Genomic DNA, 72,089 nt, shown 5'->3' on the forward strand with positions numbered 1-72,089 from the left:
CAACCAGCACACGGGCTGGTTGCTGTCTGCAAACAGCAGAAAATTAAGGGGGGGTCCTGTGCCTCCCTGGAAGCAACAAAGGTCTCATGGACTGGCTGCACAGGGCACCCTTTTATAGGGGCCTATGGCAGGGCCAGTCGGCCCAACCAGGACCACCGATCAGGGCCACCCTAGTCGGATTTCCAGAACATTCTGGTCGGCCACCAGTTAGGGGACCGACCGTGCTGGTCGGCCCCAGTCCAGAAGGCCTGGGTAGTGCCTATAAAAGGCCCACACTTGCCTCCAATCCATCATCCAGTGTAGGACAGAAAGCCTCAGTCATAGGCTGTGCTGTGCACTCAGAGCTGGTTTCTTCTGACAGAGAGAGTTCCTTCAGTTCTCCTCAGCACTTGGCTAAGTTTTGTATTGCTCCCCTGGAGCTAGTTTTCTGCCCACCATCTGGTGGATGAATATATTCTCTCTCTCTCTGTCTAAGTTATCTCTGAGTGAGTGTTTATTGCATCTGTGATCAGTTATCTGAGTTGAGTGTCAAGAAGAGTGGGAGAGATCTTGACTGGAGGTTTGAGTGATTCATTCCCTTGTATTTTTCAACACACTGGTCCAGCTTGGGTGAGTGTCGAGTGGGGGTATGAAATATATATATATGCACACACACTTATATATACAAGTTGCATAACTCGTCTACGATGGGTTAGAGACCCGCTCCTGTGTACATGTGGTTGTGTGTGTACATGTGTTTGTGTCATGTGTGCATGAGTTGACCATGCTTGTGGAACTTGCACCCAATGGTCGAGGGTGAAAGAATATATATATAATATTATACATACATTTATACATATCCACACTCTAGGACTATTAGGGGGAGATTAGGGGATGCATTTTAAATCAGAGTTCCGTGACAAAGCAAAAAACTTTATACTCCTCCATCTCGTGGAACAACTATAAGGACAAATCAAAATAATATGGATAGTGAGAAGACCATTTATTCCAAAACCGAATTACATGAAAGCCCATGGGGCCGTTTTACAGTGTCTGAATCCACCATTAGATGTGTTTGTTTTGTATCTTTGTTTACATTAATTTGTTGTGCTTGATGTAAATTATTCTAATGATATGTTGAATAATGTTTAGCCCTTGAAGTGAGCTCAAGGGGTTCACCATGAGAGAGACCTCTCTCATGGTGAACCCCTTGAGCTCTCTCGTAGAATTTTGCCACATTCTAGGGCTACAAATGATTGAGCTGGTGATGGATGGATTGGAATTCAGGGATTGGCAAACGACCTTTTATGATTTTTGAAAGACGGGGGCTGATGCATTCAGGCACAGGAGGGCCTCCCATAGGGGGGCAAAGGAGGCCTTTGCAAACCATGTAGAGCCTCTCTTCATCTTCTTCCTCTACTCCTCCTGGAGCCCCACTATCCAATAGCACGTATTTGCTTAGATCCTTGCCGAACCCACCTATGGTGCACTCTTCTGTGACCGTGCCCCCAAAAATGGTGTTACTTTGGTTACTTGGGACAGCTATAATTCCTATCTTGTGGAGCTCCTCCTTGTCCTCCAAGCACACCATTATTAGGACTGTTCCATCATCTTCGACGCACCCCAGCCGCACCATACAAACATCCAAACATGCTAAAGCTCTAGTCGCTTGCTTATTTGCATCCCTAGGAAGCTTCTTAGTAGCCACTGTCATGCTGAATCGTGAATGGTTGTCACTTGTGCTTACTAGATAGATGATCTGAAACTTGCCATCTACTGTCCTGCACTTTACGTGATCAATCTCACCTTTTTCGGTGGGCACCGAGTCAGGCATCCAAGTGCTGGCCTCCAGTGACATGATCCGTTCGCCATTGCTACAAAAGAGGTCATGGGTGGCTGCGCTACTCCCAGCTGCATCAGTTGCCTCCTCTTTGCAGATTGCTCTCACGTAACCGTTCACCTTCTTGCACGCTAGCTTAATCCCAGCTGCGCTTACCCCTTGTACCTCCACCTTTCTTCGAAAGCATTGTATCCCGCCAATCCATGGCTTTTTGGTATCACGATCAACATGACAATGTGAGTTGTCATTCCACCCACAAATTAGTGACTCCCAACTGTCCCGAAAATTGGGAGCCCAAGACATTCCGATTGTGGGGTAGCCCACCCCATCTGCGGCAAAGAGCAAAACTAGTGTGTCAGGATGACACTTCTGGGCTGCTTCAATGATCTGTTCATCCAAGGTCTTATTTGTTCTCAACTGCTCATTGCTTTCCACGTTCACACCTAGAAGCCCTAATATTGACAAGACTCTATCCTCCGGGTGGGAACAAAACCGCTCGCCAATCTTTAGGATAGTCAACCGTGGATCGCCCTTACCAGCTTCCTGCAACAGCCCAAATAGACCGCACAACATTTCCTCGTGCTTCTTGTTTGTTGATCCTTGTCCTATAATGATACCGGCTCGCACTATGAAAAGGTAGGCTTCCCTGTCGACGTAGTGAATCTGCTTTCCATTGACATAACTTGGCCCCCTCACCAGCATACCCGTCTTACACTTTGGGCAAACACCATCTACAGAATCGACAACATCTTTAGGAGCACGGTACATAGCATTATTTTCTCGGTGCGAAAATTCACGAATGGAAGGAGGATCAAACTCCAGCAAGTCTGAAGGAACGCAGCATTTACAGAAGCCCAAAGTGGAGTCCCATGATGTACAGCTTAATCCTTCCACCATTTGCACCAGTCTTGCATCCAAGTCTTCCACAAGGAAGGTCAATTTCTTAGGGAGGATAAATTCCTGCAGCGTCCACACCCTTTGAAACCACCTCGGCATCACTTCCTCAATGTCACTCCAAAGCCTATAACCTCGGCCAACACCAAAAGTCAGAACGTAACAACCTTGACTGCGGCTGTAGTAATCTGCCATGCGAGGGATCTCCCGACTTTTCTCGTCCTTACTTGTTTGATCAATACACAGGGCATCAAACCATAGCCTTTTCACTCCATCCTTCATGATCACAATTAGAAGCTCTCTCAGATGGTCGTAAGCTTCACTGCACTCAGGATCGTATTTGAAATTAGCATTTTCAAAAGCACGGTTGTAAGCCGGAGCACTCTCGATAGTATCTAAATCCATTCGCTTCGTCAGCATCTTACCGACTTTCTCTGACAACGCGCGAATATCTGCGCTCCATGTATGAGACAGTACATGGAAATCCCATTCCATTGGTTTTTCAAGGCGGATTCCTCCCGTGGTAGCGAGCGTGGCAGGGATATCGATTACTCGAATTGGCAGCACAGCCATTGTTCTCACCATTTTGTCAAAAACCGGGAGGTGTGGGGAGAGACAACGACAACTTTAGATATTCGAGCTGCGCATTCACAAGGACGACATGATCAGCATTTGTGAGATATTTACAATATCTCCACCACCCACAAGCCTACACTTGCATGATCTGAACCATATGTAAACCAGGCTTACACGCGCAACATCTGGGCTGATTAAAACATCGACAGGAATCTACTATCGTGTACAGATCACGAATCACCAGGAATCAATCCACAGTCCATATATCGATTTGAACGAGTATCAGCAAGATTGAATTTGAACGTATAGTATATTGGAAAAGATATAAGAGGAATGCAATCTAGGCAAGTGCGGAAAACTTGAGTACCTGGGGTGAGCTTGCAAGAAAGAAAGGATGTTGAAACACGAATCGCTACGTGATGAACACTAGCAGATGAATGACTTTCAGAACTGGACTCTGTTACTTCGTCAAGCGTTCTTAATTTATAGACGGTCTAGTCACATTCCTCGAAATTGCCTGCAATCTTCTTGGAACGGTGACTTTTTCTCGAGACGCGTCTAGAAACTTTCTTTTACGTGAGGACCTCATACACTAGTAGGAGGGGGCCTTCTTCCAAATTTTGGACATTTTCTACGTCAAGGTCCCACGGCGGTTGATCTCAACCGTTCGATTAGCAGCTCTTCATTTAAGGAAGACGAGATGATATGTAGCTTCGCACGTCGCCACGTCTGTCAACAATATCCAACGCAGAAGATGGTTTCTTGGTCGTTGTCAAAGGTGAAAGAAGGACGGAATGCAAACTTGGAGCCAAACGATTGGTCCCAACCAGAATCCTAACAATACATGACCACAGCCTACGAGAGAAAGAGGAGAGACAGAGAGAGACGAGACCGAGGAGCATCAGACAGAGGCCCATGTCTTGTAGTGGACAATGGATGGAGGGAGATTAATCAAGAAGTCGCAAGAGCTATTAGAAGGCATGAATCTTCTTATGACCAAATTTCCATGCATCATTATGCAGTCAGCAACCACTTAAGTCCATCAATCATACTAGAGAGGCCAAAGTTAATATTTGCAGTAATATGTGAGAAAATACATGCATGAGCATTAGTAATCCATCATAATTTCTTTTTGTGACATTTATAGCTACACATAAGATAAGGTAAAGTCAAAACATATGTTTCACCTAACTCAAATAAGCTTAGTCTTTTTTTAATACATGTCGTAATGCTATCCTCATTCTAATAAGTAGCCTAAAATTCTTTCCCAGATATCCTACCAATAGCTAGTAGTTGGTATACACTTTTGTAGATGAAAGGAGACGTTTGTGGTGATTTATCCAATCCTACTACAAACAAATGTGTGTTGAGATATGGACTTCATCCATTATGCATTTATCTCTATACCATGGTTGGGAAGCATTCTAGTTCGGACACCAATTATCAATAATCTTAAGACAGCATCCTAATCTTGTCTTTATGATGGGTGCTAGGCATGATATTCAAAACCTTACATACCTCACACCACACCTTAAATAATTATTCAATTGCTATGAATGGGTTAGGTAGAAGTGGGGGAATATGATTAAGACCTTTAGAAAGAAATTCTTTTATCTTGGGGTGATGACATATAGATATGTCTGTAGTAAGCATATGTGACTCATTAGGAATCCATCATTCAAAAAGGGAGCAAAGCATTTGATTTGTCGACATATGGATGAAGTGTTTTGAGAAGTGCTAAATGTGTCCATAAGATGATAAAACCATTTTGAGATATTTGGACCATGCAAAGCCAATATTTTCAAATATATATATCTTAGACAGATCAAAACTCTTAACTTCCAAAAGACCCATCTTGGTGTAATAAACTCAAAAAAATTTGAGGAAAAACAAACATGGATAAACCTTTTGGAGATCTTCCTTTCCATAAAAAGGGTCCTCGTACCATTGACCTGGGTAACCAATGATCGTTAAGGCCCATTACTCAAAGGTGATTTTTTTGGCAATGTCTAAATCATCATTGTATCTCGTGGCTCCACACATGGGGCGCTTGGAGGAGTGGGATGATGAGGATCCATGTGGAGTGGAGAACCTTGATTTCTTGAATGATCCTTGGAGGACTCAATGGCGAGGTTAGGTTTTAGGATTTGTTTAATAATGAAATCAAGAGGAGTATGGTTGATTTTTGGAAGGAGAGGGAAACTAGGAGCAAAACAACTTAAATTACGAGCACCTTCAAGTAGTTGTTCTTGGAAAAGGTAGCAGGCAATCAGACTCGTCCTAGCTTCGAGGGGGAGAGAAGTAACCCAAGCAATAAAAGCATAAAATTGACCTTTAGGGGACTCAACTTTAAAGAGGTTTTCAAGGTTGTGGATCATGTACCAGAGGACTTGGTCCAACCACATAATAGAGGAAGTACAACCAGATCGACCATCCCGAGTAGAAGAGTGACACTCGCATATAGGGCCTATGTATGTTCCAAAGGGTCTTGAGGTACTTCTTACCTGAATTCTCAGTAGGGACAGCTTTTGTACGGAAATATACACCATGGCTTGAACATTTGGATTGGTCAAAGGTTTGGAGGGAAAACAAAGGGAGGGTAAAATTGAGGTTAGCTGAGAGGAAATGCTTGCCTTGCCAAACATATACCCTGCATTGGTCAACCACATCAGAAGAGAAACTACATAAGGTTATGAGAGACTCAAGAGTGAAGGGGGCATAGTGGTTAATGGTCTCAAAAGCCCAAAGTTTGTGAACAAGGCCAATGGAATCCAACTCAAGTTGTCTAGGGGGAAGAAGAGGGATGAAGGAGGCAAACTCCGCAAGAAGGTTGTCAGAAGAATTCTCAAAGGAGGCAAAGTCTTGGGTTAGGCTTGCTAAGGCTTCTTTCTCGGCTGGATCAAGAACACCAACGTCCACCACAGGGTTAAGGGGAATGCAGGCAATGGAATCAAGGGTAAGTTGTTTTACACCAGTAGGAGTTTGTTCACAATGGCTAGGAGAGCCTTGTGGTAAAACTCTAAATCTTGCTCATCAAAAGCGTTGACGTCAATGAGACACCGAAGAAAAGAATCAAAGGCCGCATTGGTGGTGTGGGGTTACTTTTGGAGGATCAAGAGTAACTGCAATCAATCATTGATAGAAGCAATGCCAATAGCTAAGGGTGTGTCTTTTCCTTTTTCCTCTTCCTCTAACTTGATCAGTGTCTATGAACTCCATTGTTTGGAAAACATGCAAGTACAGTTTGGATGCCTTGGGCCAGAGGGGAACAAGTGTCATCCTTGAAACCAAGATGCCATAGGAAATCATTCCAGGATTCCTGTACACATCTTAGAAAAGTGAGAGAACATCCATAAACCTGTAAAGTTTAATCCATTCTGAGTTATGCAAAAACTAGCATTCTTACCTAACCTGATAAGTGTTTAACGAGCAACGTGGCACATGGCATGTGACATGTGGTAGCCCCACCAAGGGTTACCAACATGAACCATGGTTAACTTGGCCAAAGGTTAACAAGGTTTGGGTGTGTGTGTGTGTTTAAAAGATAGAAACCTATTAACAACACGGCACACGATGCTCAGATAAATGTGGATAAAAAGATTTTTACTATATGGATGCTCAAAATGTATGAGTACAATCAGTACAAAAAAGTGTCGAATCCATCTAGTAGCCTAGGCTTCGAGGTCGGGGTCCACTTACTTGCCACCATCAAAATGAACTAGGTGTTTGAACATCATAGTTATGTTTGGGTAGTCTGGTAATGCTTGTTTTCCCCGGCTTGTTATCGCTTTACCTAGGAATATAGAATCCTTAGATAATTTTATTTATATTTAAAAAAAATTGCCACAAGTGAAGTTTAAGTCACAAGTGGAGTAAGGAGAAAATTAGTGCATGGGTTGAGAAGGGATTAGAGGAGGTATTAGTGGGCTTGGTATGTGGTGTGGTTAAAAAGAAAGTGTAAAGGGAAGATTTCATGGGGGTACATAAAAGAATAATTTGTAGTTGGGGAAGTATTCATGTGTGTGTGCACACATGTGTAAATAATTCAGTATCCCATCATATAAATTAACCATATATTTATTTCCAAGTAATATTACCAATAATTGAAATAAGACTTTAAACAAATACATATACTTCAAACATTAAAAGAAAATTTATTGAATTTTGATAAAATCCAAAGGAGATAACAATGTATCTTCAAGGGGTAGCCAAGGTAGTCATGTATTTGATAACAATTATTCGAGGAAGGAAGAACTATACCTACCAACCAACCAGACAATAACAAAAGTAGAACTTTACTGGTTATTGAATGGGTGCCAAGTATCCAAGCATTCTTCCCTCGCTTGTCATTTCTTTCACGAATAATATAAATCAAATATACAAGAACCAAGGCTAGTAAATGTTGTAGACCATGAGCTAAAAATATAGAGGAAAGGGTAAGAACATATTAGGTACAAGAAAAAACAAAGTTGACTTATATGGAAAAAACATTTCCTAGCCTTCCATAAAGGTGGCATGATACAAGATAGAGGAAAGAAGCCTACCATGTAGGAGGCACAATATATTAGAGGTTAGTGAAATAACTTCCTAGCCTACCATAAAGGAGGCATTACCGATCATGTAATTATTAAGTCTTCCATAGAGGAGCCACAATAACTGTTAAATAAAAAAAAATCCTTAATCGATCCTTACTGAATTTCCTAGCCTTCCATAGAGGAGGCATGATACAAGATAAAGGAAAAAAGCCTACCATGTAGGAGGCACAATAAATTAGAGTTAAGTGAAATAATTTTCTAGCCTACCATAAAGGAGGCATTACAGATAATGTAATGCTAAGCCTTCCATAGAGGAGTGTAGGAGGCACAATAAATTAGAGTTAAGTGAAATAATTTTCTAGCCTACCATAAAGGAGGCATTACAAATAATGTAATTGCTAAGACTTCCATAGAGGAGGCACAATAAATGTTGGAAACAAATTAAAGAAATAGATCAAAGCTAGAATTTCATTACATGGGTGTCCATTGCATGAGCTCTGCCATATTGCTTGTCATTTATGGAGAGCGAGACTATTAGGAAAATAGACAAGAAGAAAGAAATATACTCAAGGAAAATTTTCAATAAACAAGTATTCTAACAAAGGTGCTTCCCAATCAGAGTTCATCAACATGTTTCTTGGCTTTTCTTGCCAAATATGGGTGAAGCCTATATTTAGCTTCTTCTTCACAGGCTTTCTGCATTTTATGATTGACAAAAGCTATATAACTAAGCTTTTGATTAGCATTAATTCTAGCAGTTTCTTTGTCCATAAGGGTTTTCATGCCCAATTCTTCCTGTAAGACAAGAAATAATTTAGTGAAAAGAAAAAAAATCTTATAAGAGTGTTAGTTAGAAAGTTAGCAAATAATTAGAGATTAATTATATAATAAGTGGTGGGAAGTGTATAGAGATGCAAGACTGACAAGGAATTAATTATTGACAAAATACACAAGGATACAACTATTAGGAATTTATCACCTAGAATCAATTATGTCCATGAAATAAGAAAGAGGGAGACAATCATAAAATGAAATGGCCATGTAATAAGCAAGACATGGACAATTATCCAAGGAAGGTAATAGTATAATGATCAATAACTATGAAACAATAAAATAAGCTCATCTATGTGTAACTATAGAGAAGCCTACGTAATGGAGGAAGCATAGAAGAGCAATGTATTCACAATGAATGGCATCCTCCTATCCCTATAAATGGTTCACAGCTGTTTCAAGAATGGTTCACAGTTGGTAGAATATAAAAGCAACATAGCTACTGGAAAAGAGACAACCTAAAAGATTTCCCTATGAAAACTTATGTGGTTAGAAGAAGGAGAGCTCACGGGAGAGCGGGCAAGGAGAGTAAGCACTAGCATAAGAGCTTTGCATAGCAAGAGGGTTTAGTTTATGTAGCATGACTCTCATGTAAGTATGGGATTATATAGAACCACAGGGACGTATCACCCTACGCCAAGGTAAGGCCGCAAGCAACAATTGACAACAAAGCAGCATCATTGAATCAACCACTAAGACAACGACACTATAGCTACGAGCTCTATACCTTCGAAGAGACCAAGCTGAGAGCTAGTAAGTAGTAATACTCTAAGCTAAGGGTACGGGTTGACTATGTGCATAGAGCTAAAGGGAGGAGCGTAGACAACATCGAAGCAAATCACCATGCAACAAACTGCCACTTATTGCCAAATACTAGTCTAAAAGAATACGGGATAAGCACCAAAGGCTATCACATGGAAATAAGAAAGAGCAACCAATAAGTCAGCCGAGGTAAGACAATTGAGACCCTTATTACTCAAATTCCAAAGCAAAGTGGTAGCGTGGGAACCAGCAAGTTCAAGCGAAGCAGCCACGTACCTGGGAAGACACCATCACGTAAAGGTAAGCTAGGCTTTGGTTATGCATAGAAGAGGAACGAATGGAGGAAAGGTAAGGGATGGAGAAGAAGCTTTGGATGATAGGGGAATAGACTAGAGGCGATGCTTAGGAAGAAAGGTAGAGCATAGAGGTGGCTACATAAGTCGCAGCAGAGGTAGATATAGGCAATGTAGGTAGAGGAGGATTTAGTCAAAGTAGGGGTTTTTAGATAGTTAGCTACTGCACAAAGTAAAGGCACCGCCAGTAGGTCATCAACCTTATCACGTACTTAACTAGAGAAAGTAGAGCCAATTGAACTCCTATGGTCACATATTAGGAGTAAAGTGTAAAATAGGATATTTTTCGGTTGTAATGAAGAACCCCCTTATTCTTCGAAACTTTGCAAGATAGACGTATTATTACAGTAGGCAAAGGCATACCACATATTGACAATCATTGTGTGTTAGTGTAGAGTTCTTGGAATAATTATCATTATTAAAATTACATAATAGAGAAATTCTTGTAGTTCCAAGAATTTACAAGGTTCCAAATGTATAGAATTGGGGTTGATCAATTAAAGGTACATACAAAAAAAAGGGGGGGGGTTAATTGAAAGAAGCTGCTAGTTACATCGATGCTTGAATACCGTACCATCTTCCGTATGAAGAAATACTACCATCATATCCACTATGTAAGCTGCATCAAACTAACATAAAATGTTAATAGAATGTGTATTTAGAATTCATTATCCCCTCAATAATTGAACCATACAATCGATTCAGTCATAGATTGGCCTTAAACTAAACAATTAAAATTTAAAGATAATTCAAATATGGAGATTTAAACATTTAAAAGAAATGAGATATAATTTTATTTCAAAGGTATTACAGCCAAACAAGGTAGGTTTACAAAAGTGTAGAATCCATCCGGTAGTCCAGGCTCCGAGGTCAAGGTTCACTTACCTACCGCCATCCAAACAAACCATGTGTTAGAACAACATAGCTTGATAAGGGTAGACAGGTAATGCGTGTGCACCCTGGCTTGTTATTGCTTTACCTAGAGACTTAAGACAACCATCAAGATTCTAATGTTGAATTCAAAAGCAAATCATATCTAGTTATAAAATGATATAGAAAAGTTAGAAGACCATAAACCATTTAAAACAAATTCTTAGTGAAAAAAATGCTTGCCCAAGTATATGGTCAAAAACTTCTAAGAATTTTCAAAAGAAATGAATGACTAAAAATGAACTCCTATTCTAAGCTAGCAATGAGGGTTTAAACCATAACATAGGAGGCATAACTTATTTGCATAGTTAAATGTTAATATGAGTGTAAATAAATGAAAATATAAAAAGATTTCAATAAAAAGTTAAGGCTACATAAGAAATTTAAAAGGAATTTGTATGATAAATTGGTTAAGTTTTAAAGTCAACTAAATTTATCATTTAATAAGAGATTTATAAGGAATTCTTTAGGAAATTTTTCTTGCTTTAGAAGAAATATTTAGGCAAGAAAAAACATTTAATGAAAAGAAAAAAAGAGTAAGAAACCTGAAAACTTTAATAAATAAATAAACAAATTACACCTAAACACATAAATATAAATAGACTACAAAGACAAATATAATAGTACATAAAGTTTATATCTATATAAGGAACAATTTAAAAATTATTAATAGAATAATAGAAAATCTAGTGTGAGTATATCTATCTAAATATACAAAAAAATGGGGGGGGGGGGGGGGGAAATACAAATCAATACAAGGCATAAGGAGGAGTTAGAATAATGGGAAAGTAATTATAGGTGGAGTAATTACATACATAAAAAAGAGAGGTAATTTAGGAAAATAAAGGGAAATAAATTAGCATAAGTAATAAGTAAAAAGGGGGAAAAATCAACACTATAAAACAAGTATACATAATGAGAAGAAAACCCAAGACAGCGTGACCAAAGGCATGCCCAGACATAGCCAACCCAAGAGCAAGCCGGTGGGTAAGCAAATAGAGTTGGTCATCAAGCAAAGCGAAAGAGAGAAGAGAGCAGTCCAGTTGCAGAAGCCGAAGACAGTGAAAGTGCTATGCTCCACCAACGGCCTACGAGCAAAAGCAAGAAGCTGTCGTAGTGTCGACAAGCTAGGAAAGAAGAAGTTGCCAAGGCCACATGCAGAACAATCTCAAAGAAGGTAAATGTCAAATTCAAGCTCTAGAGAAGGAATGCATGGCATCAAGAGAGATATTTGTGTGCACCAAAGCAGAATTGGATGCTCAAGTTCAAGAGATACTCCAACTCCGCGTGCTTAATGATCAATTTCCAGGGCATACAAAAGTAGCTCAACAATTCAATAGTCTAAATCTTACATACACCTCCGCATTGGGTAAGTATAATGGCAAGTGCATGGAGTGGCAAAATCAAAAGGTAATAATTTCCAAGTTGGAAATTCAACTACTAGGTCAAGCCGATGACGATGCGGAGGGGTCAGCACAAGATCTTCTACTACAAGGCATCACTACATTATACCAAGAACTTGTTGCAATCCTCCAGCAAGAGGATCACCTTCAAGGAAGAATACGCATACTTTGGAAACAATTGCAAATCAAAATGTCACATGCAGTATCTGGTCGTGATTGGACCATGCCAGTAAACTCCAAGACTCACTGAGATCTATGCCATCATATGGATGAAAATGCCCATGCCCCCCCCCTTTGCGTGCATGTCGCATACCCCCTCCCCCCACCCCCCACCTGATGCCCACCCCCCCCCCAACCCACCATGCCCCCCCTCCCTTGCGCGACATCCCCCCCACCCCCGCACTCCATGCCCCCCCCTGCCGTGAGTGTTTAGGGGAATCTTTGACGAGTGGGGAGTTGCCACCCTGCTTAGTTGCCAGCAACTATATTATGGGGAGTGGTTCTCTTGCTTGTGGGCAAAGGCCGACCGTTGAATGAGGGTCATGGTGTGGTGAGGCGTCTGGTCCCCCACCCCTCTTGTGACTACCGACGAAGGCTCCAGGGGTGGATGAACCCTGCTCTCCGCCGAACGTTTTGGCCGTTTTTGTGTGTGCCCATCTTGCGAGATTGGGCACGGTTGGTGCGATCGGTGATCTAATCCAAGAATTTTACCTCTGACAATGAAATACGAATGCCCCCATTAATCATTACTCTGGTCCCGAAGACCAACACAATAGGACCAAAGTCCTATCATGTTATTCCATGCTAATGTATTCAGAGCATAGGCTTGCTTTGAGCACTCTAATTTTTTCAAAGTAAGATTGCCAAATCCACATCCCAGGCAACTAAGGCCAGGAGCATGTCCCCAACAGAAAGAATGGAGCGACCAGTGCACGCCAAAAGAGGCAGACCACTCGCCCCACCCCGAGGTCCAACTACGAGATTTATCCACTCTCTACTTGGAACTGCCTACTCTTTTAAGGCTATCCAAGGCAATGAAACTGCCATATCATTTGGCTACTCGTTGTGGAGAACTTTTGTCCACATCACCATGGCCTCCACATCTAGAGGCTTCTCATCTTATAAAATTAACTGTCTCACCAACACTAACTATCGTACATGGTCCATGCGTATGCAAATGTTGCTCATTCGAGAAGGTTTGTGGAAGTATGTAGATGGTACCACACCATCTCTGCGACCTATCTTTGTTGCCGGTGCAACACAAGGCTCAACTCCTACTAATCAAGCTAACATTACTACATGGAAAGACAATGATGCTAAAGCTCACGATCACCCTAAGCATTTCGTGGCAAAAAGAATGTGTCTCGGCAAGAAAGACCTTCTAGCACTAAACTATCAAGCCCATCCTCCTCATGAAGTCAATCACCAACTCCATGTTCTCGTGATATCACATGCACATATTGTTATAAAATTTCATGATTCAGCATGACAGTGGCTATTGAGAGGCTTCCTAAAGATGCAAACAAGCAAGCGGCTAGAGTTTTAGCATGTTTGGATGTTTGTATGGTGTGGCTGGGGTGCATCGAAGATGATAAAATGGTCCTAATAATGGTGTGCTTGGAGAACAAGGAGGAGCTCCATAAGATAGGAATTCTAATTGTCCCAAGTAACCAAAGTAACACCATTTTTGGGGGCACGGTCACAGAAGAGTGCACCATAGGTGGGTTTGGCATGGATCTAAGCAAATACTTGCTATTGGATAGTGGAGCTCCCAGAGGAGTAGAGGAAGAATTGCCAAGAGGAGTAGAAGATGAAGAGAGGCTCTACATGGTTTGCAAAGGCCTCCATTGCCTCCCAATGGGATGCCCTCTTGTGCCTCAACACATGAACCCCCACGTTTCCAAAATCATGAGTTGTTTGCCAATCCCTAGATTACAATCCACCCAACACCTACTCAATCTCAAACATTTGCAGCCCTAGAATGTGTGTTCTATGATAGGGGTCTTTCAAGCACCTTATGCACTTGGTATGGGGTATGTCTCCCCCTTGAGCTCAATTCAAGAGCTAAACATTGTTCAATATATTATTAGAATAGCTTACGTTAAGCACAACAAATTAATTTAAATAAAGATACAAAACACCATGTCTAATGGTGGATCGAGACACTGTGACAGCCCCATGGGCTTTCATGTAAGTTAGATTTTGGAATAATTGAAACTCGATTTTGCTTATGCACTCATGCATCTTTGTTTTGCTTCTCCTTGCTTGATCATATGTAATCTTTGGTGAGCAATCATCATGGCGTTAGAGTGCATCGAATGATCCTGGGAGAGATTTCAAAGAGCCTAGACAAATTAGTGGGATGAAGGTGTTTGACAAATAGTGGATGAAGGTGTTTGACAATGGTGGATGAAGAATGATTGTTTGATTTTTACTAAGGGTGATGTCACTTGATATTTTGTGGGAGTGGTGGAGTATTTTGCATGAATTGATAATGCCTCATATAGAATCAATGGAATTTCATCCTATTGACTGTTTCAATGGAGTGGGTTATCTGTTCCATGATATCAGCACTTAGCATTACAGTTTGGTGCCCATACGATTCAGGTAGATACAAACTTGATAAAGTGAATTGTAATTGAATCATTGTCTCCCTTCTTCATGTTGATTAGTTGCCTTTCTAAGTCCTTGACTTACACAACAAGACAAAGCAACTATAGACGCGCTTGATAGATGCGCAAAATAGCGGGCGCGTCTATAGGCATTGCTAGAATAGTAAAAATATGGGCGCGTCTAATAGCGCGTCTATTTGTGCATCTAATAGCGCATCTAATAGCACGTCTATTAGCGCGTCTACACTGTGAATTCGATGCGGATTTAGACGCCTTTATAGATGCAAAACAGAGAATACAAAAAGTGAGATTTTGGTACAGGCTGATAAATGTACATCAATGCTTTCCAAACATTTCCCATGATTACCAAAGCACATAATTTTAATAAAAATGTCAATGCTTTTTGGCAAACCCACATATACAAAATTAAGTGAGGTGAGGAGACAGCCCACTACTACTTGTGCTACTCATGTACTCATCGAAATTAGCATCACCAATGGTAGGCTCGTCCTCATGGGTAATGGCCTCAATATCTGTATCTCCTATCTCATGATCATCGTCCTCTCTCGTATCACGGTCATCATCACCTCCATGGCCATGATCATCCTCCATACGCTCCATATTAGTAAATGTACTATACATCACTTTGGAATGTGGTGTAATAGGTATGACATGCCACCACCTATTATTATCCACCATTGGTTGATAGACAACCTAATTCAAACACAAATACAATCATGTTATTTTCTTTGCATGAAAGATATCAAATATTTAAAAGTGAGTATTTTTATATGTTTGTACAATACCTGTTCACATTGTTGTGGTAGTTCTAGTGTGCCCTTCTTACTTTGCCAAAACTTTGTGGAGTCAATAGTTACAAAGCCACTTGCATGGTGTTTGATTGTTGCATTAGGGCCTCTTTCCACCATGTCCTTAAACCACTTTACATCCAAAACATACACAAAGAAGCATTGAAAGTCAATCTTAATAATATCCTGGATAATGCCACAATAATCATCCATGGCTCCATTGGCTCCCTCAAAGCTAGCAATGACGCCACAATCTTGTGTGTTTCAATCCGTTGTGTTTGACTATCAAGCAACTATGAGTTTCTACAACCTACTCGACTCCACCTATGCAACAACCGATGGGAGATAGAACCTACAGCTATAGGGACCTAGAAGCAAGTTGGCTACAAAGCATATCGGCCTCAAGTGCGTCCCAATGACATGCACACAACCTCCAACACTAGCTCAATGACTAGAGATCTCACGTAGATGTAAAGCCCAATGCTGCAATCACGATAGTCTTGCAGGCAAAGAGGTGTCTCCTTCTATACCCAACACTGAGCTAGTACATGGGCAACACCAGCTTCACATGACCAGCACCAAAGCTCCATATGCTGGCTCCCACAACTTGTAGCGCATCTCATCCAACATGGGCGACAAGCCACAAGCAATAGGAGCGACACTCAGCCATGGTGCTTCAATGCCCAAACAAATGAGCGAGACCTCAAAGACTCCTTAGATTGAGCACCTAGCAATGCCATAGATGCATTATCGACGCCATAAGCCATGCTTCCGTGAATGCCAACAACCAACCCTTCAACAACTCCAATGAAGACAAAGTAGAATCCACGGGCTGATTTAAATTGAGAGGTAGCACCATCTGATGACACCCAATGTTGTTTTATATTTTTTGCATGGGGATTTTCATTTTTCATCCATTCCTAATGCAGTAGAAAAGCATGCTGCACAAATAAGGTGTCATGTTCCCTATCATCTGAAATTTAGAAATGGCATGTGCATTGCATTGATTTGGACTCCTATGAGTCAGCAAGCAGATTGGCATCAGGCATGGAAGAATCAAGAAAATGAATGTATGTGATATGCACAAGAATTGTTATCTGCTTGTTGTATAAGTGAGCACTTTGTATCTCATCTTGTTCTTGAAATGAATGATTTTCAGCAAAATCTATGACAAAGACAATCGCATCATGGGAAAAACTCGCAAGGCATATCCTGAACCGCTTATCCTACTAGCTGGCCATGAAACTATGAAACTCATATTTTGAGATGGATTGAACCATGTGACCTATAAGCTCCGTTGGCGGAGTGCTCTTATATGACAGTAGCCATCTCTTTTTATCGGATCCTTATCTCCTCCATTTTAGAGCAACATGGTTGCCTTCCCTCATTTCGTTTGGACAGGCATTAAATGTCTTCTTCTTCAGCTTCAAACTGCAATGCTTGCATGTGCCAAGAATGCATTCAATGCGGTGCCACTCACGGTCTCCCTTTGGACAAACCACTGGCTCCCACAGAGACATTAGGCTACAAAACCTGCCCTCCCTGCAACACACGATGAGGATCCAGTTGGCCTACAGACTACGCATTCGTCAGGGAGGCATGGGCATCGATCCCCATGGAGAAATGCTCAAACACGACCATATCTCAAGTTAGTCATAGCTTGCTGGGCCAGGTCAAAGTCTATGTGTGTTTTACAACAAAAAACATTCTTGTCTTTGAGTTTCCTGACGTACTAGGGCTTACAATGCTCAAAGCTCCTCTGCCCAATTGAAATGTCTAGATTCTGATCCATAAACTTAAGATACAACTCCATCTCTACTGACCCAACATGCGAGAACAACAGAACATTAAGCCCCGTTTTTGCACTACTAAAATAACACAATACACAGTCTAATTAAAGTATATAATGAAGAAAAATGATTTTCAACCACTACGTTGGTTTAGGTTAATCACAATTTTAATCATCGGGCCCTCATCGGGCTGGTTTAGGACAGTCAACCATCGGGCTGGTTTAGGACTTGTTTAGGATAGTTGACCACTGGGCTGGTTTAGGACACGTTTAGGACAATCACAATTTCAACCATCGGGATGGTTAAGGACACAGTCACAATTTCAACTACTGGGCTAGTTTAGCATGACCGTCTCAACTTCACATATTAGAAAATAACAAGTATATTGCTTTTCGTTTCTGCATTTCATAATTAGAAAATGACAATATATTGCTTTTCATTTCTGAATTTCACAATTTATGTCAGTAACTACTTGTTGTTTGTTGTGAACTAGCACTGGGTTGGTTTCCAACAATCACATTATGTCCAAGCCATTTCGGTTTAGAAATCGTGGTATATGACCCGAATAGGAGGAAATTAAATTTAACGAATTTAAGTACTAAGAAACATAATAATTTCAAACATCGGGCTAGTCCATAACTAATGTCTGTTCAACCACGCTAGTTCAGGACAATCACATAACTGGTGATTGAGCTGAAGCAGCCATGGCTGGATGCTATTCCAACCACCGGGTTGGTTTAGTAAAATAACAATATATTACGAAATATATTGCTGTTAATTTTTTCTCAACCACGCCACTGGGCTGGACAACAACTAATGTCTGTTTAGCCATGCTAGTTCAGGACAATCAGATAACTGGCAATCAAGCTGAACCAGCCTACAGTTGCATGATGTTCCAACCATCGGGCTAGTATAGGACAATCACATTTAGTCCAAGCCGGGTTTAAGAAATAAAACAAGTAAACTATCCCAAAGACTAATCACAAACAACCACTCGGGCTAGTTTAGGCACCACTGACCCGCATTGTATCTAACATGTGTATAATGTGCTCCTCAAACTCCCCTTTCTATTTGGAGAAACTCTCGTATTTTTGTGCCAAAACTTTGTCACTATATCAATGACTTCCGCACTTAGGCTGTCTCTCCTTTTCTTGCATTCTAATGAAGCCCATAGACTTTTTGGATCACGATGATCGTGTATTGCTTCTGCTCTGTGTTCAACCAATGGAGCCATGTTGGTCCTTCTAATTGACAACATCCTTGACATTGTGCGCCCAAGCCATTTCTCCTTTGTTTCAGGGGACACCAACATAGCTAATGTCACCCTCTTTGCACCTAGTCGATCTAAGATGTGCACCCCTTTTATTTTTTTAGGCCATTTCTCAGGTTAGAGAGCATCGCCTCTTGGGCATGCATCTCTCGAGGTGTTGGTAGGGTTGTTACTCTATGACTTTAGGGTGTAGGATAAAGTTTGTGAATACTCAAGACTAGTAATCACTTGAGTGGCCTGACGTTGATGCCTCAAATGCTCCCACCATTCGTGACACCACAGCTCATGTTCTTCGCTCTGATGGAAATGATCGAATGCATGTATCGGATGCATATGAATGGTGTCAAAGTTGTAAAGTATGCCAAAAGTTTGGAATGTGACAATTGATTCCTAGGCCCTTAAAGTCTATTCCAGCATATCGACCATTTGAGAGGTGGGGGTTGGACTTTGTGGGACCACTCCCTTGCTCATCTCAGGGCAAGCATTATTTATTGGTGGCCACAGATTATGTGACTCGGTGGCCAGAGGCCAAGGCCACAGTCAATAGCAAGGCAAGCACAGTTGCAAAATTTCTCTTTGATCAAATTAGATGGATCTTCACTTCGGCTCCTTTGACTCAGCCCCGTTCCCCTTTCCTCCATAGCCTCATCTCGGTATGGAGGAAGCTGCGACACAGCCTTTCTCAGGCGAGCTGGTAGCAACAGTAGGTACGGCACGTGGGATCCATGCTCGACGAGTGGAGATTGATGCTGCCATCCCTGCATGTTGGAGGATTCCCGTAGGCACTGGACAGCTCTTCCCAGGAGATGAGAGGTGGCTAGGACAGTTCACTCCACGAGGCATTCCTTTGGTGGTGGCAGGCCTCTTCTTGGATTCTTCGGTACATTTCTTCTCCATCACTGATGACAGTCGCCTATAGAGCAGAGAGGCCGTGATCGACCCCCAGCTTCCCTGGCAGTGCCTTTGCATTGTAGGGCTGCAAGGGAAGACTTGGCATATAGGACCCCTGATTATGCAGGACCAGGATTGGAGACTCTGGATATGGGAGGGCCGTTCCTTGTCAGAGGTGGAGTGGGACCCAAGGGAGTGGCTTTGGCCACCGTCGGAGACCTCAGAGAACCCTACCCCCTTCTTTTCTTACAGTACATGCACGGGCCGGCGTGCTCTTGGGGCTCTCCAGTGTGGGCTACCCACACAGGCACATAGGTGGTATGCCCAGGGGATATCCTTGGTCTTTCTTTGCACCTTCTGGAAGACTCTTTGGGCCAGTTGGCATCCGAGGAAGATCTCCTACTTCCTTTGGATGGTGGCACACAAGGGGCTTCCAGTTGGTAGCTGGCTGAGAGAGATGGGGTAGGAGGGGCATTGTCAGATGTGTCTTCAGGAGGAGGAGTCCCTGAAGCATTGCCTTTGGAGCTGCTCGCACGCGCAGACAGTTTGGAAGGGAATCATGGGGATCTTAGCTAGGGCTACACCCGAGCTAGGACCGATCACTTGGGGAGCCGTTTGTTGGTGCAGCACTGAGCCGGGACATCACTTGGCCTATGAGTTCTCTAGACAGGATCCCATCTTTTTCATCACGCAGGTCACTTGGGCATACATGGACAGCTTCCCGTGGCATTTGACAGAGACAGATGTAGGAGCGACGCCTCGGCACCCAGTTTGGGAGATCATAGGGAGCATCACAGGCTGGCATATCTGGACTTCCAGATGCACGCAGATTGTAGGAGCTCAGACTTCTTCTACCACCCAGACCCTCGCAGATATCTGGAGCACGATCATTCACACGCTCAAGGGTCAGTGGGATCAGATTCAGGGAGAATCCCGGGCAGGGAAGGAAAAGAGATGACGTTTCCTTCACGACTGGGACCACCGGGAGTTATTCTTCTAGCACTCCACTCAGAGTCTTCAGTGGCATTACGCCCCTCCACCGTGGCTGTTTGTCCACTCTCCGATGATTATGCCCTAGGAGGCTTGTATTTAGCTTTTTGACTTCTCAGGCTGAATCCGTTTTTTGTGATTACAGCTCGTTGGCCTTCAGGCCTTCTTGTACTCTCGCTTTCAAGTAATATAACTAGCACTACTTTTTGCGCAAAAAAAAAAACCTAGGTGGCATACTAACTGAGCCACTAACTAGAGTACATAAAGATAGCTGTCATCTAGATGTTATCCATGGGCGGTGTACCGACCGCATCTGCAGCTAACAAGTTGGTGACATAAATGCACAACGGTCATCTTGGCATATCACTAGTGGAGCTCGATATCTCAACACTCCCCCTCGAACTCAATCCCAATTCCTGCACACCAAGTAGGTCTTTAGACTTGCGCAGCTTCTCTGCATCCAATGCCGTAGTGAATATGTCAGCTACCTGATCCTCTATGCTGACATAAACTAGATCAATAAACCCTTCTAGTACCTTCTCCTGCACATAGTGATAATGCACCTCAATGTGCTTTGTTCTAGCATGATAGACTGGGTTATTTGCCAATTGTATACTGCTCATGTTGTCACAATAAATGACAAGTGGCCCATCTATCGACTGATGCATATCATAAAGTAGCTTACGCAACCAAGCTACCTCACATGCAGCCATTGCTGCACCCATGTACTCAGCCTTTGTGCTTGACAAAGCAATTGTAGGCTGTTTCTTTCTACTCCAAGTGACTGCAACACTCCCAAAAGAGAACACATATCCACTGGTAGATCGTCTATCAGAAATACTACCAGCCCAATCAGCATCAGTGTATCCATGCAACTGTATCTGAACCCCAGTCTCATAAAATAGTCCATATTGCAATGTGGACTTCACATACCTCAGTATGCATCTAGCTGCATCCAAATGTGGTTTCCTTGGAGCCTACATAAAGTGACTTACCAACCCAACAGCATAGCTCAAATATGGCCTGGTAATAGTCATATAAATCAAACTTCCTACTATGCATCTGTACATAGTAGGGTCTTCCAGAAGCTCACCTGCATCTGAGCTCAGCTTCACATTCTGCTCCAAAGGAACTAAAATAGGCTTACAGCCTGTCATCCCATATTTGGACAACATGTCCAATCCATACTGCCTCTGCAAGAGCCATATCCCACTTGTGGATCTGATCACATCAATATGCCCAAGAAGTAATGCAGCTCTTCCAAATCCTTCATCTCAAATTTCTGCTTCAATAGCATTTTCACATGAAGGATATCTTCATCACTATCACCTGTGATGATCAAATCGTCAACATAAATGACAAGCAGCATAATGCCTTTCTCTGTTTTTCTCACAGAAAGTGAGAAATCTGCCTTGGAAATTTGAAAGCCAATAGTGACAAGATACTGCCCTATCTTGTTAGACCATGCTCTAGGTGCTTGCTTCAAGCCATACAAGGATTTCTTCAACCTGCAAACAAACTCAGGATGAACAACATGAACATAACCTGGTGGTTGCTCCATATAGACCTCTTCTTGCAAATCACCATGCAAGAAGGCATTCTTTACATCCATCTGATGTAAAGACCATCCCTTTGATGTAGCCATAGCAATGATTGCTCTTACAGTTGCCATCCTTGCAACCGGATTGAATGTTTCTTCATAATCAATGCCATATATCTGTGCATACCCCTTGACAACTAATCTTGCATGTATCTATTCACAGAACCATCTACATTGTGTTTCACCTTATAAACCCACTTGCAGCCAATTGCATTCTTGTCTTTAGGCAAAGGCACCAATTCCCATGTAGCATTTTCTTCCAAGGCATCCATTTCTTCATCCATGGCTTTCTCCCATTTTTCTTTTCCCATGGCTTGCTCAAAAGAAGTGGGTTCTGGTTCATGTATCACTTTGACCATATAGGCATAGTGAATGGCTGTAAATCCATCATATTTCAGCCTATCCATAGGATACTTAACTCTGGTAGACCTCTGCAAAATAGGCTCATTACCAGGTGCTCTCAAAACATCCCTTGTCTTCCTTACTCCAGGTGTGACCACAGAAGGAATACCCAACTCATCATCAAGGCTCTGTTCTGAGCCAGTGGATTTACCATCCACATAAGAGTGACCTACATTCACATCAACCATGGGCTGATCTACTTTCTCTTTTCCCTTTCTTGATACTTGCATACCACTATCTGCATTGCTTTGAGGAGATTCTCCTGACCTCAATCTGCCTGTCCATGGCAAAGTATGCGAACCACTGCTAGAGGACACTATAGGTCCACCAATATTTTGTGATTGCTGTTGTGGATTCTGTGTAGCATTGCCATTTTGTGCATCTACATCATCAATCACATTTACTGGTTTATATGGGCTGCTCATCTCATCAAAAACAACATCTCTAATCACTATAAACTTATGAGTAGAAGGGTTATAGCATCTATACCCTTTCTGCTACAGAGAATAACCAATAAAAATGCACTTCTCAGCTTTTGGATCCAACTTGGATATCAACTCATCTGGCACATTAACATAAGCAATGCAACCAAAAACTTTCAAATGAGAAATATCTGGTTTCCTACTAGTATACCTCTCCTTTGGCGTCATGCCATGTATTGTTGCAATGGGAGTCCTATTCATTATGTAGACTACTATAGCAACTGCTTTAGCCCGATAATAATCTGGCAGGTCTTTTTCATTGAGCATGGCACGAGATACCTCTCCAATATGCCTATTTTTCCTTTCTGTAAGTCCATTTTGCTGTGGGGTATGATTGCATGAATATTGCTGCTTTATGCCATGCTCCTATAGGAACCTTGCAAACTCATTTGAGAGGTACTCTCCCGCTCCATCTGACCTTAGGCATTTTATTTGCAGGCCTATTTCTTTTTCATCCATAGCTTTAAAAGCTTTGACATGCCAAAATACTTCACTTTTCTTTTTCATAAAATACACCCAAACTTTTCTGCTGTAATCATCAATAAAAGTGACAAAATAATGATAGCCTCCGATAGATGCAGCTTTAGTAGTCCACACATCAGAGTGGATTAATTCCAATGGCCTCTTACTCTCTTGAACATGTCTAGGAAATGGTTTCCTTGCCTGTTTTCCAAATTGACAAGCTTCACATACCTTATGCATTTTTGCAACCTTGAACTTAGGCAATCCTGCAATAATATTTTGGGCCTGCATTAATTTAAGTCGCTATACATTAACATGACCAATGCGTTTATGCCAGATATCAATATCTGCAACTACACCGGTCCCATGTGCAAACATTGCTACACTCAATTCAAGCATGTCTGCATCCAACATAAACATCCTACCCTTCTTCTTCCCTTTTGCTATCAAGCGACCTTTATTTTTCATATCCTCAACAAAGCATCCATGAGGATTAAATCTGACTTGCAAGCCCTGCTCAACCATTTGACCAACTGAAACTAGGTTCTTGGTGATATTTGGGACATGAAATACATCAGACAGGTATTTCTTTTTCCCATCCTACATAGACAAAGGAATTTTACCAATTTGCACAATAGGATGTGCAGTATCATCACCAGTTTCCACAAATCCTGGTCTTTCCATTTTCCTTGCATCCAACATCCATTTTGCATGACCTGTCACGTGGTTTGATGCACCTGAGTCAACATACCACACATCATTGCTTTCTTCTGCACTGGTCATGTGCTGCACCATAAACAAATGCTCATTTCTGTCATCACCCTATCTACTAGATGATGCATAATTGCCTTGCTGCAATTTTCCATTCATGATGTCATTCTGCTTTTTGTAACAGTCTTTAGCCATATGACCCATTTTACCACAGTAGTAGCATTCAACATTGCTATTTGCATTTTGGCCTCTCTGCCATCCACCACGACCTCTTTGGCTCCCCCTGCCCCTAAAGTTACCACATCCTCCTTCATAGGACTGTTTTTTTTGAATTTGCTGCATATTCTGATTTCTGCCACGGCCTCCAGATCGGCCTGCTCTACCTTTGCCTCTACCTCTTCTAGCATTTGAGTAGAAGACAGCTTCTTTTGAAGTTTCTCCTGAAGAAGATGCACCACCATTTCTCTGCTCTTCAGAAATTAGAAGAGCAATCAACTCCCAAAAATCAAGAAAATTCTCACGAATGGCAATGGATGTCCGAAACTGTGCATAATCCTTTCCTAGACCATTCAAGGTCACAGAAACTAAATCATCATCTTCCATTGGCGATCCAATAGAAGCAAGTGCATATGCAATCTTCTTCACCTTCATGTGGTAATCATTGATGCTTATATTTTCTCTCTACACATTATGCAACTCCTGCTTGAGCTGCATTTTCCTGGCTTGTGTGTTTGTGCTATACATTTTTGTCAAAGTATCCAATGCCTCCTTTGGCATGCTTGCATCCTGAATATGCACAATCATAGAATCTGAAATATTGATAGACAGCTAGTACATAACTTTTCTGGCTCTCTCATGCCATCCTTTAAATGCCTACAACTCGTGTTGATTGGGAACATTAGGAATAACTGGTTCTTGTTCAGCTCCAGTAATGAACTCCCAATAGCCTTTTCCCTTAACTTCCATGCTGGGAAGTTGTTCTTGTCAAGCTTTTCTATGACAATCTATGAAAGAGCATTAGACGCCATTATAGAACACTGCAAAATATTCTATCACTGCAAAAAACACAATTACCTCACAAGGGCAAATCTGCAAAACTGACGAAAGTGGTATTTGACCACACAGTCACTTCCTAGTGATGATTATGCATCAACAGGCAATAAGAATGATTCTATCACTCCCAATATCTCTATGCACAGGCATACAATTGCAATTTTTACGGCAACTTTTCACCGACCTACAAAATAGTGGTCGCACAGAAAAAATAAGGCGCTTTTATGAGTGCCTGTGAAAAACTTCCGCCATCAAAACGGGCCCCAAAATGGCCTCGAATCAAAAAAATAATGTCACCAAGGCTTCGACCTACTCGTAGCTTATACTACCCTCTTGCCACACCGCGAAGGGCGTCCCAATCTGAGACAGTGCACTCTTGCACTTTCTGGCTATGCTACCTGTAGAGATTTGCTCCCAAACTCGAAAAAGGAAAGCAACACTAATCCTCTTACCAAGACACCACGAACTTGTTTTGCTTTCTTGAGCTCCTTAGCACGAACCAAGCTCTAATACCATGTAAAGAGAGTGGGAGAGAAGTAAGGAGTCTCACTTGCAGCTTTCTCACATACACAATGGGGGAATACACACAAAGGTGGAGGCTGAAAACAGTTTTCCTCTTCTTAGTTGTGAAAGCCAAAAGAACTCTCTCTTAGTACAAAAGGAATAGATGAACCCTATATGTGGGTCTCAAACCAAACTCAACTAACCTAGGTGGCATACTAATTGAGCCACTAACTAGAGTACATAAAGATAGCTATCATCTAGTTGTTATTCATGGGCAGTGTACCAAACTTTTGCTCCCACTGCCCGCATGGTTACTATCCGGACAGTGATTGCTCTTGCTGCCCACTTCCAGTGGTCTATTTTTCAAATGGATGTGAAGTCCGCATTCCTTAATGGAACCCTGGAGGAGGAGGTATACGTGGAGCAGCCACCGAGCTTTCAAGATCTAGGGTCCCCATTAAAAGTCTGCAGTGAAGAAGGCATTATACGGGCTGAAACAGGCCCCCAGAGCTTGGTACCAAAGGATTGATATATTCTTTTAGAAGATAGGCCTCAGTCGGAGTCCTTCTGAGGCAAACCTTTACTTGTTCATTGAGAAGGGATTGCGATTGGTACTCATCCTCTATGTTGATGATCTTATCTTGATAGGTGATCATGTCAAGAAGATTTCACAGGTTAAGGAACTACTCATGTTTGAGTTTGAGATGACTGACCTTGGGTTATTACATTACTTCCTTGGGATTGAAGTAAAGCACGCCAAAGACAGGATCTTCATTTTACAGGATATATATTGCAGAGAAATTCTGAAGAGATTTCAGATGGAGGATTGTAGAATAGCATTAACTCCCATGGAGGTCGGGCTCAAGCTAAGTGTTCACGACACATCTCAGCCGGTTGATACTCCCTTGTATCAACGATTGGTAGGAAGTTTGCTTTACCTTACCAATACACGACCTGATATTTGTTATGCAATTGGGCTATTATGCCAGTTCTCTACTTCTCCCAGGAAGAGTCATTGGGATGCAGGTTTACGGGTGCTGAGGTATCTAAAGGGTACTTGCACCTATGGGATCACCTACACCAAAAGCATCGAACAAGGCGGGTTCTGTGACAGTGATTAGGCAGGTGATGCTGACACCAGAAGATCGATAACAAGATATTGTTTCTTACTTGCATCTGGTGCCATCTCTTGGCTAAGTAAGAAGCAACCCACAGTGGCCCTTTCATCTACAGAGGCAGAATACAGAGCTGCCTGTACAGCAGCTTGTGAGACACTGTGGTTGAGGTGGATTCTGGAGGACATGGACATGTGTCAGGAGGATGCGACAGTGCTGATGATGTGTGACAATCAGAGTTGCATAGCTATTAAGAATCTTGTGTACCATGCGCGGACCAAGCACATCGAAGTTCATTACCATTTTGTTCGAGAGCTCATCATCGACGACGTGATCGAGCTTATCTACTGCCCCACTGCCGACAACTTGTCCGACCTCTTCACAAAGGCACTCCCTCGAGAACAGATGGAGCACCTCATCAAACGCATGGGGATTGGCCCACAGTTGTGACATTGAGGGGGGGTGTTAGAGACTCACTGTGCCCACCTGTGAGCCCCCGTTTTGAGGGGACAAGGGGCAGTGAGAGGTAGGAGGGATGGGAAAGAGAGACCCAGACAGACATCATAGGCAACCAGCACACGGGCTGGTTGCTGTCTGCAAACAGCAGAAAATTAAGGGGGGGGTCCTGTGCCTCCCTGGAAGCAACAAAGGTCTCATGGACTGGCTGCACAGGGCACCCTTTTATAGGGGCCTATGGCAGGGCCAGTCGGCCCAACCAGGACCACCGATCAGGGCCACCCTAGTCGGATTTCCAGAACATTCTGGTCGGCCACCAGTTAGGGGACCGACCGTGCTGGTCGGCCCCAGTCCAGAAGGCCTGGGTAGTGCCTATAAAAGGCCCACACTTGCCTCCAATCCATCATCCAGTGTAGGACAGAAAGCCTCAGTCATAGGCTGTGCTGTGCACTCAGAGCTGGTTTCTTCTGACAGAGAGAGTTCCTTCAGTTCTCCTCAGCACTTGGCTAAGTTTTGTATTGCTCCCCTGGAGCTAGTTTTCTGCCCACCATCTGGTGGATGAATATATTCTCTCTCTCTCTGTCTAAGTTATCTCTGAGTGAGTGTTTATTGCATCTGTGATCAGTTATCTGAGTTGAGTGTCAAGAAGAGTGGGAGAGATCTTGACTGGAGGTTTGAGTGATTCATTCCCTTGTATTTTTCAACACACTGGTCCAGCTTGGGTGAGTGTCGAGTGGGGGTATGAAATATATATATATGCACACACACTTATATATACAAGTTGCATAACTCGTCTACGATGGGTTAGAGATCCGCTCCTGTGTACATGTGGTTGTGTGTGTACATGTGTTTGTGTCATGTGTGCATGAGTTGACCATGCTTGTGGAACTTGCACCCAATGGTCGAGGGTGAAAGAATATATATATAATATTATACATACATTTATACATATCCACACTCTAGGACTATTAGGGGATGCATTTTAAATCAGAGTTCCGTGACAAAGCAAAAAACTTTATACTCCTCCATCTCGTGGAACAACTATAAGGACAAATCAAAATAATATGGATAGTGAGAAGACCATTTATTCCAAAACCGAATTACATGAAAGCCCATGGGGCCGTTTTACAGTGTCTGAATCCACCATTAGATGTGTTTGTTTTGTATCTTTGTTTACATTAATTTGTTGTGCTTGATGTAAATTATTCTAATGATATGTTGAATAATGTTTAGCTCTTGAAGTGAGCTCAAGGGGTTCACCATGAGAGAGACCTCTCTCATGGTGAACCCCTTGAGCTCTCTCGTAGAATTTTGCCACATTCTAGGGCTACAAATGATTGAGCTGGTGATGGATGGATTGGAATTCAGGGATTGGCAAACGACCTTTTATGATTTTTGAAAGACGGGGGCTGATGCATTCAGGCACAGGAGGGCCTCCCATAGGGGGGCAAAGGAGGCCTTTGCAAACCATGTAGAGCCTCTCTTCATCTTCTTCCTCTACTCCTCCTGGAGCCCCACTATCCAATAGCACGTATTTGCTTAGATCCCTGCCGAACCCACCTATGGTGCACTCTTCTGTGACCGTGCCCCCAAAAATGGTGTTACTTTGGTTACTTGGGACAGCTATAATTCCTATCTTGTGGAGCTCCTCCTTGTCCTCCAAGCACACCATTATTAGGACTGTTCCATCATCTTCGACGCACCCCAGCCGCACCATACAAACATCCAAACATGCTAAAGCTCTAGTCGCTTGCTTATTTGCATCCCTAGGAAGCTTCTTAGTAGCCACTGTCATGCTGAATCGTGAATGGTTGTCACTTGTGCTTACTAGATAGATGATCTGAAACTTGCCATCTACTGTCCTGCACTTTACGTGATCAATCTCACCTTTTTCGGTGGGCACCGAGTCAGGCATCCAAGTGCTGGCCTCCAGTGACATGATCCGTTCGCCATTGCTACAAAAGAGGTCATGGGTGGCTGCGCTACTCCCAGCTGCATCAGTTGCCTCCTCTTTGCAGATTGCTCTCACGTAACCGTTCACCTTCTTGCACGCTAGCTTAATCCCAGCTGCGCTTACCCCTTGTACCTCCACCTTTCTTCGAAAGCATTGTATCCCGCCAATCCATGGCTTTTTGGTATCACGATCAACATGACAATGTGAGTTGTCATTCCACCCACAAATTAGTGACTCCCAACTGTCCCGAAAATTGGGAGCCCAAGACATTCCGATTGTGGGGTAGCCCACCCCATCTGCGGCAAAGAGCAAAACTAGTGTGTCAGGATGACACTTCTGGGCTGCTTCAATGATCTGTTCATCCAAGGTCTTATTTGTTCTCAACTGCTCATTGCTTTCCACGTTCACACCTAGAAGCCCTAATATTGACAAGACTCTATCCTCCGGGTGGGAACAAAACCGCTCGCCAATCTTTAGGATAGTCAACCGTGGATCGCCCTTACCAGCTTCCTGCAACAGCCCAAATAGACCGCACAACATTTCCTCGTGCTTCTTGTTTGTTGATCCTTGTCCTATAATGATACCGGCTCGCACTATGAAAAGGTAGGCTTCCCTGTCGACGTAGTGAATCTGCTTTCCATTGACATAACTTGGCCCCCTCACCAGCATACCCGTCTTACACTTTGGGCAAACACCATCTACAGAATCGACAACATCTTTAGGAGCACGGTACATAGCATTATTTTCTCGGTGCGAAAATTCACGAATGGAAGGAGGATCAAACTCCAGCAAGTCTGAAGGAACGCAGCATTTACAGAAGCCCAAAGTGGAGTCCCATGATGTACAGCTTAATCCTTCCACCATTTGAACCAGTCTTGCATCCAAGTCTTCCACAAGGAAGGTCAATTTCTTAGGGAGGATAAATTCCTGCAGCGTCCACACCCTTTGAAACCACCTCGGCATCACTTCCTCAATGTCACTCCAAAGCCTATAACCTCGGCCAACACCAAAAGTCAGAACGTAACAACCTTGACTGCGGCTGTAGTAATCTGCCATGCGAGAGATCTCCCGACTTTTCTCGTCCTTACTTGTTTGATCAATACACAGGGCATCAAACCATAGCCTTTTCACTCCATCCTTCATGATCACAATTAGAAGGTCTCTCAGATGGTCGTAAGCTTCACTGGACTCAGGATCGTATTTGAAATTAGCATTTTCAAAAGCACGGTTGTAAGCCGGAGCACTCTCGATAGTATCTAAATCCATTCGCTTCGTCAGCATCTTACCGACTTTCTCTGACAACGCGCGAATATCTGCGCTCCATGTATGAGACAGTACATGGAAATCCCATTCCATTGGTTTTTCAAGGCGGATTCCTCCCGTGGTAGCGAGCGTGGCAGGGATATCGATTACTCGAATTGGCAGCACAGCCATTGTTCTCACCATTTTGTCAAAAACTGGGAGGTGTGGGGAGAGACAACGACAACTTTAGATATTCGAGCTGCGCATTCACAAGGACGACATGATCAGCATTTGTGAGATATTTACAATATCTCCACCACCCACAAGCCTACACTTGCATGATCTGAACCATATGTAAACCAGGCTTACACGCGCAACATCTGGGCTGATTAAAACATCGACAGGAATCTACTATCGTGTACAGATCACGAATCACCAGGAATCAATCCACAGTCCATATATCGATTTGAACGAGTATCAGCAAGATTGAATTTGAACGTATAGTATATTGGAAAAGATATAAGAGGAATGCAATCTAGGCAAGTGCGGAAAACTTGAGTACCTGGGGTGAGCTTGCAAGAAAGAAACGATGTTGAAACACGAATCGCTACGTGATGAACACTAGCAGATGAATGGCTTTCAGAACTGGACTCTGTTACTTCGTCAAGCGTTCTTAATTTATAGACGGTCTAGTCACATTCCTCGAAATTGCCTGCAATCTTCTTGGAACGGTGACTTTTTCTCGAGACGCGTCTAGAAACTTTCTTTTACGTGAGAACCTCATACACTAGTAGGAGGGGGCCTTCTTCCAAATTTTGGACATTTTCTAGCGCGCCAAAGAGATTACGTCAAGGTCCCACGGCGGTTGATCTCAACCGTTCGATTAGGAGCTCTTCATTTAAGGAAGACGAGATGATATGTAGCTTCGCACGTCGCCACGTCTGTCAACAATATCCAACGCAGAACATGGTTTCTTGGTCGTTGCCAAAGGTGAAAGAAGGACGGAACGATTGGTCCCAACCAGAATCCTAACAATACATGACCACAGCCTACCGCAGGACATTTCCAAGAAATGGCAATGGGAAATGGATGTGGCATTACATAGTGTAGATTAAGCATTTGATGACATAGCGTGCCGTAATGCCAAATGCATAGAGATAATGTGGCACGACGCAATTATAATATTATATATGATATGGTACATATAATATTTTATTATATAATACGTATAATATATTACAATATTTAATTTATAATAATATATATAATTATTATATATATATATAGCGAGAGAGAGAGAGAGAGAGAGAGAGAGAGAGAGAGAGAGAAGGGGGGGGGGGGGGGGAGACGGAGAGAGAACAAAGTGAGAGTGAGAGAGACAAAGAGAAGAGAGAGAGAGAGAGAGGCAAGGTAGAGGATAGGGGCACACAGAGAGAGAGAGAGAGAGAGAGAGAGAGAGGGAGGGAGGAAGGGAGGGAGGGAGAGAGAGAGACAACAAAGAGAGAGAAAGAGGAGAGACAAAGAGAGAGACGAGACCGAGGAGCGTCAGAAAGAGGCCCATGTCTTGTAGTGGACAATGGATGGAGGGAGATTAATCAAGAAGTTGCAAGAGCTATTAGAAGGCATGAATCTTCTTATGACCAAATTTCCATGCATCATTATGCAGTCAGCAACCACTTAAGTCCATCAATCATACTAGAGAGGCCAAAGTTAATATTTGCAGTAATATGTGAGAAAATACATGCATGAGCATTAGTAATCCATCATAATTTCTTTTTGTGACATTTATAGCTACACATAAGGTAAGGTAAAGTCAAAACATATGTTTCACCTAACTCAAATAAGCTTAGTCTTTTTTTAATACATGTCGTAATGCTATCCTCATTCTAACAAGTAGCCTAAAATTCTTTCCCAGATATCCTACCAATAGCTAGTAGTTGGTATACACTTTTGTAGATGAAAGGAGACGTTTGTGGTGATTTATCCAATCCTACTACAAACAAATGTGTGTTGAGATATGGACTTCATCCATTATGCATTTATCTCTATACCATGGTTGGGAAGCATTCTAGTTCGGACACCAATTATCAATAATCTTAAGACAGCATCCTAATCTTGTCTTTATGATGGGTGCTAGGCATGATATTCAAAACCTTACATACCTCACACCACACCTTAAATAATTATTCAATTGCTATGAATGGGTTAGGTAGAAGTGGGGGAATATGATTAAGACCTTTAGAAAGAAATTCTTTTATCTTGGGGTGATGACATATAGATATGTCTGTAGTAAGCATATGTGACTCATTAGGAATCCATCATTCAAAAAGGGAGCAAAGCATTTGATTTGTCGACATATGCATGAAGTGTTTTGAGAAGTGCTAAATGTGTCCATAAGATGATAAAACCATTTTGAGATATTTGGACCATGCAAAGCCAATATTTTCAAATATATATATCTTAGACAGATCAAAACTCTTAACAACTTCCAAAAGACCCATCTTGGTGTAATAAACTCAAAAAAATTTGAGGAAAAACAAACATGGATAAACCTTTTGGAGATCTTCCTTTCCATAAAAAGGGTCCTCGTACCATTGACCTGGGTAACCAATGATCGTTAAGGCCCATTACTCAAAAGTGATTTGTTTGGCAATGTCTAAATCATCATTGTATCTCTTGGCTCCACGCATGGGGCGCTTGGAGGAGTGGGATGATGAGGATCCATGTGGAGTGGAGAACCTTGATTTCTTGAATGATCCTTGGAGGACTCAATGGCGAGGTTAGGTTTTAGGATTTGTTTAATAATGAAATCAAGAGGAGTATGGTTGATTTTTGGAAGGAGAGGGAAACTAGGAGCAAAACAACTTAAATTACGAGCACCTTCAAGTAGTTGTTCTTGGAAAAGGTAGCAGGCAATCAGACTCGTCCTAGCTTCGAGGGGGAGAGAAGCAACCCAAGCAATAAAAGCATAAAATTGACCTTTAGGGGACTCAACTTTAAAGAGGTTTTCAAGGTTGTGGATCATGTACCAGAGGACTTGGTCCAACCATAGTACAACCAGATCCACCATCCCAAGTAGAACAGTGACACTCGCATATAGGGCCTATGTATGTTCCAAAGGGTCTTGAGGTACTTCTTACCTGAATTCTCAGTAGGGACAGCTTTTGTACGGAAATATACACCATGGCTTGAACATTTGGATTGGTCAAAGGTTTGGAGGGAAAACAAAGGGAGGGTAAAATTGAGGTCAGCTGAGAGGAAATGCTTGCCTTGCCAAACATATACCCTACATTGGTCAACCACATCAGAAGAGAAACTACATAAGGTTATGAGAGACTCAAGAGTGAAGGGGGCATAGTGGTTAATGGTCTCAAAAGCCCAAAGTTTGTGAACAAGGCCAATGGAATCCAACTCAAGTTGTCTAGGGGGAAGAAGAGGGATGAAGGAGGCAAACTCCGCAAGAAGGTTGTCAGAAGAATTCTCAAAGGAGGCAAAGTCTTGGGTTAGGCTTTCTAAGGCTTCTTTCTCGGCTGGATCAAGAACACCAACGTCCACCACAGGGTTAAGGGGAATGCAGGCAATGGAATCAAGGGTAAGTTGTTTTACACCAGTAGGAGTTTGTTCACAATGGCCAGGAGAGCCTTGTGGTAAAACTCTAAATCTTGCTCATCAAAAGCGTTGACGTCAATGAGACACCGAAGAAAAGAATCAAAGGCCGCATTGGTGGTGTGGGGTTACTTTTGGAGGATCAAGAGTAACTGCAATCAATCATTGATAGAAGCAATGCCAATAGCTGAGGGTGTGTCTTTTCCTTTTTCCTCTTCCTCTAACTTGATCAGTGTCTATGAACTCCATTGTTTGGAAAACATGCAAGTACAGTTTGGATGCCTTGGGCCAGAGGGGAACAAGTGTCATCCTTGAAACCAAGATGCCATAGGAAATCATTCTAGGATTCCTGTACACATCTTAGAAAAGTGAGAGAACATCCATAAACCTGGAAAGTTTAATCCATTCTGAGTTATGCAAAAACTAGCATTCTTACCTAACCCAATAAGTGTTTAACGAGCAACGTGGCACATGGCATGTGACATGTGGCAGCCCCACCAAGGGTTACCAACATGAACCATGGTTAACTTGGCCAAAGGTTAACAAGGTTTGGGTGTGTGTGTGTGTTTAAAAGATAGAAACCTATTAACAACACGGCACACAATGCTCAGATAAATGTGGATAAAAAGATTTTTATTATATGGATGCTCAAAATGTATGAGTACAATCAGTATAAAAAACTGTCGAATCCATCTAGTAGCCTAGGCTTCGAGGCCGGGGTCCAGGCCGGGGTCCACTTACTTGCCACCATCAAAATGAACTAGGTGTTTGAACATCATAGTTATGTTTGGGTAGTCTGGTAATGCTTGTTTTCCCCGGCTTGTTATCGTTTTACCTAGGAATATAGACAACCATATGGATTCTTAGATAATTTTATTTATATTTAAAAAAAATTGCCACAAGTGAAGTTTAAGTCACAAGTGGAGTAAGGAGAAAATTAGTGCATGGGTTGAGAAGGGATTAGAGGAGGTATTAGTGGGCTTGGTATGTGGTGTGGTTAAAAAGAAAGTGTAAAGGGAAGATTTCATGGGGGTACATAAAAGAATAATTCGTAGTTGGGGAAGTATTCATGTGTGTGTGCATGTAAATAATTCAGTATCCCATCATATAAATTAACCATATATTTATTTCCAAGTAATATTACCAATAATTGAAATAAGACTTTAAACAAATACATATACTTCAAACATTAAAAGAAAATTTATTGAATTTTGATAAAATCCAAAGGAGATAACAATGTATCTTCAAGGGGTAGCCAAGGTAGTCATGTATTTGATAACAATTATTCGAGGAAGGAAGAACTATACCTACCAACCAACCAGACAATAACAAAAGTAGAACTTTAATGGTTATTGAATGGGTGCCAAGTATCCAAGCATTCTTCCCTCGCTTGTCATTTCTTTCACGAATAATATAAATCAAATATACAAGAACCAAGGCTAGTAAATGTTGTAGACCATGAGCTAAAAATATAGAGGAAAGGGTAAGAACATATTAGGTACAAGAAAAAACAAAGTTGACTTATATGGAAAAAACATTTCCTAGCCTTCCATAAAGGTGGCATGATACAAGATAGAGGAAAGAAGCCTACCATGTAGGAGGCATAATATATTAGAGGTTAGTGAAATAACTTCCTAGCCTACCATAAAGGAGGCATTACCGATCATGTAATTATTAAGTCTTCCATAGAGGAGCCACAATAACTGTTAAATAAAAAAAAATCCTTAATCGATCCTTACTGAATTTCCTAGCCTTCCATAGAGGAGGCATGATACAAGATAAAGGAAAAAAGCCTACCATGTAGGAGGCACAATAAATTAGAGTTAAGTGAAATAATTTTCTAGCCTACCATAAAGGAGGCATTACAGATAATGTAATGCTAAGCCTTCCATAGAGGAGTGTAGGAGGCACAATAAATTAGAGTTAAGTGAAATAATTTTCTAGCCTACCATAAAGGAGGCATTACAAATAATGTAATTGCTAAGACTTCCATAGAGGAGGCACAATAAATGTTGGAAACAAATTAAAGAAATAGATCAAAGCTAGAATTTCATTACATGGGTGTCCATTGCATAAGCTCTGCCATATTGCTTGTCATTTATGGAGAGTGAGACTATTAGGAAAATAGACAAGAAGAAAGAAATATACTCAAGGAAAATTTTCAATAAACAAGTATTCTAACAAAGGTGCTTCCCAATCAGAGTTCATCAACATGTTTCTTGGCTTTTCTTGCCAAATATGGCTGAAGCTTATATTTAGCTTCTTCTTCACAGGCTTTCTGCATTTTATGATTGACAAAAGCTATATAACTAAGCTTTTGATTCGCATTAATTCTAGCAGTTTTTTTGTCCATAAGGGTTTTCATGCCCAATTCTTCCTGTAAGACAAGAAATAATTTAGTGAAAAGAAAAAAAATCTTATAAGAGTGTTAGTTAGAAAGTTAGCAAATAATTAGAGATTAATTATATAATAAGTGGTGGGAAGTGTATAGAGATGCAAGACTGACAAGGAATTAATTATTGACAAAATACACAAGGATACAACTATTAGGAATTTATCACCTAGAATCAATTATGTCCATGAAATAAGAAAGAGGGAGACAATCATAAAATGAAATGGCCATGTAATAAGCAAGACAGGGACAATTATCCAAGGAAGGTAATAGTATAATGATCAATAACTATGAAACAATAAAATAAGCTCATCTATGTGTAACTATAGAGAAGCCTACGTAATGGAGGAAGCATAGAAGAGCAATGTATTCACAATGAATGGCATCCTCCTATCCCTATAAATGGTTCACAGCTGTTTCAAGAATGGTTCACAGTTGGTAGAATATAAAAGCAACATAGCTACTGGAAAAGAGACAACCTAAAAGATTTCCCTATGAAAACTTATGTGATTAGAAGAAGGAGAGCTCACGGGAGAGCGGGCAAGGAGAGTAAGCACTACCATAAGAGCTTTGCATAGCAAGAGGGTTTAGTTTATGTAGCATGACTCTCATGTAAGTATGGGATTATATAGAACCAAAGGGACGTAGCACCCTACGCCAAGGTAAGGCCACAAGCAACAACTGACAACAAAGCAACATCATTGAATCAACCACTAAGACAACGACACTATAGCTACGAACTCTATACCTTCGAAGAGACCAAGCTGAGAGCTAGTAAGTAGTAATACTCTAAGCTAAGGGTACGGGTTGACTATGTGCATAGAGCTAAAGGGAGGAGCGTAGACAACACCGAAGCAAATCACCATGCAACAAACTGCCACTTATTGCCAAATACTAGTCTGAAAGAATACGGGATAAGCACCAAAGGCTATTACATGGAAATAAGAAAGAGCAACCAATAAGTCAGCCGAGGTAAGACAATTGAGACCCTTATTACTCAAATCCCAAAGCAAAGTGGTAGCATGGGAACCAGCAAGTTCAAGCGAAGCAGCCAAGTACCTGGGTCACGTAAAGGTAAGCTAGGCTTTGGTTATGCATAGAAGAGGAACGAATGGAGGAAAGGTAAGGGATGGAGAAGAAGCTTTGGATGATAGGGGGATAGACTAGAGGCGATGCTTAGGAAGAAAGGTAGAGCATAGAGGTGGCTACATAAGTCACAGCAGAGGCAGATATAGGCAACGTAGGTAGAGGAGGATTTAGTCAAAGTAGGGGTTTTTAGATAGTTAGCTATTGCACAAAGTAAAGGCACCGCCAGTAGGTCATCAACCTTATCACGTAATTAACTAGAGAAAGTAGAGCCAATTGAACTCCTATGGTCACATATTAGGAGTAAAATGTAAAATAGGATATTTTTCGGTTGTAATGAAGAACCCCCTTATTCTTCGAAACTTTGCAAGATAGACATATTATTACAGTAGGCAAAGGCATACCACATATTGACAATCATTGTGTGTTAGTGTAGAGTTCTTGGAATAATTATCATTATTAAAATTGCATAATAGAGAAATTCTTGTAGTTCATAGAATTTACAAGGTTCCAAATGTATAGAATTGGGGTTGATCAATTAAAGGTACATACAAAAAAAAGGGGGGGGGGTTAATTGAAAGAAGCTGCTAGTTACATCGATGCTTGAATACTGTACCATCTTCCGTATGAAGAAATACTACCATCATATCCATTATGTAAGCTGCATCAAACCAACATAAAATGTTAATAGAATGTGTATTTAGAATTCATTATCCCCTCAATAATTGAACCATACAATCGATTCAGTCATAGATTGGCCTTAAACTAAACAATTAAAATTTAAAGATAATTCAAATATGGAGATTTAAGCATTTAAAAGAAATGAGATATAATTTTATTTCAAAGGTATTACAGCCAAACAAGGTAGGTTTACAAAAGTGTAGAATCCATCCGGTAGTCCAAGCTCCGAGGTCAAGGTTCACTTACCTACCGCCATCCAAACAAACCATGTGTTAGAACAACATAGCTTGATAAGGGTAGACAGGTAATGCATGTGCACCCTGGCTTGTTATTGCTTTACCTAGAGACTTAAGACAACCATCAAGATTCTAATGTTGAATTCAAAAGCAAATCATATCTAGTTATAAAATGATATAGAAAAGTTAGAAGACCATAAACCATTTAAAACAAATTCTTAGTGAAAAAAATGCTTGCCTAAGTATATGGTCAAAAACTTCTAAGAATTTTCAAAAGAAATGAATGACTAAAAATGAACTCCTATTCTAAGCTAGCAATGAGGGTTTAAACCATAACATAGGAGGCATAACTTATTTGCATAGTGAAATGTTAATATGAGTGTAAATAAATGAAAATATAAAAAGATTTCAATAAAAAGTTAAGGCTACATAAGAAATTTAAAAGGAATTTGTATGATAAATTGGTTAAGTTTTAAAGTCAACTAAATTTATCATTTAATAAGAGATTTATAAGGAATTGCTTTAGGAAATTTTTCTTGCTTTAGAAGAAATATTTAGGCAAGAAAAAACATTTAATGAAAAGAAAAAAAGAGTAAGAAACCTGAAAACTTAAATAAATAAATAAACAAATTACACCTAAACACATAAATATAAATAGACTACAAAGACAAATATAATAATACATAAAGTTTATATCTATATAAGGAACAATTAAAAAATTATTAATAGAATAATAGAAAATCTAGTGTGAGTATATCTGTCTAAATATACAAAAAAATGGGGGGGGGGGGGAATACAAATCAATACAAGGGATAAGGAGGAGTTAGAGTAATGGGAAAGTAATTATAGGTGGAGTAATTACATACATAAAAAAGAGAGGTAATTTAGGAAAATAAAGGGAAATAAATTAGCATAAGTAATAAGTAAAAAGGGGGAAAAATCAACACTATAAAACAAGTATACATAATGAGAAAAAAACCCAAGATAGCGTGACCAAAGGCATGCCTAGACATAGCCAACCCAAGAGCGAGCCGGTGGGTAAGCAAATAGAGTTGGTCATCAAGCAAAGCGAAAGAGAGAAGAGAGCAGTCCAGTTGCAGAAGCCGAAGACAGTGAAAGTGCTATGCTCCACCAATGGCCTACGAGCAAAAGCAAGAAGCTGTCGTAGTGTCGACAAGCTAGGAAAGAAGAAGTTGCCAAGGCCACATGCAGAACAATCTCAAAGAAGGTAAATGTCAAATTCAAGCTCTAGAGAAGGAATGCATGGCATCAAGAGAGATATTTGTGTGCTTAATGATCAAGTTCAAGAGATACTCCAACTCCGCGTGCTTAATGATCAATTTCCAGGGCATACAAAAGTAGCTCAACAATTCAATAGTCTAAAGCTTACATACACCTCCACATTGGGTAAGTATAATGGCAAGTGCATGGAGTGGCAAAATCAAAAGGTAATAATTTCAAAGTTGGAAATTCAACTACTAGGTCAAGCCGATGACGATGCGGAGGGGTCAGCACAAGATCTTCTACTACAAGGCATCACTACATTATACCAAGAACTTGTTGCAATCCTCCAGCAAGAGGATCACCTTCAAGGAAGAATACGCATACTTTGGAAACAATTGCAAATCAAAATGTCACATGCAGTATCTGGTCGTGATTGGACCATGCCAGTAAACTCCAAGACTCACTGAGATCTATGCCATCATATGGATGAAGATGCCCATGCCCCCCCCCCTTTGCGTGCATGTCGCATACCCCCTCCCCCCACCCCCCACCTGATGCCCGCCCCCCCCAACCCACCATGCCCCCCCTCCCTTGCGCGACATCCCCCCCACCCCCGCACTCCATGCCCCCCCTGCCGTGAGTGTTTAGGGGAATCTTTGACGAGTGGGGAGTTGCCACCCTGCTTAGTTGCCAGCAACTATATTATGGGGAGTGGTTCTCTTGCTTGTGGGCAAAGGCTGACCGTTGAATGAGGGTCATGGTGTGGTGAGGCGTCTGGTCCTCCACCCCTCTTGTGACTACCGAAGGCTCCATGGGTGGGTGAACCCTTCTCTCCGCCGAACGTTTTGGCCGTTTTTGTGTGTGCCCATCTTGCGAGATTGGGCACGATTGGTGCGATCGGTGATCTAATCCAAGAATTTTACCTCTGACAATGAAATACGAATGCCCCCATTAATCATTACTCCGGTCTCGAAGACCAACACAATAGGACCAGAGTCCTATCATGTTATTCCATATGTATTCAGAGCATAGGCTTGCTTTGAGCACTCTAATTTTTTCAAAGTAAGATTGCCAAATCCACATCCTAGGCAACTAAGGCCAAGAGCATGTCCCCAACAGAAAGAATGGAGCGACCAGTGCACGCCAAAAGAGGCAGATCGCTCACCCCACCCCGAGGTCCAACTACGAGATTTATCCACTCTCTACTTGGAACTGCCTACTCTTTTAAGGCTATCCAAGGCAACGAAACTGCCATATCATTTGGCTACTCGTTGTGGAGAACTTTTGTCCACATCACCATGGCCTCCACATCTAGAGGCTTCTCATCTTATAAAATTAACTGTCTCACCAACACTAACTATCGTACATGGTCCATGCGTATGCAAATGTTGCTCATTCGAGAAGGTTTGTAGAAGTATGTAGATGGTACCACACCATCTCTGCGACCTACCTTTGCTGCCGACGCAACACAAGGCTCAACTCCTACTAATCAAGCTAACATTACTACATGGAAAGACAATGATGCTAAAGCAACATCTGATCTTATTCTCTCCATGGGAGATCGTTAGGTTGATCTTGTCCCATCACCTTCCTCACTCAAAGGATATTTGGGACCGTCTCAAACTTATTTATGAACATTCTGATAGTGCTTCCCAAGTTTTAGCACATCGTTGCCTAATAAACCACTCTTTGGCTGAGAATGCATCTGTGCCTACCTTCTTGGAAGAGTGGCAACTACTTGATGAAGCCATGATTGCGGGTCTCAATTTCTCTAACTCCCAAGAGGTCACCATGTTACTAATTGCCCTACCTCCCACATGGAGCTCTTTTGTTACCACACAAGGGAGTGCTGCTAATCTAACTTTACCCATTCTCCTTGGTAGAATTCTCCAAGAAGACACCATGCATAAGAACACTAACAAACCACCACCCGAATCTAACACTACCACCAACACACCCTAGTCATCTTCTCAAAAAGCTCACGATCACCCTAAGCATTTCGTGGCAAAAAGAATGTGTCTCGGCAAGAAAGACCTTCTAGCACTAAACTATCAAGCCCATCCTCCTCATGAAGTCAATCACCAACTCCATGTTCTCGTGATATCACATGCACATATTGTTATAAAAATTCACGATTCAGCATGACAATGGCTATTGAGAGGCTTCCTAAAGATGCAAACAAGCAAGCGGCTAGAGTTTTAGCATGTTTGGATGTTTGTATGGTGCGGCTGGGGTGCATCGAAGATGATAAAATGGTCCTAATAATGGTGTGCTTGGAGAACAAGGAGGAGCTCCATAAGATAGGAATTCTAATTGTCCCAAGTAACCAAAGTAACACCATTTTTGGGGGCACGGACACAGAAGAGTGCACCATAGGTGGGTTTGGCATGGATCTAAGCAAATACTTGCTATTGGATAGTGGAGCTCCCAGAGGAGTAGAGGAAGAATTGCCGAGAGGAGTAGAAGATGAAGAGAGGCTCTACATGGTCTGCAAAGGCCTCCATTGCCTCCCAATGGGATGCCCTCTTGTGCCTCAACACATGAACCCCCACGTTTCCAAAATCATGAGTCGTTTGCCAATCCCTAGATTACAATCCACCCAACACCTACTCAATCTCAAACATTTGCAGCCCTAGAATGTGTGTTCTATGATAGGGGTCTTTCAAGCACCTTATGCACTTGGTATGGGGTATGTCTCCCCCTTGAGCTCAATTCAAGAGCTAAACATTGTTCAATATATTATTAGAATAGCTTACGTTAAGCACAACAAATTAATTTAAATAAAGATACAAAACACCATGTCTAATGGTGGATCGAGACACTGTGACAGCCCCATGGGCTTTCATGTAAGTTAGATTTTGGAATAATTGAAACTCGATTTTGCTTATGCACTCATGCATCTTTGTTTTGCTTCTCCTTGCTTGATCATATGTAATCTTTGGTGAGCAATCATCATGGTGTTAGAGTGCATCGAATGATCCTGAGCTTCACACAGTGTTGAGAGATTTCAAAGAGCCTAGACAAATTAGTGGGATGAAGGTGTTTGACAAATAGTGGATGAAGGTGTTTGAGAATGGTGGATGAAGAATGATTGTTTGATTTTTACTAAGGGTGATGTCACTTGATATTTTGTGGGAGTGGTGGAGTATTTTGCATGAATTGATAATGCCTCATATAGAATCAATGGAATTTCATCCTATTGACTGTTTCAATGGAGTGGGTTATCTGTTCCATGATATCAGCACTTAGCATTACAGTTTGGTGCCCATACGATTCAGGTAGATACAAACTTGATAAAGTGAATTGTAATTGAATCATTGTCTCCCTTCTTCATGTTGATTAGTTGCCTTTCTAAGTCCTTGACTTACACAACAAGACAAAGCAACTATAGACGCGCTTGATAGATGTGCAAAATAGCAGGCGCGTCTATAGGCATTGCTAGAATAGTAAAAATATGGGCGTGTCTAATAGCGCGTCTATTTGTGCATCTAATAGTGCATCTAATAGCACGTCTATTAGCGCGTCTACACTGTGAATTCGATGCGGATTTAGACGCCTTTATAGACGCAAAACAGAGAATACAAAAAGTGAGATTTTGGTACAGGCTGATAAATGTACATCAATGCTTTCCAAACATTTCCCATGATTACCAAAGCACATAATTTTAATAAAAATATCAATGCTTTTTGGCAAACCCACATATACAAAATTAAGTGAGGTGAGGAGAATGAGACAATATGTAAAATAGTTTTGCCAATATCAATGATGGGCTACGGTTCAATCTCATCCTCAATGAGATCAATCCTTGCTAAACTATCTACTTCAAAATCCAAACCAGTGTTGAGATCTACAAATACATTCAGCCCACTACTACTTGTGCTACTCATGTACTCATCGAAATTAGCATCACCAATGGTAGGCTCGTCCTCATGGGTAATGGCCTCAATATCTATATCTCTTATCTCATGATCATCGTCCTCTCTCGTATCACGGTCATCATCACCTCCATGGCCATGATCATCCTCCATACGCTCCATATTAGTAAATGTACTATACATCCCTTTGGAATGTGGCGTAATAGGTATGACATGCCACCACCTATTATTATCCACCATTGGTTGATAGACAACCTAATTCAAACACAAATACAATCATGTTATTTTCTTTGCATCGAAGATATCAAATATTTAAAAGTGAGTATTTTTATATGTTTGTACAATACTTGTTCACATTGTTGTGGTAGTTCTAGTGTGCCCTTCTTACTTTGCCAAAACTTTGTGGAGTCAATAGTTACAAAGCCACTTGCATGGTGTTTGATTGTTGCATTAGGGCCTCTTTCCACCATGTCCTTAAACCACTTTACATCCAAAACATACACAAAGAAGCATTGAAAGTCAATCTTAATAATATCCTGGATAATGCCACAATAATCATCCATGGCTCCATTGGCTCCCTCAAAGCTAGCAATGATGCCACAATCTTGTGTGTTTCAATCCGTTGTGTTTGACTATCAAGCAACTATGAGTTTCTACAACCTACTCGACTCCACCTATGCAACAACCGATGGGAGATAGAACCTACAGCTATAGGGACCTAGAAGCAAGTTGGCTACAAAGCATATCGGCCTCAAGTGCGTCCCAATGACATGCACACAACCTCCAACACTAGCTCAATGACTAGAGATCTCACGTAGATGTAAAGCCCAATGCTGCAATCACGATAGTCTTGCAGGCAAAGAGGTGTCTCCTTCTATACCCAACACTGAGCTCGTACATGGGCAACACCAGCTTCACATGACCAGCACCAAAGCTCCATATGCTGGCTCCCACAACTTGTAGCACATCCCATCCAACATGGGCGACAAGCCACAAGCAATAGGAGCGACACTCAGCCATGGTGCTTCAATGCCCAAACAAATGAGCGAGACCTCAAAGACTCCTTAGACTGAGCACCTAGCAATGCCATAGATGCATTATCGACGCCATAAGCCATGCTTCCTTGAATGCCAACAACCAACCCTTCAACAACTCCAATGAAGACAAAGTAGAATCCACGGGCTGATTTAAATTGAGAGGTAGCACCATCTGATGACACCCAATGTTGTTTTATATTTTTTGCATGGGGATTTTCATTTTTCATCCATTCCCAATGCAGTAGAAAAGCATGCTGCACAAATAAGGTGTCATGTTCCCTATCATCTGAAATTTAGAAATGGTACGTGCGTTGCATTGATTTGGACTCCTATGAGTCATCAAGCAGATTGGCATCAGGCATGGAAGAATCAAGAAAATGAATATATGTGATATGCACAAGAATTGTTATCTGCTTGTTGTATAAGTGAGCACTTTGTATCTCATCTTTTCTTGAAATGAATGATTTTCAGCAAAATCTATGACAAAGACAATCGCATCATGGGAAAAACTCACAAGGCATATCCTGAACCGCTTATCCTACTAGCTGGCCATGAAACTATGAAACACATATTTTGAGATGGATTGAACCATGTGACCTATAAGCTCCGTTGGCGGAGTGCTCTTATATGACAGTAGCCATCTCTTTTTATCGGATCCTTATCTCCTCCATTTTAGAGCAACATGGTTGCCTTCCCTCATTTCGTTTGGACAGGCATTAAATGTCTTCTTCTTCAGCTTCAAACTGCAATGCTTGCATGTGCCAAGAATGCATTCAATGCGGTGCCACTCATGGTCTCCCTTTGGACAAACCACTGGCTCCCACAGAGACATTAGGCTACAAAACCTGCCCTCCCTGCAACACACGATGAGGATCCAGTTGGCCTATAGACTACGCATTCGTCAGGGAGGCATGGGCATCGATCCCCATGGAGAAATGCTCAAACACGACCATATCTCAAGTTAGTCATAGCTTGCTGGGCCAGGTCAAAGTCTATGTGTATTTTACAACAAAAAACATTCTTGTCTTTGAGTTTCCTGACGTACCAGGGCTTACAATGCTCAAAGCTCCTCTGCCCAATTGAAATGTCTAGATTCTGATCCATAAACTTAAGATACAGCTCCATCTCTACTGACCCAACATGCGAGAACAACAGAACATTAAGCCCCGTTTTTGCACTACTAAAATAACACAATACACAGTCTAATTAAAGTATATAATGAAGAAAAATGATTTTCAACCACTACGTTGGTTTAGGTTAATCACAATTTTAATCATCGGGCTGGTTTAGGACAGTCAACCATCAGGCTGGTTTAGGACTTGTTTAGGATAGTTGACCACTGGGCTGGTTTAGGACACGTTTAGGACAATCACAATTTCAACCATCGGGATGGTTAAAGACACAGTAACAATTTCAACTACTGGGCTAGTTTAGCATGACCGTCTCAACTTCACATATTAGAAAATAACAAGTATATTGCTTTTCATTTCTGCATTTCATAATTAGAAAATGACAATATATTGCTTTTCATTTCTGAATTTCACAATTTATGTCAGTAACTACTTGTTGTTTGTTGTGAACTAGCACTGGGTTGGTTTCCAACAATCACATTATGTCCAAGCCATTTTGGTTTAGAAATCGTGGTATATGACCCGAATAGGAGGAAATTAAATTTAACGAATTTAAGTACTAAGAAACACAATAATTTCAACCATCGGGCTAGTCCATAACTAATGTCTGTTCACTTACGCTAGTTCAGGACTGGTGATTGAGCTGAAGCAGCCATGGCTGGATGCTATTCCAACCACCGGGCTGGTTTAGTAAAATAACAATATATTACGAAATATATTGCTGTTAATTTTTTCTCAACCACGCCACTGGGCTGGACAACAACTAATGTCTGTTTAGCCATGCTAGTTCAGGACAATCAGATAACTGGCAATCAAACTGAACCAGCCTACAGTTGCATGATGATGTTCCAACCATCGGGCTAGTATAGGACAATCACATTTAGTCCAAGCCGGGTTTAAGAAATAAAACAAGTAAACTATCCAAAGACTAATCATAAACAACCACTCGGGCTGGTTTAGGCACCACTGACCCGCATTGTATCTAACATGTGTATAATGTGCTCCTCAAACTCCCCTTTCTATTTGGAGAAACTCTCGTATTTTTGTGCCAAAACTTTGTCACTATAGCAATGACTTCCACACTTAGGCTATCTCTCCTTTTCTTGCATTCTATTGAAGCCCATAGACTTTTTGCATTGCGATGATTATGTATTGCTTCTGCTCTGTGTTCAACCAATGGAGCCATGTTGGTCCTTCTAATTGACAACATCCTCGACATTGTGCGCCCAAGCCATTTCTCCTTTATTTCAGGGGACACCAACATAGCTAATGTCACCCTCTTTGCACCTAGTTGATCTAAGATGTGCACCCCTTTTATTTTTTAGGCCATTTCTCAGGTTAGAGAGCATTGCCTCTTGGGCATGCATCTCTCGAGGTGTTGGTAGGGTTGTTACTCTATGACTTTAGGGTGTAGGATAAAGTTTGTGAATACTCAAGACTAGTAATCACTTGAGTGGCCTGACGTTGATGCCTCAAATGCTCCCACCATTCGTGACACCACAGCTCATGTTCTTCGCTTTGATGGAAATGATCGAATGCATGTATCGGATGCATATGAATGGTGTCAAAGTTGTAAAGTATGCCAAAAGTTTGGAATGTGACAATTGATTCCTAGGCCCTTAAAGTCTATTCCAGCATATCGCGACCATTTGAGAGGTGGGGGTTGGACTTTGTGGGACCACTCCCTTGCTCATCTCAGGGCAAGCATTATTTATTGGTGGCCACAGATTATGCAACTCGGTGGCCAGAGGCCAAGGCCACAGTCAATAGCAAGGCAAGCACAGTTGCAAAATTTCTCTTTGATCAAATTAGATGGATCTTCACTTCAGCTCCTTTGACTCAGCCCCGTTCCCCTTTCCTCCGTAGCCTCATCTCGGTATGGAGGAAGCTGCGACACAGCCTTTCTCAGGTTCCCCCTAGCTGCCGAGAGGAGACAGACAGACATCCCTTGATCTGGAGCAGCCCGGTGACAGATGATACAGGTCGTCAGCTTGGAGAGAGATCCCATATCCCTTGGGCACTCTAGGTGCATGGGCCTGCACGCTCGTTCTGGGTTTGGAGGGATGTCTACAGTAGGATGAGCCCAGGCGAGCTGGCAGCAACAATAGGTACGGCATGTGGGATCCATGCTCGGTGAGCGGAGATTGATGCTGCCATCCCTGCATGTTGGAGGATTCCCGTAGGCACCGAACAGCTCTTCCCAGGAGATGAGAGGTGGCTAGGACAGTTCACTCCACGAGGCATTCCTTTGGTGGTGGCAGGCCTCTTCTTGGATTCTTCGGTACATTTCTTCTCCATCACTGATGACAGTCGCCTACAGAGCAGAGAGGCTATGATCGACCCCCAGCTTCCCTGGCAGCGCCTTCGCATTGTAGGGCTGCAAGGGAAGACTTGGCATATAGACCCCCTGATTATGCAAAACCTGGATTGGAGACTCTGGATATGGGAGGGCCGTTCCTTGTCAGAGGTGGAGTGGGACCCAAGGGAGTGGCTTTGGCCACCATCAGAGACCTCAGAGAACCCTACCCCCTTCTTTTCTTACAGTACATGCACGGGCCGGCATGCTCTTGGGGCTCTCCAGTGTGGGCTACCCACACAGGCACATAGGTGGTATGCCCAGGGGATATCCTTGGTCTTTCTTTGCACCTTCTGGAAGACTCTTTGGGCCAGTTGGCCGAGGAAGATCTCCTACTTCCTTTGGATGGTGGCACACAAGGGGCTTCCAGTTGGTAGCTGGCTGAGAGAGATGGGGTAGGAGGGGCATTGTTAGATGTGTCTTCAGGAGGAGGAGTCCCTGAAGCATTGCCTTTGGAGCTGCTCGCACGCGCAAATGGTTTGGAAGGGAATCATGGGGATCTTAGCTAGGGCTACACCCGAGCTAGGACCGATCACTTGGGGAGCCGTTTGTTGGTGCAGCACTGAGCCGGGACATCACTTGGCCTATGAGTTCTCTAGACAGGATCCCATCTTTTTCATCACGCAGGCCACTTGGGCATACATGGACAGCTTCCCATGGCATTTGACAGAGACAGATGCAGGAGCGACGCCTCGGCACCCAGTTTGGGAGATCATAGGGAGCATCACAGGCTGGCATATCTGGACTTCCAGATGTGCGCAGATTGTAGGAGCTCAGACTTCTTCTACCACCCAGACCCTCGCAGATATCTGGAGCACGATCATTCACATGCTCAAGGGTCAGTGGGATCAGATTCAGGGAGAATCCCGAGCAGGGAAGGAAAAGAGACGATGTTTCCTTCGACTGGGACCACCGGGACTTATTCTTCCAGCACTCCACTCAGAGTCTTCAGTGGCATTACGCCCCTCCACCGTGGCTATTTGTCCACTCTCCCCGATGATTACGCCCTAGGAAGCGTGTATTTAGCTTTTTGACTTCTCAAGCTGAATCTGTTTTGTGATTACAGCCCGTTGGCCTGCAGGCCTTCTTGTACTCTCGCTTTCAAGTAATATAACTAGCACTACTTTTTGCGTAAAAAAAATAACCTAGGTGGCATACTAACTGAGCCACTAACTAGAGTACGTAAAGATAGCTGTCATCTAGATGTTATCCATGGGCGGTGTACCGACCGCATCTGCAGCTAACAAGTTGGTGACATAAATGCACAACGGTCACCTTGGCATATCACTAGTGGAGCTCGATATCTCAACACTCCCCCTTGAACTCAATCCCAATTCTTGCACACCAAGGAGGTCTTTGAACTTGCGCAGCTTCTCTGCATCCAATGCCTTAGTGAATATGTCAGCTACTTGATCCTCTATGCTGACATAAACTAGATCAATAAACCCTTCTAGTACCTTCTCCTGCACATAGTGATAATGCACCTCAATGTGCTTTATTCTAGCATGATAGACTGGGTTATTTGCCAACTGTATACTGCTCATGTTGTCACAATAAATGACAAGTGGCCCATCTATTGACTGATGCATATCATAAAGTAGCTTACGCAACTAAGCTACCTCACATGCAGCCATTGCTGCACCCATGTACTCAGCCTTTGTGCTTGACAAAGCAATTGTAGGCTGTTTCTTGCTACTCCAAGTGACTGCAACACTCCCAAAAGAGAACACATATCCACTAGTAGATCGTCTATCAGAAATACTACCAGCCCAATCAGCATCAGTGTATCCATGCAACTGTATCTGAACCCCAGTCTCATAAAATAGTCCATATTGCAATGTGGACTTCACATACCTCAGTATGCATCTAGCTGCATCCAAATGTGGTTTCCTTGGAGCCTACATAAACTGACTTACCAACCCAACAGCATAGCTAATAGTCATATAAATCAAACTTCCTACTATGCATCTGTACATAGTAGGGTCTTCTAGAAGCTCACCTGCATCTGAGCTCAGCTTCACATTCTGCTCCAAAGGAACTAAAATAGGCTTACAGCCTGTCATCCCATATTTGGACAGCATGTCCAATCCATACTGCCTCTGCAAGAGCCATATCCCACTTGTGGATCTGATCACATCAATATGCCCAAGAAGTAATGCAGCTCTTCCAAATCCTTCATCTCAAATTTCTGCTTCAATAGCATTTTCACATGAAGGATATCTTCATCACTATCACCTGTGATGATCAAATCGTCAACATAAATGACGCAGCATAATGCCTTTCTCTGTTTTTCTCACAGAAAGTGAGAAATCTGCCTTGGAAATTTGAAAGCCAATAGTGACAAGATACTATCCTATCTTGTCAGACCATGCTCTAGGTGCTTGCTTCAAGCCATACAAGGATTTCTTCAACCTGCAAACAAACTCAGGATGAACAACATGAACATAACCTGGTGGTTGCTCCATATAGACCTCTTCTTGCAAATCACCATGCAAGAAGGCATTCTTTACATCCATCTGATGTAAAGACCATCCCTTTAATGTAGCCATAGCAATGATTGCTCTTACAGTTGCCATCCTTGCAACCGGATTGAATGTTTCTTCATAATCAATGCCATATGTCTGTGCATACCCCTTGACAACTAATCTTGCCTTGTATCTATTCACAGAACCATCTACATTGTGTTTTACCTTATAAACCCACTTGCAGCCAATTGCATTCTTGTCTTTAGGCAAAGGCACCAATTCCCATGTAGCATTTTCTTCCAAGGCATCCATTTCTTCATCCATGGCTTTCTCCCATTTTTCTTTTCCCATGGCTTGCTCAAAAGAAGTGGGTTCTGGTTCATGTATCACTTTGACCATATAGGCATAGTGAATGGCTGTAAATCCATCATATTTCAGCCTATCCATAGGATACTTAACTCTGGTAGACCTTTGCAAAATAGGCTCATTACCAAGTGCTCTCAAAACATCCCTTGTCTTCCTTACTCCAGGTGTGACCACAGAAGGAATACCCAACTCATCATCAAGGCTCTGTTCTGAGCCAGTGGATTTACCATCCACATAAGAGTGACCTAAATTCACATCAACCATGGGCTGATCTACTTTCTCTTTTACCTTTCTTGATACTTGCATACCACTATCTACATTGCTTTGAGGAGATTCTCCTGACCTCAATCTGCCTGTCCATGGCAAAGTATGCGAACCACTGCTAGAGGACACTACAGGTCCACCAATATTTTGTGATTGCTGCTGTGAATTCTGTGTAGCATTGCCATTTTGTGCATCTACATCATCAATCACATTTACTGGTTTACATGGGCTGCTCATCTCATCAAAAACAACATCTCTAATCACTATAAACTTATGAGTAGAAGGGTTATAGCATCTATACCCTTTCTGCTGCAGAGAATAACCAATAAAAATGCACTTCTCAGCTTTTGGATCCAACTTGGATATCAACTCATCTGGCACATTAACATAAGCAATGCAACAAAAAACTTTCAAATGAGAAATATTTGGTTTCCTACTAGTATACCTCTCCTTTGGCGTCATGCCATGTATTGTTGCAATGGGAGTCCTATTCATTATGTAGACTACTATAGCAACTGCTTTAGCTCGAGAATAATCTGGCAGGTCTTTTTCGTTGAGCATGGCACGAGATACCTCTCCAATATGCCTATTTTTCCTCTCTGTAAGTCCATTTTGCTGTGGGGTATGATTGCATGAATATTGCTGCTTTATGCCATGCTCCTATAGGAACCTTGCAAACTCATTTGAGAGGTACTCTCCCGCTCCATCTAACCTTAGGCATTTTATTTGCAGGCCTATTTCTTTTTCATCCATAGCTTTAAAAGCTTTGACATGCCAAAATACTTCACTTTTCTTTTTCATAAAATACACCCAAACTTTTCTGCTGTAATCATCAATAAAAGTGACAAAATAATGATAGCCTCTGATAGATGCAGCTTTAGTAGTCCACACATCAGAGTGGATTAATTCCAATGGCCTCTTACTCTCTTGAACATGTCTAGGAAATGGTTTCCTTGCCTGTTTTCCAAATTGACAAGCTTCACATACCTTATGCATTTTTGCAACCTTGAACTTAGGCAATCCTGCAATAATATTTTGGGCCTGCATTAATTTAAGTCGCTATACATTAACATGACCAATGCGTTTATGCCAGATATCAATATCTGCAACTACACCGGTCCCATGTGCAAACATTGCTGCACTCAATTCAAGCATGTCTGCATCCAACGTAAACATCCTACCCTTCTTCTTCCTTTTGCTATCAAGCGACCTTTATTTTTCATATCCTCAACAAAGCATCCATGAGGATTAAATTTGACTTGCAAGCCTTGCTCAACCATTTGACCAACTGAAACTAGGTTCTTGGTGATATTTGGGACATGAAATACATCAGACAGGTATTTCTTTTTCCTATCCTACATAGACAAAGGAATTTTACCAATCTGCACAATAGGATGTGCAGTATCATCACCAGTTTCCACAAATCCTGGTCTTTCCATTTTCCTTGCATCCAACATCCATTTTGCATGACCTGTCACGTGGTTTGATGCACCTGAGTCAACATACCACACATCATTGCTTTCTTCTGCACTGGTCATGTGCTGCACCATAAACAAATGCTCATTTCTGTCATCATCCTATCTACTAGAGGATGCATAATTGCCTTGCTGCAATTTTCCATTCATGATGTCATTCTACTTTTTGTAACAGTCTTTAGCCATATGACCCATTTTACCACAGTAGTAGCATTCAACATTGCTTTTTGCATTTTGGCCTCTCTGCCATCCACCACGACCTCTTTTGCTCCCCTTGCCCCTAAAGTTACCACATCCTCCTTCATAGGACTGTTTTTCTTGAATTTGCTGCATATTCTGATTTTTGCCATGGCCTCCAGATCGGCCTGCTCTACCTTTGCCTCTACCTCTTCCAGCATTTGAGTAGAAGACAGCTTCTTTTGAAGTTTCTCCTGAAGAATATGCACCACCATTTCTCTGCTCTTCAGAAATTAGAAGAGCAATCAACTCCCAAAAATCAAGAAAATTCTCACGAATGGCAATGGATGTCCGAAACTGTGCATAATCCTTTCCTAGACCATTCAAGGTCACAGAAACTAAATCATCATCTTCCATTGGCAATCCAATAGAAGCAAGTGCATCTGCAATCTTCTTCACCTTCATGTGGTAATCATTGATGCTCATATTTTCTCTCTACACATTATGCAACTCCTGCTTGAGCTGCATTTTCCTAGCTTGTGTATTTGTGCTATACATTTTTGTCAAAGTATCCAATGCCTCCTTCGGCATGCTTGTATCCTGAATATGCACAATCATAGAATCTGAAATATTGATAGACAGTCAGTACATAACTTTTCTGGCTCTCTCATGCCATCCTTGAAATGCCTACAACTCATGTTGATTGGGAACATTAGGAATAACTGGTTCTTGTTCAGCTCCAGTAATGAACTCCCAATAGCCTTTTCCCTTAACTTCCATGCTGGGAAGTTGTTCTTGTCAAGCTTTTCTATGACAATCTATGAAAGAGCATTAGATGCCATTATAGAACACTGCAAAATATTCTCTCACTGCAAAAAACACAATTGCCTCACAAGGGCAAATCTGCAAAACTGACGAAAGTGGTATTTGACCACACAGTCACTTCCTAGTGATGATTATGCATCAACAGGCAATAAGAATGATTCTATCACTCCCAATATCTCTATGCACAGGCATACAATTGCAATTTTTACGGCAACTTTTCACCGACCTACAAAATAGTGGTCGCACAACAAAAATAAGGCGCTTTTCTGAGTGTCTGTGAAAAACTTCCGCCATCAAAACGGGCCCCAAAATGGCCTCGAATCAAAAAAATAATGTCACCAAGGCTTCGACCTACTCGTAGCTTATACTACCCTCTTGCCACACCGCGAAGGGTGTCCCAATCTGAGACAGTGTACTCTTGCACTTTTTGGCTATGCTACCTGCAGAGATTTGCTCCCAAACTCGAAAAAGGAAAGCAACACTAATCCTCTTACCAAGACACCACGAACTTGTTTTGCTTTCTTGAGCTCCTTAGCATGAACCAAGCTCTAATACCATGTGAAGAGAGTGGGAGAGAAGTAAGGAGTCTCACTTGCACCTTTCTCACATACACAATGGGGGAATACACACAAAGGTGGAGACTGAAAACAGTTTTCCTCTTCTTAGTTGTGAAAGCCAAAAGAACTCTCTCTTAGTACAAAAGGAATAGATGAACCCTATATGTGGGTCTCAAACCAAACTCAACTAACCTAGGTGGCATACTAATTGAGCCACTAACTAGAGTACATAAAGATAGCTATCATCTAGTTGTTATTCATGGGCAGTGTACCAACCGCATCTGCAGCTAATAAGTCGGTGACATAAATACACAACGGTCACCTTGGCATATCACTAGTGGAGCTCGATATCCCCATAGGCTGCTCACACAGTATAAGTCTACTCCTACTTGTAATCTCACTTTTTAAGTTGTTTTGTTCTTTAAGTTCCAATCTAATTTCCAATTAACATGGTTTGGCTCTTAGAGTCAAAGCTCGAGCATCCCATCACTAGAGGCGAGCGATGATGAGGGCCAGGGATCAAGCGCCACTCATGAGGGTAAGGGATCAGGCGCAGCTCATGAGGGCCAAGGATTAGGCCAGCAAGATGAGGACGACGATGATTTGAATGAGCAGCAGTAGCAGCAGCAGTAGTAGTAGTAGTTTGCATATACTTTGCCATGTATATCCTATTGTATATCGGCTCATTTGAGCGATTTTGTATCACCCTTTTTGAAAGGGTAATTTTGTAACAAACAATGTTGTATATCTTCGACATGTATATGCTTCTCCCACTCAATCGGTTCATTTGAGCGATTTTGTATCACCCTTTTTGCAAGGAAAATTTTGTAATGAAAATTTTTTTTTTGTAATTACTAAAAAAAAAAAATTAGTGGGACAAAACAGGGCTTGCTGTGGCCCTGTTTAGCCCCACTAATGTTTTTTTAAAGTTCTGTTAATCATCGCTATATAGCGACGTTTACGAGTGTTGCTATATAGTGACATTTATTAGAGTCACTATATAGTGATGCTTATATAGCGACCGTTCTTTTCTGATGCTTATAACGACATAAATAACGACCTTTGCACTCGTTTAAAAAAAAAGTGTAAAAAACGTTGGTATGTTCGTCGAAAAAGGGCCTATGCCTTGCAGTGTCGTATGCACAAACATTTCTTAGGTGACCCTCAAAGACAAATTGGAAAGTGTAAGGGTCCGAGAGTGAAAAGGGTGATTGTTGTCTTGGGTGGTCAAGACAATCGACACTAAAAACACGATTGTGGATGAAATAGTTGCACGTCACCAGTCTTAACTTATAATTGAAGAAAGAACCATGGGTCTTGAAACCCAAGGCGAGCAATCAATGACTATGGAAAGTTGTTCACAAAGTGCAACTGCTCATAGTAGTGGTGCTGGATCCCTTGCGCAATAAGCAAGCTACTCGAATATGCAGATGGAAAGAGGACAATGTAGTAATGGGCTCATTCGAATGCTCATGCAAATGTGTTGCAACAATCTCTTAAAGTTTCCTTCAAAGCACAACATATTGAGAAAGCACAACAAGATGTGTTTGAAGTTATATGTCACATGGGATATCCGTTAAGCATGGTGCAAAGTCCACATTGGAAAAAAGCCATGGCCTTTGTCACTAAAACTCGCCCGCGTTTTAAATTATGGTGGGAAGAGTGTGGAGCATCCATGCCTCATTTGCAACCCTTGGCCATGAAAGTGTTGTCGCGACCTTGTAGCAACTCCTTTTGCGAGGGCAATTGGAGTAACTATAAGTTTGTGCATTCCGTCACAAGAAACCTCTTGACATCAGAAAGATCGAAAAAGCTAGTTTGCCTCTATGCGAACGGTAGAGTTTTGGACGATGTGAAAGGGGTATCCATGATGGTGATATGCCAAAGTGGGTACATATTGATCTTCAAGGTCCCTTGCTTGATGCCCCTATATTGACTCAGCCGAATTCTAGTGGTTCAAAAGAGAAGATGTTAGTTTGATGGTTGGTTATAATTGGAACATGTTGCAATTGTGATTTTCTTAACATGCAATCCTTCTAAAATGCTATTTATTTAAAATGCAATTATTTTAAAATGTCACTTAAAATGTAATTCTTTCATGCTACAAACCTTTTAAAGTGCAATTCTCTTAAAAAGCAATTTATTTGATATGCAAAAAATGGTTTTGATGATGGATGGAGTGATGGAAGACTAGCTCTTGATGAAACTATAAATCTTTCCAAGCGCACTTTGTGGAGGGAGCATAAACCCCCATCAAAGTGTTTGTGAAAGATTTATAATTTCAATGACGGCTAATCTATGATAATTTTTCGGTCACCAAACATGACAATTCACATCGACAAACATAATAACAGCTTGTCATCATATTATAAAAGTGCACATTGTATATCAGTGTTTGTGAAATAGTTACAATTAATTTCAATGATAATTAATCTACGATAATTTTCAAACATGAAAATTTTCACATCAACAAACATAATAACGCATTGTTATAATATTATTGTACACGGTATTGAGTTTGATCGTAGTTTACATTTAGTCATAGTCACTAGGCAAACAAACTGTATACGTGTGCTTAGTTTCCAAAATTTATAGTTATAGATTAAGTGGCCAAAAAATTATCCTAAGAAGCTCATTTTACAAAAATTGTGAGCATCAAAAAAATTTTGGTGCCTGCGAGGTCCATATCCTATTGCTAATTTTGTAGACTGCATGAACAATTGCATCGCATGCAATTGTGCAACAGAATGATGAATAACCCACACAGTAACACCACCAACACCAAGGTGGACAGGATGGAGAGCAATATGATCATCATGGCAGGCATATTTGTAGAGGTCTGAAGAAAAACATATAAGCATTAATTGCATATTAAGTGCACGTCTGCAAATTAAGTATTTCAAAACAATTAAAATACAACTTTAAAGAAAATTGATTTAAATAAACCCAACAAACAATTTGCATGCCATTTACTTAAGTCATCTTGGATTTGAAAAAACACATCACCCATGCAACATTTACTTAAATATTTCAAAATAAATAAAAAGCCATCGCATTAGCTCCATTAACAAAATTGGTATATGTCTTTACAAGGCAGTACAATGCATTTAGATCATAGTGTTCTCAATCGAGGATCTGCTGAAAAATGTTACTCCAATGCCAAGAACATCGTACAATTGCTTGGCTTGGGGAGCATTACAAGTTGGGCAAGCACTCCTGACTTTCAGCGTATTTGCAAGGCAAACCAGGTGAAACTGATGATGACACGATAGGGCATAATATCTAGTCGTCATATCAAAAAGATCTTGGCATATTGGACATAAAGGCCCATCATTCACAAAAGTGATATGCACTGGAAGGGTGGATGGTTTTCTAGCTGCCAAGCCCACAAAATTTGGACTCAAGCTGCAAACACGGCCGCCATCTTCAATGTGTTGAAGAGCACCTTGTGCATCTCGCACTTGTTGAGCATATGAAGCGGCGATGCGGCATTGCTCCTCATAGGCATTTTCAAGGTCTTTGGCTGGCCTATTGGAGAATGGCATTTAGGCAACTGACTTCAGCTTGCAGCCGCTCATTCTTGCTCATCACTTGTCGTCGATACACGATCATTGCATCATGTACTATGATGCTCGGAAAGGTGAGATCTTCCCGCACAGCATATTGCATTGCAGCTTGTGAACCCTCAACATTTGGACCCTCTATGCCTTCATCTTCCGCGACTTCTCGCACGTTCATAAATAACTCAGAACTCATCACAAAAACTACACAAGCACACAATATGACTAATGAGTACACTCTATATGATGGAACAACTACAACAATGGACATGTAACAAAATGACATGTACTTCACTTACTTGAAGTCAGGCTTCCCACGTTAGCAGGTGGTGTTGCAATGACGGGAATAGCGATGGCTTTTTGCCCCATGTCCTGGGTTTATCAACAAAATCTATAGGCACGTTCAACACAAACCTTGCATATAACATCTTTGCAAAGTAAATGGCATAGCCCTGCTATGAGGCTTGTCAGAATTGATCATGCAGCATATATAGTATGCATTATCCCTCATAGCAGGGTGGCGGCAATTCTTGATGGGCCACCATCCATGTTTTGAATCGGCACAGTCCCATATCACTACAATGTCGTCGTTGGTCAAATTGAGAGTTCAATGAGGATTACATGCGAGAGTGCATGGGTGGGGTCTTGAAGCATCGTAGGTCAACCTTGCATTCTTCCATCGCAAAGAGGAAGGCTAAACCCAGCAAGGCAGACAAAGCTGACTAGAAGTTTTTCAAGAAGCAGTACATGGACCATCCGAAGTGTTCAAGAGTTAGAGTAGAGCTGCAAGGAGATGGCTGGACGTACTTCACACGTTGGTGCAGGCAGATGGTTGGTGTTCGAGGCAACCGTGGTAAGTCTACTTCTCCTCATTTAATTTATTATTCTATTTGTTTTATTACATATTGCATGCACTTTATCTAACTCTGATAAATTGGACCCACAACAAGCTGCGTTTGGTCGCCTTCCCACAAACATAGAGACAAGATGCGGGTTCTACATAGGAATAAAGCCGTGGTTTATTGACATGGAGGGCATGGGAGCGACGGTCGATTAGGCCAAGGTGGCTGCTTGCACGGTATGTCTACTCCAACTTGTAATCTCACTTTTTAAATTTTTTGATTTTGTAAGTTCCAATCTAATTTTCAATTAATATGGTTTCACTCTTAGAGTGCAAGCTCAAACGTCCCATCAATGGAGGTGAGCGGTGATGACGAGGGATTAGGCTTACACGGCTAAAGAGGGCCCGAGATTAGGCACAGCTCACGAGGGCTAGGGATCAGGCCAATGCGATAAGGATGAGGACGAGGACGATGATTCGGATGAGCAGTAGTAGTAGTAGTTTGTATATACTTCATCATGTATATGATTCTGTATGTCGGCTCGTTTGAGAGATTTTGTATCACCCTTTTCAAAAGGGTAATTTTGTAACAAACAATGTTGTATATCTTTGGCATGTATATGCTTCTGTCGCTTGGCTCGTTTGAGTGTGCCCTTTGGCCTATTTGTGTTTTGAAGCAATTGAGGTCACATTGCACTTGCTTGGGATATCCAATTTTGCTAACGTGTATCATTGGAAGAGGGAGACCATAGTGGATGAAAATTTTTAAAATTTTCGACCTCCCATCTACAAATCTTTGAATACCATAACCTACACCGCCCTGCAACCTACATCATACCTTGTGCTGGTCTTTACTTGGGTAAGTTGTCTTCTATTCTTTGCTTGCCTCACATGTTAGCTAGTTTTTGTTCTAAAGGGTCCATTGATTGTTGTCATGGCATCAATGTAAAGATGTAGCTTGTCATGGCTTATAAGAGAAGCAGACAGAGGCTACGAGATAGGAAAGTGAAAAAGCTTGGTCAAGGCACAAGGAAAATATTATGGGTTATTTTGTATCACCCCTTTCACAAGGAAAATTTTATAACAAACAACATTCTTTTATAATTACTTAAAAAAACCTTAGTGGGGCAAAACAGGACTTGTTGTGGCCTTGTTTAGCCCCATTGATGTTTTTTCAAAGCTTCTATTAATCATTGCTATATAGCGATGTTTACCAATGTCGCTATATAGCAACGCTTACCAATCGCTACATAGCAACACTTATATAGAGATTGTTCTTTTGCGACACTAATAGCGACATAAATACAGACCTTTGTGCCCATCAAAAAAAATAAGTGTAAAAAAGGTCGGTATTTCGATCGAAAAATGGCTCGTGCCTTGTAGTGATAGTCCCACTCTACCAATGGTGGTATGCAATATTCTGTCAAGGAGTTGACAAATATCATCAGGTGGTATTTCATAGACAAAGAAAAGCTGAGGCCTCTCCCAAGTAGTGTCATCGGACAAGAAATCATTCAATGAAACTCCCTTGCACTCAACACTCTTTCTAGACTTTGAAATGATCTCATGTATGAAAAAAAAGCCCTTGTTCAAAGTTTTTACTTTTTTGAGAGTTGCTCATTGATGATTTTTTGTGCATATGCATGCACATTTTTCAAAATGTCATTCGCCATAGAAGGAGTAACTTCAGATCCATCCTCTTCTACCTTCACTCATTTGTGCATCCAATCCTTCTGTTTAGCTGACGGTAAAGTTGATGCCATCTGCCTCACAATACTATGATCAACTTTGCATTGGCTAATTGGAATATTTTTTCCTGCTAGCAAATATTCAATCGCACTCTTTACTGCATCATGCTAGACCTACTAGATGATGCAATCTTCCATGCAATGATCTTTATCCCTTTTGCCAAAAAACTATTCTTTGGACATTAATTTCTCTGCAGCAAGACTTGCGTATTTGTCTGGTAAGTTTCTTATAGGCCTCCACATCCGAGCCATCTTTTTTTTCTCATTCTTCTTTGCCTTGTCTTTAATAAATGACGGAGCCTCATATGTGACATCTCCCTTCTCACATGAAAGACATACTTCTTGTATCTGATGAAAAACTTCATCACTATGGAAAAGTATGCTTGTGTAGTCTTGATACCTGTCCATTACTCTCTTAAAGCTTGTCATCACCTCTATTGTTTCCTGCTTTTCCCTTGGTACAATCGCACTCAAGCATGTGTAGAAGTCAACAATATTATTCATTTCCACTTTAGTAGTAGTTCTTTGGAGAGTGGTCACAGGAGAATTAAAAGTTCTCCATATGGTCCTAGCTTTGAGCAACATCTCTGAAGTGGAGGTCATCTTCCATAGTGCATGAATGTCATGATTAAGTCTTTCCATCTCAATCAAATATTTTTTCTTGTTCTTAAAGATACTAGTGCATGCAGAATAGTAGTGGAATTGAGGCACATTCGTGAAGGTGTCATAAGTAATTCCTCCTTTGTTATATGCCTCTCTAGAACGCTCGTTTACAAGCATAGGCATAGTGTTGACCATCTATTGCCTCAAATGTGCAATGAGCTAAGAAATTTCTCTTAGCATCCTTTATATGTTGTTGTGGATCATTCACTAAACTCTGTCCTTCCTAAAGTGAGGGAACTTGTTTTTCTAGAAACTTTGTGAACTGCATCTCAAAATCTCGAGGTTGCAAGAAATTGATTAATTGACTAGAATCTCCTTTGACTGGCCAATATGCCCTTGGACGGATTACCAAATTAAAAACAACTATTTTTTTCCCATCAAGCAAAGCCTGAAAAATCTTTTTAGCATACTTTGTATCCAAGGTCTACTTTGACCACCGTTGAGGCATGTACAACTTGAGTCTTCTAGCCCCATATATATCCTAGATCCTCATCTATCACTGCCTCATTCAAGCGAAGATTTAGGTTCTTCATTGATAACATTTCTCCTTCTGAATCTGACTCCATTTTAAGACCCTCTGCATCCTCTTCGTGTTCTTCCTCTTCTCTTCTTCGCTCTTTCTTTGTAGATGAACGACCTCTTTTTTGAGTACTTGTAGCTATCATAGGACTTAAAACTGTAGCTCGTGAAGTACTCACCTTTTGCATTTGACATCAGGGTTTATTTTTTAGGGGCTCTATGCAAACCGCTCTAGATTGCCCTACTTCTTCATCTATTGCCTCCACTTCAAGTATACTCAAGGGATGCACTTGTTCTGTTATCCCATCAACTTCATGCGTTACACCATCTAAGTGAGTAATACCATGAACAAGAGATGCATGTGCATGTCCCGTCTCATCTGATGCATGTTGTGTCTCAGCCAATTCAATTCCTATCTCAGATGTAGATCCCTTGTAAGCATCCACATGTACAAGACCCTCATCCAATGCTACAATGTGTTCTGTCTCGTCCACTCCAGTTCCTCTCTCATTTGTATTACCTTGAACCAGGTCTACATGGCATGTCTCATCCCTTCCTTTTTCATGTGTGGATTCTTGCACCTTAGGTCCCTCCAATGAAGTTGAACCTTGTTCAATGACACCCTGAAAGTATTCAAGGATTATCTTTGACTACATTTTTCTTGCTTCCTCAATGGGAAATTCCTCCCACACATGTTGGAGGATCTCCAATGCAGGAACCAATTCAAGAAATCTCAGTGCTTTTGGAGGCGGCATCACAAAGTGCATTGCATCTTTGAAAGATGAAACAATCTGATGCCCATTCTTGACTTTATGTAAATCATCATTGTATTGCTATCTTTTTCAATTTTTATTCCTAGTAAGGTGCCCCCTTGAATCAAATTGCTCTTTCAGAAAGATACATCTTATGCCTGCTCATCTTTCTCCAACTCTCTCTTTGTCATCACTAGAATGAGATTTCCTTTGCTCAGTAGCAAGAACCATGCTTTCTTTGTGGGGTCAACAATGGTCGAGTTTGTGAAGTCCTTCAAGGCATAAATTCTTCCATTGTATTTCAGTGTCATACCATTGACAAATGATGTAGCCTTAAGATCCATCCTATATTAAAGCATAACAAAAATTATAGTTATAAATAATATATTACTTTTGCATGAAAACTATAATTACTTTGATAAATCAAAAGTGCAATGAGTCCCATTGATACACCTCAAGTTTTCATTCTCCCCAATGGTATAAGTGTCAATTTCATGCTTTGGGCATAGCCTAAAAGGCTTTATAAGGCTTAGATACATGCATAAATGTGAAAAAAAAAAAGGATTTACAATAAACTCGTGGATAGTATAAAATGAAATAAAGTACAATTGGATACAAATTTAAAGTCTATCTGATACAAGTGTAAATATAATCTACTTTGTCCACTCCCACAACTGATACAATTGTAATTTGTCCCGTCACTGATACAACTTCCAATCATCTTGAAAGTTTTAAAACCTTGATCGTTGCTTAAATGGTAGGGTTGTTGTGAGTGTGAAACCGCATGTGAACGAATGGAGTGACTTCGACTAGGAGCTAGTCGGTAAATTTTAAGCATGACTTTGATTGGTTTTTTTGGAGTTCTCTCCTCTAAAGATAAAATAATCTATGCTAATCTAGACTACACCAACTGTCGAAGCGAATAAGAGCCAGAAATAATTTCTTTTCCATTGTTCTTTTTAATATGCTTAGGTTGCGAGTTAAAAGTAAGAAATAATTTCTTTTTCATTTTTCTTGAAAAATAATAAAAACTAAAAATTAAAATTGACTCCAAACCCTAAACCCTAATCCCAAATCCTAAACCCTAAACCCTAAAACCTAGTCTTGGCCTTTTGAACCCAAACCATACAAACCCCCAAACCCTAAACCCTAACCACCAACCAATAAACCCTAAACCCTAAACCCCAAACCCTAAATCCTAAACCCTTATCCCAAAACCTAAAATCCAAACCCTAAACCCTAACTCCATAACCCTAAACTTAAACCCTCAAACCCTAAGTCATAACCCCGAAACCCTTAACCCTAAATCCAAACTCCTAAACCCTAAACCCTAACTCCCAAACCCTTAAACCCTCAAACGTAACCCCCAAACCCTAAACCCTAAGCCCAAACCCCTAAACCCGAAACACTAAACCCTAAACCAAAACCTCCAAACCCTAAACCCTAACCCTTGAATCCTAACCCCAAAACCGTAACTCCCAAACCCTAAACCCTAACCCTAAAGCCTAAACCCTAACCCCTGAGCCCTAAACCCTAAACCGCAACCCCTAAACCCTAATCCCTAAACCCTAACCCAAAACCCTAAACCCTAAATCCTAAACCCAAACCCCCCTAAATCCTAAGCCCTAAACCCTAACCCCCACTCCAAACCCTAAACCCTACCCCCAAACCCTAATCCTAAACCCTAACCCCAAAAACTAATCCCTAAAACCTAAACCCTAACTCCCATACCCTAAACCTTAAACCCTAACTTCCAAACCCTAAACCCCCAATCCCCAAACCTTAAACCCAAACCCCCAAACCCTTTTTTAATTCAAATTAATTTCACTTAAAAGTAATAAAAATTTAAATTTCACATAAATACGAAGTTTAAATTTTGACAAAGTAAATTCTTATTAGTTTGAATCATAAAATTTGAAATTTAAATAAATTAAATTTAACTTTATGAAAAAATATAAAATTTTAAACGTAAAATTTGGAAAATAAGGCTTAAAATAAAATTTTAAAATTTACGTAGAAGAAAATATTAATGCTTCCTAAAAGGAAATAAATTAAACTAATAAATTAATGTAAGCTAAACTACTTTTTAAATTTTCAAAAAGGTGAGAAATTTGAAATTGTACTTTCTATATTCCAACACAAAATGCATTTTTTTCTACTATATTCCATAAGTTTTAATTGAGAAATTAAACTAGTAAATTGAAATTTAAAAATTTAAAAAAGGCGAGAAATTTAAAATTCAAGTTTCCACAAGTTTGTCTTTTCACACACTTTTCAAGTTTCCACACGTTTGTCTTTTCACACACCAAGGTTCATAGTTTCGTTTGTTTAAGTTTCGACTAAATCACACACCAAGGTACATAGTTTTGTTTTCAAGTTTCCACACGTTCACATTTAGTCATTCCTATCTTCTCTTTAGTAGCCTCTAATCTCCTTCCTTGATAGTCGCGTCTACTCCTATATCCATTGTCGTCTCTCCCTACACCTCTCTCTCTCTCTCTCCCCTCCCTCTCCTTTGTGCTCTGTCTCTCCCCCTACCTCTCTGTCTCTCTCTCTCACTCTCACACTGCTACGACAATGGGACTCTCTCCCTACACCTCTCTCTCTCTCTCTCTTACTCTTGCACTGCCATGACAGCGGCACTCTCTTCCTACACCTCTCTCTCTCCCCTCCCTCTCCTTTGTGCTCTCTCTCTCTCTCTCTCTCTCTCTCTCTCTCTCTCTCTCTCTCTCCCTACCTCTCTCTCCTGGTGCCACGGCAGCTGCACTCTCTCCCTACAACTCTCTCTCTCCCCTCCCTCTCCTTTGTGCTCTCTCCCTACCTCTCTCTCTTTCTCTCTCTCTCACTCTCATGCTACCGCTGCAATGGAACTCTCTCTCTCCCCTCCCTCTCCTTTGATCTCTCTCTCTCTCTCTCTCTCTCTGCCTCTCTCTCTCTCTCTCTTGCATTACCGTGGCACTGTCGCTCTCTCCCTACACCTCTCCTTTGCTCTCTCTCTCTCTCTCTCTCTCTCTCTCTCTCTCTCTCTCTGTGTCTCGTGTAGCCACAGTAGCTGCACTCTCTCCCTTCACCTTTCCCTCTCTCTCTCTCTCTCTCTCTCTCTCTCACTGCCGTGTCTCTCTCCCTCTCTTTCTCTCTCTCTCTCTCTCTCTCTCTCTCTCTCTCTGTGCTGTGTGTCTCCCTTCACCTCTCTCTCCCTACCTCTCTCTCTCTCTCTCTCTCTCTCTCTTGTGCTTGTGCAGGTTGCCTCTCTCCCTCTCCTCTATCTGTCCCTCTCTCTCACTCCCAGCCATGCCTTCTCTCCTCTCCCTTGCCTCTCTCTCCCTCTCTCTCTCTCTCTCTCTCTCTCTCTCTCTCCCCCTTCTCTCTCTTGTGCTCTCCCTCCCTCTCTCTCTCCCCCACTGACCAGGAGGTCAACCGGCTCATTCGAGCGGATCTACTCCAGCTCCACACCTGGCAGACATGGTTTCTTCACCCCGAGCTTCCTATGAAGCTCGACTTCTACCGCCGACACTACCTCCAGATCTCACAGGAGGACTTCATCACACCTCTGGGTTACACATAGCTTCATCTACCACATGCGCTCCGGATCTCCCTCGGTCAGTTTAGTGTTTCGTCACACTGATTACGGATCGAGAGCGGACATGCAAAGGGTATCCCACGAGAGGGCCGCCTTTGCCCACTTGCCGACTTGCAGGAGATCGAGTGGGAGGAGCACTTTGCTTTCAGATGTCCTATCTATTATGCCATTCGAGGCCGGTACCACTGTCTTTTCCGCGACGGATTCGGCCCCCTCCCACACATGCTGCAGTTCTCGGATCAGCGATGCCTAGCCACTTTCTTACATGAGATGACTCGCCACCGAGATACCTCTCTCCGAGCATGGCAACATGCGCAGCACACACAGCGTGATGACACCCAACGGCCCATCACTGATTTCTTCCAGTCACAGGATACCTCTCCTCAGTCTAGTCGACGATGCGGACGTGAGCGAGAGCCAGAGCCACGACAGCTACGCCAACGGATAGACTCACACATCCGGGTCCATGACATCTCGTCTCTACTCTCTGCTCGCCCCAACAGGGTTACCATTGCCCTCATCCACAGGGCCACCTGTTGCCCTCGACGATCGAGCTCGACTAGGCCGCGTGACGTCAGAGGCCAATCATCTATCATATGGTTTTTTCCAGCCTCCCATTTGATGGCCCCTCTATGATTGGTCTCTAACGATCACCACCTGTACATATATATTGTATCTCCTCCCTCTGCCCCATTTTTGGTGCCCCCCCCTTCTTTTTTGTATCATCTGGAGGTAGACACATATTTTTTGTATCAGGACTAGACACACCATCCTTCATAACCTCTTTTTTTTTGTAGAAACGGTTGGCTGGCCCGTTTTGAGATCGCCATCGTTATGCTCATTGTATCAGTTATCTTTAGTCTCATAGACCTTCACGGTCTCCCGAAGACTTTAATAAACTTTCTTTCTTTCTTTCTTTCTCTCCTTGCCATGCCTCTTCTCCTCTCCCTTGCCTCTCTCTCTCTCTCTATGCCCCTTCTCTCTCCTGCTTTGCGCTGCCACGACAGTGCCTTCCTACTCTCTCTCCACTCTCTCTCTCTATGTCTCCCCTCCCTCACTCTCCCCTCCACCTTCTCTCTCTCTCTCTCTCTCTTTTCTTTCTCTCTTGAAGTTCTCTCTCTATAATAAAATTTCCTAGAAGAAAAATGTTAAAAAATACCTGGAAGAAAGTTGAGATAATTGAAACATATGCTTATGCTTGCTTTTGCTCTTGCTCCTCCTTTTGCTTCTCCTATTGCTCTTCCTTGTTGAAATGGGAGAAACAATGAGAGGAGGAGAGTATATATAAGAAAAGCTAGGGTTTTAAGTGCTTCTCTCTCATTGGTCCCTACATTTCATTGTCTCCTCTCCCATTGGCCCCTCCATCACATTCTCTCCTCTCTCATTTGCCACTCCATCCAAGTACCTACTCTTCCATTGGTCTCTCCTACCCTCCCCTCTCCCACCTCCCCCTCTCCCACCCACTCCCACTCCCACCCTCCCACCCCCACCCCCACCCCCACCTCCCCCACTCCCACTCCCTCTCCCACTCCCATGCCCACCTCCCCCTCTCCCACTCCCACTTCCACACTCCCACCCTCCCTTTCTCCCACTCCCACCTCCCACTCCCATTCCCACATTCCTACTATCAATTCCACTCCCACTTATCAATCCTCCTGAAAACTATTACTTAAATGAACGATATTACTTTAAATCAATCATAGCATTTAAGGTTTAGGGTTTGGGGGTTTGAGTTTAGGGTTTAGGGTTTAGGGTTTAGGGATTAGGGGTTAGTTTTTACGACTTAGGGTTCAGGGTTTAGAGGATCAAGATTAGCATTTACGGTTTAGGGATTTAGGAATTAGGATCTAAGGATTAGGGGTTAGGGTTTATGGGTCTAGGTCTGGGAGTTAGGGTTTAGGATCTAAGGATTAGGGGTTAGGGTTTATGGGTCAAGGTTTGGGAGTTAGGGTTTGGGGGTTAGGGTTTAGGGTTTAGGATTTAGGGGTTAGAGGGCCAAGATTAGGGTTTAAGGGTTAGGGTTTACGATTTAGGGTTAAGAGGCCTAGGATTAGGATTTAGGATTTAGGCATTAGGAGTTAGGGTTTATGACTTAGGTTTAGGGTTTTGGGATTAGGGATTAGGGTTTACACATTAGGATTTAGGAGGGTTTAGGGAGCCAAGATTAGGGTTTAGGATTTAAAGAGCAAGGATTAGGTTTTAGAGTGTTTGGGTTAAAGATTTTGGATTTAGGGTTTATTTTAGGGGGTAGAGTTTAAAGGATTTGGGTTTAGCAAATTGCTAATTACTAAATCTTAAATCCTTTATTGAAAACACATATTTCTAATTAAGACCTCCCAACAAGATCTAAGTTGCTAAATAATTAATAATGTAGATTATTGAGAAGAGACTAATGTTCTTTATAATGGTTGTTATAGCTTGTTTGTAAAGGAAACTCACAAAGGAGATGGCTACAAATTTTATCCCAGGGATGGAGGTGATTTTATGTTGCAAAAGAGAAGTAGTTGCATTTGCTACAATCCATGAAAGAGCCAAATTCTATTTGTCACTTAGAAGACTTGGCGAAGATAAGGTGGCAGCTATCTTATCAAAGATTCTTAGTGCACATGTTGAGCTAAAGCATAAGTGTGGGGATATGGAAATCCTTGGAGATGTTCTGCCCTATAATACATCCAACAAAGCATTTATGGCATCGGACAAAGATGAGACTTAAATCCAATACATGTCATCAGAAATACAAAGTGCATATCTTTGGATTTTAGAGTGGGAGATATTTTACAAATGTAATCATTTGCAAATAAGAATGTAGCAGAAGGTCAAGTCTTGGGATTTGAACAAGTGGAACACTAGACATTTGCGCAAATGAGAATTTAAAAAGTTACTGATGATGGTATGGATGATAACTCAATCTCATTGGATGGGCCCTACTATGAGGTTACTGAGAAAGAAAAATATTTCACAAGTGATGCCTTATCCGGGGTGGATGAGTTCATGCACATTGAGAACTTAGGCATGTTAAATTACAGGGCACAGCGGAACAGAAACTGAATAAAGAATAGAGAGTACACAGCGAATTGGAAATGAATAAAATTTTCGTTTAATACTGATGTAGTAGAGATGATGGCTCCGTCCACCTGTGCGCTCCCACAGTGGAGCTTAGATGGCGATCTACACAGATACTAGGTGAAGAGCTACTAGCTAGAAGATCTCTACTGGAAGATTTGATCCAGTACAATGGACTGGGGAGGTCACCTCTCTATAGCTATGAGGGAGGTAGTCAGATCAATGCAGTCGGTGGAAAAGCCGACCAGTCAATCTAGTCGATGGAACCGACTAGTCGTCCATGGAATATTCAGGGAATATTTCTTGTTGGGTCTTGTGGATATCGACTTTTGGTCCAGTGGAGGCTTCTTTCCCAATCTATAATTCCCACTCAAACAGACCTGTCATCCTTCGTGAAGTCTAGCATGTAGTTGGTTGCTTGCAGATCAGTGTGCGCATATCTTTGTTCATGAACTGTTTTCAAACCACTAGCAATAGCAGTACAAATCGGCAATGCATGACAACAAAATAGCCTTGCTCGCAACCTACTGAGTGGACAATTCTAGTCAAATCAAGGTTCTTCTCTAGAATGTGTGGTCTTAACCCATTGCACATATGTCCCACATTGTTGTGGGAGACACATCAACATGTCGTGCACACTTCCACTATTAAAAAAGGGAGTGACAACCCATAACTCTTAGGTGTGTGAGTACCCCAATACTCGATAGATAGCTCTATGGACAAGTGTCATTGCTAGCTCATTATTTAGTGCCAGATGAGCATGGGCATTGTGACATGAAGTTGGGGGTAATGAAACTTCACGCACCTCTTAGCTTCCAAGGGGGTAAAAACTACCATAGAAATAACCAGTAATACACAGAAACTCATAAATTTTTATAATGGTATTTCATTCAAGATATAATTACATAGAAACATGCTCATTGAAGAGAGCTTCGTGCTGATATGAGTTTTATTGAAAACAGATAACCAGTTGAAGAGATATGGATAGTTTACTATAAGGAGGTAAAAACTATCATGAAAACAGACTATCAAATACAAATACTCATAACTTTTTACAGTAGTATTTGATTCAAGATCTAATCAATAGGAACATGCATCTTGAAGAGAGTTTCACGCTGATATTAGTTTCGTTAAAAACAGATAACCGATTAAAGAGATATGGATAGTTTACTGAAAGGGGATAAAAACTATCATGAAAACAGACTATCAAACACATAGACTCATAACTTTTTACAATAGTATTTGATTCAAAATCCAATCACACACAAATATGCAGCTTGAAGAGAGCTTTGTGCTAATATAAGTTTCATCAAAATCGGACTACCGAGCAAAAAGTTATGAGCAAAACACTAACAAGGGTCAAACTATCATCAAAACTACCCTCCACCCATGCTAATTTCGCCTGAGCAAACTACTCCCTCAAGGCTCCACAATTATCAACGATCCAATACCCTTAGACTTTGCCTAAAAGAGAGAAAAAAGCTTGCATGGTGGCTCGGGAAATGGATGGACCATGTATGCATAGTGAGTGGCCGAACAAGAACTACTTTAGAGACTTGAATAGAGAGAGAAAGAACATAGGAATGGAGACTCAAGAAAAATGATAAGAAGTGACTTTCATTGCCATGAGAGTAAGACTCCACTCAAATACACTCAAAATACTACAAATACAAGGGAGAAGAAGAGGTTTCATACATACAAGAGAAAGCAAAAGCTCCAAGACTACTCATAGAGAGAGAGAATAAACTAGAGAGAGATGGACTTAAGAGTCTACATAAGAGAATATCTACAAGAGGGAGAGAAGGCTCATAGAAGAGGCTTGAGGAGACTAAAGCCACAGCAACATGAGACATAATGGTGGAAGAGATGTTGAACAAGGGAGAGGAGGGCTCCTTTTATAGAGATTTTGTCACCCTCCGTCACCCATTTACAATTGTTGCCTGTAGATTCCTTTCCCCATCAATCACATAAGCCCGTATGTCACCATCCATGTCCTTTTTGGCTACTCTTGCCATGTGTCCCATCAAAAGATGCTCAAGACTCTTAAAATATTAAGAAAGTCAAGAGTCTCCCCACATGGAGCCCATAGGGACCCTCTCTTTTCCATATGTCCACATCCTCCTTATGCTACATAGGAATTCTAGAAGGATTCCTCTTGACTTCACCCTCCTCCACATGCCTTCCACATGCTTGGCATGTGGCCTCTCTTATATTATTGGAACACGTGGACATGAGCCCACCTCTTTATATGACTCTCTCTTCCTATTTTCTAAAAACCCCATTATATCCCATACACAAATAACTCACCCCATACCAAGGTATTTATAATTCATACCTATGGTATTTACAATGATCCATTCCACTCATCCTCTCAATCCCATACAATATCTTAGAAAATAGAAATAAGTGAGAGCTGCTAGGCTATCACTTGCTACTCAAACTCTTATCGAACATAGAAGAAAACAATAACAATGCCAAATAAAAAATATCAATTTTTGGCGTCACATCTTTCCCTCCCCAGCAGATCCTCTCTAATGATAGAGAGGGTCTACTGGTGCTCAAGGTGGTCGAGCATAGAAGAATTTAAGGTGATACTCATTGGTGCATTTGAGTATCACCATGTCATTAACATCCTCAAGCTGATAGGTTCCATTGGTGACATTCATATACATCCTTATGGAGGCGTGGCAAAAAGTAACCAATCTCTACTTCTATTGTAGAGTTAACCCTCGAGGAAACATGCCTTCTTCTACATATTGCTGAACATCTTGTAGTTTTGGCCATCCAATGTCTACCAAAGAAACCACCCCTGTCTTGTACTACAATGGCTTGAGTAGCTAACGCATCTACCCTTTGATTTTCTTTTCTGTTTATATGAACAAACTTGCAAAAATCAAACTGACTACATAGTGCCATAGCCTTTTGATTATGCTCCTTCAAATGAGGACTTCTTGTCTTGTAATGTCCTTGCATTTGCTTTATAATAAGCTGAGAATCTCCTCTTACTTCCAATTCTTTAACTTGACTTTGAAGACAGCCCTCCAAACCAGGGATCAAAGCATTATACTCAGCTGCATTTTTAGTTGTGATACTTGGAAGCTCTTGTCCTCTTGCCCATACTTCTTGACCTTCAGAATTCATCAAGACCATCCGCCCAGCTCCTTG

General features: G+C 41.6%; 1 protein-coding gene and 1 pseudogene across 1 annotated transcript; both read right to left on the reverse strand.

Moving 5' to 3' along the window:
• Positions 1-2,138: 2,138 nt before the first annotated feature.
• On the reverse strand, positions 2,139-3,703 carry LOC147900975 (uncharacterized; annotated as a pseudogene).
• A 24,874-nt stretch (positions 3,704-28,577) lies between these two features.
• Positions 28,578-31,092, reverse strand: LOC147900976 (uncharacterized). Its single transcript, XM_087376409.1, has 2 exons — positions 31,009-31,092; positions 28,578-30,705 (listed from the first exon to the last, which is right to left on the reverse strand). Exon 2 carries the CDS (start codon positions 30,648-30,650, stop codon positions 28,578-28,580), a length of 2,073 nt encoding a protein of 690 aa, XP_087232535.1. The 5' UTR covers positions 30,651-30,705; positions 31,009-31,092.
• Positions 31,093-72,089: the final 40,997 nt, after the last annotated feature.

The sequence above is a fragment of the Dipteris shenzhenensis genome, chromosome 6 (assembly GCF_047967505.1).
Source record: "Dipteris shenzhenensis isolate YYH24624 ecotype China chromosome 6, Dip_SZ_1.0, whole genome shotgun sequence".
NCBI lineage: Eukaryota > Viridiplantae > Streptophyta > Polypodiopsida > Gleicheniales > Dipteridaceae > Dipteris > Dipteris shenzhenensis.

Bases quoted from the DNA above. Each gene is read 5' to 3' on its own strand.
- LOC147900976 (XM_087376409.1), bottom strand. From the start codon at position 30,650: ATGGTGAGAACAATGGCTGTGCTGCCAATTCGAGTAATCGATATCCCT.